This window comes from Patiria miniata, unplaced genomic scaffold, assembly GCF_015706575.1.
Source record: "Patiria miniata isolate m_02_andy unplaced genomic scaffold, ASM1570657v1 HiC_scaffold_6, whole genome shotgun sequence".
Taxonomy (NCBI): domain Eukaryota; kingdom Metazoa; phylum Echinodermata; class Asteroidea; order Valvatida; family Asterinidae; genus Patiria; species Patiria miniata.
Genome location: NW_024037073.1, coordinates 6,093,274 through 6,164,582, shown reverse-complemented (window position 1 = coordinate 6,164,582; position 71,309 = coordinate 6,093,274). Strand labels below are relative to the sequence as shown.

At 42.6% G+C, this 71,309-nt stretch overlaps 4 protein-coding genes across 17 annotated transcripts; 3 read left to right on the top strand and 1 right to left on the bottom strand.

Moving 5' to 3' along the window:
• The first annotated feature begins 20,459 nt into the window (after positions 1 to 20,459).
• Positions 20,460 to 28,292, top strand: LOC119742406 (gastrula zinc finger protein XlCGF26.1-like). 4 transcript variants are annotated; one of them, XM_038218323.1, is made up of 4 exons: positions 20,460 to 20,649; positions 24,178 to 24,258; positions 25,104 to 25,188; positions 26,284 to 28,292. In XM_038218323.1, exons 3-4 carry the CDS (start codon positions 25,155 to 25,157, stop codon positions 27,618 to 27,620), a joined length of 1,371 nt encoding a protein of 456 aa, XP_038074251.1. In that variant the 5' UTR covers positions 20,460 to 20,649; positions 24,178 to 24,258; positions 25,104 to 25,154; the 3' UTR covers positions 27,621 to 28,292. The 4 variants fall into 4 exon arrangements, with proteins under 4 accessions (XP_038074251.1, XP_038074250.1, XP_038074253.1 ...); XM_038218322.1 differs by lacking the exon at positions 24,178 to 24,258 and having other exon boundaries at positions 20,460 to 20,617; positions 25,102 to 25,188; XM_038218325.1 differs by lacking the exon at positions 24,178 to 24,258 and having other exon boundaries at positions 20,460 to 20,624.
• A 1,776-nt stretch (positions 28,293 to 30,068) lies between these two features.
• On the top strand, positions 30,069 to 40,999 carry LOC119742405 (zinc finger protein 721-like). 10 transcript variants are annotated; one of them, XM_038218311.1, is made up of 9 exons: positions 30,069 to 30,166; positions 30,679 to 30,933; positions 32,815 to 33,654; positions 33,978 to 34,352; positions 34,984 to 35,817; positions 36,139 to 36,513; positions 37,126 to 37,959; positions 39,296 to 39,932; positions 40,601 to 40,999. In XM_038218311.1, the coding sequence occupies exons 2-9, from the start codon at positions 30,804 to 30,806 to the stop codon at positions 40,608 to 40,610; spliced, it is 4,035 nt and encodes a 1,344-aa protein (XP_038074239.1). In that variant the 5' UTR covers positions 30,069 to 30,166; positions 30,679 to 30,803; the 3' UTR covers positions 40,611 to 40,999. The 10 variants fall into 10 exon arrangements, with proteins under 10 accessions (XP_038074239.1, XP_038074243.1, XP_038074248.1 ...); XM_038218315.1 differs by lacking the exon at positions 30,069 to 30,166 and having other exon boundaries at positions 30,522 to 30,933; positions 39,296 to 39,805; positions 39,890 to 39,932; XM_038218320.1 differs by lacking the exon at positions 30,069 to 30,166 and having other exon boundaries at positions 30,522 to 30,933; positions 32,815 to 32,982.
• A 2,258-nt stretch (positions 41,000 to 43,257) lies between these two features.
• On the bottom strand, positions 43,258 to 44,778 carry LOC119742770. The gene has a single exon (XM_038218939.1). It carries the CDS (start codon positions 44,776 to 44,778, stop codon positions 43,258 to 43,260), a length of 1,521 nt encoding a protein of 506 aa, XP_038074867.1.
• An 18,078-nt stretch (positions 44,779 to 62,856) lies between these two features.
• Positions 62,857 to 65,377, top strand: LOC119742404 (gastrula zinc finger protein XlCGF26.1-like). 2 transcript variants are annotated; one of them, XM_038218308.1, is made up of 2 exons: positions 62,857 to 63,242; positions 63,725 to 65,377. In XM_038218308.1, exons 1-2 carry the CDS (start codon positions 63,203 to 63,205, stop codon positions 65,302 to 65,304), a joined length of 1,620 nt encoding a protein of 539 aa, XP_038074236.1. In that variant the 5' UTR covers positions 62,857 to 63,202; the 3' UTR covers positions 65,305 to 65,377. The 2 variants fall into 2 exon arrangements, with proteins under 2 accessions (XP_038074236.1, XP_038074237.1); XM_038218309.1 differs by having other exon boundaries at positions 62,858 to 63,236.
• Positions 65,378 to 71,309: the final 5,932 nt, after the last annotated feature.

Sequence of the window (71,309 nt, the reverse complement as noted above, 5' to 3'; positions counted from 1 at the left end):
ACGAACTTCGTATATCGCGGTCTAAAGGTACCTTAACCTGGGCAGTTCTGCACAAACTATACCTTGTTCGGAAGCTTGTGATGAGGCCCACAAGCTGGCAAAATGACAGGTCCTGAAACCCAGCAGTTGCGGAGAAAATTCAAGATTTAGCGCATCAATGCCAGTAGTACCCCTATGTGCAGTCAGTCTATACAGCAATGCCTGCAAGCGCCCGCGACACGAACTTCGTATATCGCGGTCTAAAGGTACCTTAACCTGGGCAGTTCTGCACAAACTATACCTTGTTCGGAAGCTTGTGATGAGGCCCACAAGCTGGCAAAAGGACAGGTCCTGAAACCCAGCAGTTGCGGAGAAAATTCAAGATTTAGCGCATCAATGCCAGTAGTACCCCTATGTGCAGTCAGTCTATACAGCAATGCCTGCAAGCGCCCGCGACACGAACTTCGTATATCGCGGTCTAAAGGTACCTTAACCTGGGCAGTTCTGCACAAACTATACCTTGTTCGGAAGCTTGTGATGAGGCCCACAAGCTGGCAAAAGGACAGGTCCTGAAACCCAGCAGTTGCGGAGAAAATTCAAGATTTAGCGCCTCAATGCCAGTAGTACCCCTATGTGCAGTCTGTCTTAACAGCAATGTCTGCAAGCGCCTGAGACACGAACTTCGTATATCGCGGTCTAAAGGTACCTTAACCTGGGCAGTTCTGCAAAAACTATACCTTGTTAGGAAGCTTGCGATAAGGCCCACAAGCTGGCAAAAGGACAGGTCCTGAAACCCAGCAGTTGCGGAGAAAATGTAAGATTTAGCGCATCAATGCCAGTAGTACCCCTATGTGCAGTCAGTCTATACAGCAATGCCTGCAAGCGCCCGCGACACGAACTTCGTATATCGCGGTCTAAAGGTACCTTAACCTGGGCAGTTCTGCAAAACTATACCTTGTTCGGAAGCATGCGATGAGGCCCACAAGCTGGCAAAAGGACAGGTCCTGAAACGAAGCAGTTGCGGAGAAAATTCAAGATTTAGCGCATCAATGCCAGTAGTACCGCTATGTGCAGTCAGTCTATACAGCAATGCCTGCAAGCGCCCGCGACACGAACTTCGTATATCACGGTCTAAAGGTACCTTAACCTGGGCAGTTCTGCACAAACTATACCTTGTTCGGAAGCGTGTCATGAGGCCCACAGGGTGGCAAAAGGACAGGTCCTGAAACCCAGCAGTTGCGGAGAAAATTCAAGATTTAGCGCATCCATGGCAGTAGTACCCCCATGTGCAGTCAGTCTTTACAGCAATGCCTGCAAGCGCCCGCGACACGAACTTCGTATATCGCGGTCTAAAGGTACCTTAACCTGGGCAGTTCTGCACAAACTATACCTTGTTCGGAAGCTTGTGATAAGGCCCACAAGCTGGCAAAATGACAGGTCCTGAAACCCAGCAGTTTCGGAGAAAATTCAAGATTGAGCGCATCAATGCCAGTAGTACCCCTATGTGCAGTCAGTCTATACAGCAATGCCTGCAAGCGCCCGCGACACGAACTTCGTATATCGCGGTCTAAAGGTACCTTAACCTGGGCAGTTCTGCACAAACTATACCTTGTTCGGAAGCTTGCGATGAGGCCCACAAGCTGGCAAAAGGACAGGTCCTGAAACCCAGCAGTTGCGGAGAAAATTCAAGATTTAGCGCCTCAATGCCAGTAGTACCCCTATGTGCAGTCTGTCTTAACAGCAATGTCTGCAAGCGCCTGAGACACGAACTTCGTATATCGCGGTCTAAAGGTACCTTAACCTGGGCAGTTCTGCAAAAACTATACCTTGTTAGGAAGCTTGCGATAAGGCCCACAAGCTGGCAAAAGGACAGGTCCTGAAACCCAGCAGTTGCGGAGAAAATGTAAGATTTAGCGCATCAATGCCAGTAGTACCCCTATGTGCAGTCAGTCTATACAGCAATGCCTGCAAGCGCCCGCGACACGAACTTCGTATATCGCGGTCTAAAGGTACCTTAACCTGGGCAGTTCTGCAAAAACTATACCTTGTTCGGAAGCATGCGATGAGGCCCACAAGCTGGCAAAAGGACAGGTCCTGAACGAAGCAGTTGCGGAGAAAATTCAAGATTTAGCGCATCAATGCCAGTAGTACCGCTATGTGCAGTCAGTCTATACAGCAATGCCTGCAAGCGCCCGCGACACGAACTTCGTATATCACGGTCTAAAGGTACCTTAACCTGGGCAGTTCTGCACAAACTATACCTTGTTCGGAAGCGTGTCATGAGGCCCACAGGGTGGCAAAAGGACAGGTCCTGAAACCCAGCAGTTGCGGAGAAAATTCAAGATTTAGCGCATCCATGGCAGTAGTACCCCCATGTGCAGTCAGTCTTTACAGCAATGCCTGCAAGCGCCCGCGACACGAACTTCGTATATCGCGGTCTAAAGGTACCTTAACCTGGGCAGTTCTGCACAAACTATACCTTGTTCGGAAGCTTGTGATGAGGCCCACAAGCTGGCAAAATGACAGGTCCTGAAACCCAGCAGTTGCGGAGACAATTCAAGATTTAGCGCATCAATGCCAGTAGTACCCCTATGTGCAGTCAGTCTATACAGCAATGCCTGCAAGCGCCCGCGACACGAACTTCGTATATCGCGGTCTAAAGGTACCTTAACCTGGGCAGTTCTGCAAAACTATACCTTGTTCGGAAGCATGCAATGAGGCCCACAAGCTGGCAAAAGGACAGGTCCTGAAACGAAGCAGTTGCGGAGAAAATTCAAGATTTAGCGCATCAATGCCAGTAGTACCGCTATGTGCAGTCAGTCTATACAGCAATGCCTGCAAGCGCCCGCGACACGAACTTCGTATATCACGGTCTAAAGGTACCTTAACCTGGGCAGTTCTGCACAAACTATACCTTGTTCGGAAGCGTGTCATGAGGCCCACAGGGTGGCAAAAGGACAGGTCCTGAAACCCAGCAGTTGCGGAGAAAATTCAAGATTTAGCGCATCCATGGCAGTAGTACCCCCATGTGCAGTCAGTCTTTACAGCAATGCCTGCAAGCGCCCGCGACACGAACTTCGTATATCGCGGTCTAAAGGTACCTTAACCTGGGCAGTTCTGCACAAACTATACCTTGTTCGGAAGCTTGTGATGAGGCCCACAAGCTGGCAAAATGACAGGTCCTGAAACCCAGCAGTTGCGGAGACAATTCAAGATTTAGCGCATCAATGCCAGTAGTACCCCTATGTGCAGTCAGTCTATACAGCAATGGCTGCAAGCTCCCGCGACACGAACTTCGTATATTGCGGTCTAAAGGTACCTTAACCTGGGCAGTTCTGCACAAACTATACCTTGTTCGGAAGATTGTGATGAGGCCCACAAGCTGGCAAAAGGACAGGTCCTGAAACCGAGCAGTTGCGGAGAAAGTTCAAGATTTAGCGCATCGATGCCAGTAGTACACCTATGTGCAGTCAGTCTATACAGCAATGCCTGCAAGCGCCCACGACACGAACTTCGTATATCGCGGTCTAAAGGTACCTTAACCTGGGCAGTTCTGCACAAACTATACCTTGTTCGGAAGCTTGTGATGAGGCCCACAAGCTGGCAAAATGACAGGTCCTGAAACCCAGCAGTTGCGGAGAAAATTCAAGATTGAGCGCATCAATGCCAGTAGTACCCCTATGTGCAGTCAGTCTATACAGCAATGCCTGCAAGCGCCCGCGACACAAACTTCGTATATCTCGGTCTAAAGGTACCTTAACCTGGGCAGTTCTGCACAAACTATACCTTGTTCGGAAGCTTGCAATGAGGCCCACAAGCTGGCAAAAGGACAGGTCCTGAAACTCAGCAGGTTGCGGAGAAAATTCAAGATTTAGCGCCTCAATTCCAGTAGTACCCCTATGTGCAGTCAGTCTATACAGCAACGGCTGCAAGCTCCCGCGACACGAACTTCGTATATTGCGGTCTAAAGGTACCTTAACCTGGGCAGTTCTGCACAAACTATACCTTGTTCGGAAGCTTGCGATGAGGTTCACAAGCTGGCGAAAGGACAGGTCCTGATACCCAGCAGTTGCGGAGAAAATTCAAGAGTTAGCGCCTCAATTCCAGTAGTACCCCTATGTGCAGTCTGTCTATACAGCAATGTCTGCAAGCGCCTGAGACACGAACTTCGTATATCGCGGTCTAAAGGTACCTTAACCTGGGCAGTTCTTCACAAACTATACCTTGTTCGGAAGCTTGTGATGAGGCCCACAAGCTGGGAAAAGAACAGGTCCTGAAACCCAGCAGTTGCGGAGACAATTTAAGATTTAGCGCATCAATACCAGTAGTACCCCTATGTGCAGTCAGTCTATACAGCAATGGCTGCAAGCTCCCGCGACACGAACTTCGTATATCGCGGTCTAAAGGTACCTTAACCTGGGCAGTTCTGCACAAACTCAACCTTGTTCGGAAGCTTGTAATGAGGCCCACAAGCTGGCAAAAGGACAGGTCCTGAAACCCAGCAGTTGCGGAGAAAATGTAAGATTTAGCGCATCAATGCCAGTAGTACCCCTATGTGCAGTCAGTCTATACAGCAATGCCTGCAAGCGCCCGCGACACGAACTTCGTATATCGCGGTCTAAAGGTACCTTAACCTGGGCAGTTCTGCAAAAACTATACCTTTTTCGGAAGCTTGCGATGAGGCCCACAAGCTGGCAAAAGGACAGGTCCTGAAACGAAGCAGTTGCGGAGAAAATTTAAGATTTAGCGCATCAATGCCAGTAGTACCGCTATGTGCAGTCAGTCTATACAGCAATGCCTGCAAGCGCCCGCGACACGAACTTCGTATATCACGGTCTAAAGGTACCTTAACCTGGGCAGTTCTGCACAAACTATACCTTGTTCGGAAGCGTGTCATGAGGCTCACAGGGTGGCAAAAGGACAGGTCCTGAAACCCAGCAGTTGCGGAGAAAATTCAAGATTTAGCGCATCCATGGCAGTAGTACCCCCATGTGCAGTCAGTCTTTACAGCAATGCCTGCAAGCGCCCGCGACACGAACTTCGTATATCGCGGTCTAAAGGTACCTTAACCTGGGCAGTTCTGCACAAACTATACCTTGTTCGGAAGCTTGTGATGAGGCCCACAAGCTGGCAAAATGACAGGTCCTGAAACCCAGCATTTGCGGAGACAATTCAAGATTTAGCGCATCAATGCCAGTAGTACCCCTAGGTGCAGTCAGTCTATACAGCAATGGCTGCAAGCTCCCGCGACACGAACTTCGTATATTGCGGTCTAAAGGTACCTTAACCTAGGCAGTTCTGCACAAACTATACCTTGTTCGGAAGCTTGTGATGAGGCCCACAAGCTGGCAAAAGGACAGGTCCTGAAACCCAGCAGTTGCGGAGAAAGTTCAAGATTTAGCGCATCGATGCCAGTAGTACACCTATGTGCAGTCAGTCTATACAGCAATGCCTGCAAGCGCCCACGACACGAACTTCGTATATCGCGGTCTAAAGGTACCTTAACCTGGGCAGTTCTGCACAAACTATACCTTGTTCGGAAGCTTGCGATGAGGTTCACAAGCTGGCGAAAGGACAGGTCCTGATACCCAGCAGTTGCGGAGAAAATTCAAGATTTAGCGCATCGATGCCAGTAGTACACCTATGTGCAGTCAGTCTATACAGCAATGCCTGCAAGCGCCCACGACACGAACTTCGTATATCGCGGTCTAAAGGTACCTTAACCTGGGCAGTTCTGCACAAACTATACCTTGTTCGGAAGCTTGTGATGAGGCCCACAAGCTGGCAAAATGACAGGTCCTGAAACCCAGCAGTTGCGGAGAAAATTCAAGATTGAGCGCATCAATGCCAGTAGTACCCCTATGTGCAGTCAGTCTATACAGCAATGCCTGCAAGCGCCCGCGACACAAACTTCGTATATCTCGGTCTAAAGGTACCTTAACCTGGGCAGTTCTGCACAAACTATACCTTGTTCGGAAGCTTGCAATGAGGCCCACAAGCTGGCAAAAGGACAGGTCCTGAAACTCAGCAGGTTGCGGAGAATATTCAAGATTTAGCGCCTCAATTCCAGTAGTACCCCTATGTGCAGTCAGTCTATACAGCAACGGCTGCAAGCTCCCGCGACACGAACTTCGTATATTGCGGTCTAAAGGTACCTTAACCTGGGCAGTTCTGCACAAACTATACCTTGTTCGGAAGCTTGCGATGAGGTTCACAAGCTGGCGAAAGGACAGGTCCTGATACCCAGCAGTTGCGGAGAAAATTCAAGATTTAGCGCCTCAATTCCAGTAGTACCCCTATGTGCAGTCTGTCTATACAGCAATGTCTGCAAGCGCCTGAGACACGAACTTCGTATATCGCGGTCTAAAGGTACCTTAACCTGGGCAGTTCTTCACAAACTATACCTTGTTCGGAAGCTTGTGATGAGGCCCACAAGCTGGGAAAAGAACAGGTCCTGAAACCCAGCAGTTGCGGAGACAATTCAAGATTTAGCGCATCAATACCAGTAGTACCCCTATGTGCAGTCAGTCTATACAGCAATGGCTGCAAGCTCCCGCGACACGAACTTCGTATATCGCGGTCTAAAGGTACCTTAACCTGGGCAGTTCTGCACAAACTCTACCTTGTTCGGAAGCTTGTAATGAGGCCCACAAGCTGGCAAAAGGACAGGTCCTGAAACCCAGCAGTTGCGGAGAAAATGTAAGATTTAGCGCATCAATGCCAGTAGTACCCCTATGTGCAGTCAGTTTATACAGCAATGCCTTCAAGCGCCCGCGACACGAACTTCGTATATCGCGGTCTAAAGGTACCTTAACCTGGGCAGTTCTGCACAAACTATACCTTGTTCGGAAGCTTGTGATGAGGCCCACAAGCTGGCAAAAGGACAGGTCATGAAACCTAGTTGTTGCGGAGAAAATTTAAGATTTAGCGCATCAATTCCAGTAGTACCTCTATGTGTAGTCTGTCTATATACAGCAATGCCTGCAAGCGCCGACCACCGTTGGAAAAACCTAACTATTTTCAACTACTGCTCCAAATTTACGAATTTTTTTTTCAGTCCAAATTTTGTTTGCTATTGGTTACATGATCATGAACGGGTGCAGGCCAGTTAGACCCTGGTTAGACTGGTTCCATTACCTTACAATTTTCCGGCATCTATAAATTGATCCATTTCATCTTTAGTGGAGTCAAGGAACCAGACTGCTTGAACATTTTTGTTTTTCTTGGTTTTTCCAGTTTTTCGAACACAAAAACTTCAAACATGTCAGTGTAATAATATTTGATCTGTTATACTAACCCCTCAAATAGTTCATTTCTGAAAATTACAGCAAAAGCCAATGATGTACATTCCCTTTAACGATGGAACAAATTCATTCCAATAAATCCTAAGCCGGAAATTCCTATTTCTGATGAAAAATGTTTGTTTTGCCTGAATTTTAGCCTCGGTATGAAATTAATTGGGCTGAGACTGTTTCAATACCAATTTATTCGGGGCGCTTATAAAATAAACTTTGAAAGTCATTTCACCCTCCTATCCATTCAGATCTGAATACTTTTGTAATTAACGATGGAACAAAATCGTTTGAAAATACGGCTTTCCGTTTCAATCAATGTCAATAGCTGGCAAAAAGCATGATCTCCGTCTTATTATTAAATTAATTGGGCTGTGCTTTTTAACGAACAGATTTTCTCGGTGCGCTTATAAAATCTTTGTTGATCATCTCTTTGAAGGATTGTTAAAAAAATGAAATTTCTGTCATTTACGATGGAACAAATTCATTCCAAAGCCGGAAATCCGTATTTCTGATGAAAAATGTTTGTGTTGCCTCAATTTTAGCCTCAGTATGAAATTAATTGGGCTGACACTGTTTCAGTTCGGATTTATTCGGGGCACGATTACAATACACTTTGGATGTCCCTTAACCCGTGTATGTAATTGGAACGGGACATTTCGGACATTTAGGATGGTACAAAATCATTTCAAAATGGGATATCCGTATTTTCATTGGAAAACCGTTGTTTTGTATCGTAATTATCAATCGTCGGATCAATTTAATTGGGCTGACACTGTTTCAATGCCGATTTATTCGGGGCGCGAATAGAATACACTTTGAATGTCCCTTAACCCTTGTATGCAATTGGAACGGGACATTTCGGACATTTAGGATAGTACAAAATCATTTCTAAATGGGATATCCGTATTTTCTTTGGAAAACGGCTGTTTTGTTTTGTAATTATCAATCGTCGGATAAATTTAATTAGGCTGACACTGTTTCAATGCCGATTTATTCGGGGCGCGAATAGAATACACTTTGAATGTCCCTTAACCCGTGTATGCAATTGGAACGGGACATTTCGGACATTTAGGATGGTACAAAATCATTTCAAAATGGGATATCCGTATTTTCTTTGGAAAACGGCTGTTTTGTTTCGTAATTATCAATCGTCGGATTAATTTAATTGGGCTGACACTGTTTCAATACTGATTTATTCGGGGCGCGAATAGAATACACATTGGATGTCCCTTAACCCCTGTATGCAATTGGAACGGGATATTTCGGACATTTAGGATGGTACAGAATCATTTCAAAATGGGATATCCGTATTTTCTTTGGAAAACTGCTGTTTTGTTTCGTAATTATCAATCGTTGAATTAATTTAATTGGGCTGACTCTGTTTCAATACCAATTTATTCGGGGCGCAAATGGAATACACTTTGGATGTCCCTTAACCCGTGTATGCAATTGGAACGGGACATTTCGGACATGTAGGATGGTACAAAATCATTTAAAAATGGGATACCCGTATTTTCTTTGGAAAACCGTTGTTTTGTATCGTAATTATCAATCATTGGATCAATTTAATTGGGCTGACACTGTTTCAATGCCGACTTATTCGGGGCGCGAATAGAATACACTTTGGATTTCCCTTAACCCGTGTATGTAATTGGAACGGGACATTTCGGACATTTAGGAATTAGGATGAAACAAAATCATTTCAAAATGGGATATCCGTATGTTATTTGGAAAACCGGTCTTTCGTATCGTAATTATCAATTGTCGGATTAATTTAATTGGGCTTACTCTGTTTCAATACCGATTTATTCGGGGCGCGAATAGAATACACTTTGAGAGTCACTCAACCCGTGTATACAATTGGAACGGGACATTTCGGACATTTAGGATGGTACAAAATCATTTCCAAATGGGATACCCGTATTTTCTTTGGAAAACGGCTGTTTGTAAGTTAATTATCAATCGTCGGATTAATTTAATTGGGCTGACTCTGTTTCAATACCGATTTATTCGGGGCGCAAATAGAATACACTTTGGATGTCCTTTCACCCGTGTATGCCATTGGAACGGGACATTTCAGACATTTAGGAAGGTACAAAATCATTTCAAAATAGGATATCCGTATTTTCTTTGAAAAACGGCAATTTTGTACGTTAATTATCAATCGTCGGATTAATTTAATTGGGCTGACACTGTTTCAATACCGATTTATTCGGGGCGCAATTAGAATACACTTGGGATGTCCCTTAACCCGTGTATGCCATTGGAACGGGACATTTCAGACATTTAGGAAGGTACAAAATCATTTCAAAATGGGATATCCGTATTTTCTTTGGAAAACGGCTGTTTTGTTTCGTAATTATCAATCGTCGGATTAATTTAATTGGGCTGACACTGTTTCAATACTGATTTATTCGGGGCGCGAATAGAATACACATTGGATGTCCCTTAACCCCTGTATGAAATTGGAACGGGATATTTCGGACATTTAGGATGGTACAGAATCATTTCAAAATGGGATATCCGTATTTTCTTTGGAAAACTGCTGTTTTGTTTCGTAATTATCAATCGTTGAATTAATTTAATTGGGCTGACTCTGTTTCAATACCAATTTATTCGGGGCGCAAATGGAATACACTTTGGATGTCCCTTAACCCGTGTATGCAATTGGAACGGGACATTTCGGACATGTAGGATGGTACAAAATCATTTCAAAATGGGATACCCGTATTTTCTTTGGAAAACCGTTGTTTTGTATCGTAATTATCAATCGTTGGATCAATTTAATTGGGCTGACACTGTTTCAATGCCGATTTATTCGGGGCGCGAATAGAATACACTTTGGATGTCCCTTAACCCGTGTATGTAATTGGAACGGGAAATTTCGGACATTTAGGAATTAGGATGAAACAAAATCATTTCAAAATGGGATATCCGTATGTTATTTGGAAAACCGGTCTTTTGTATCGTAATTATCAATTGTCGGATTAATTTAATTGGGCTTACTCTGTTTCAATACCGATTTATTCGGGGCGCGAATAGAATACACTTTGAGAGTCACTCAACCCGTGTATACAATTGGAACGGGACATTTCGGACATTTAGGATGGTACAAAATCATTTCCAAATGGGATACCCGTATTTTCTTTGGAAAACGGCTGTTTGTAAGTTAATTATCAATCGTCGGATTAATTTAATTGGGCTGACTCTGTTTCAATACCGATTTATTCGGGGCGCAAATAGAATACACTTTGGATGTCCTTTCACCCGTGTATGCCATTGGAACGGGACATTTCAGACATTTAGGAAGGTACAAAATCATTTCAAAATAGGATATCCGTATTTTCTTTGGAAAACGGCTGTTTTGTACGTTAATTATCAATCGTCGGATTAATTTAATTGGGCTGACACTGTTTCAATACCGATTTATTCGGGGCGCAAATAGAATACACTTGGGATGTCCCTTAACCCGTGTATGCCATTGGAACGGGACATTTCGGACATTTAGGAAGGTACAAAATCATTTCAAAATAGGATACCCGTATTTTCTTTGGAAAACGGCTGTTTTGTACGTTAGTTATCAATCGTCGAATTAATTTAATGGGGCTGACTCTGTTTCAATACCAATTTATTCGGGGCGCAAATAGAATACACTTTGGATGTCCTTTAACCCGTGTATGCCATTGGAACGGGACATTTCGGACATTTAGGATGGTACAAAATCATTTCAAAATGGGATATCCGTATTTTCTTTGGAAAACGGCTGTTTTGTACGTTAATTATCAATCGTTGGATTAATTTAATTGGGCTGACTCTGTTTCAATACCGATTTATTCGGGGCGCGAATAGAATACACTTTGGATGTCCCTTAACCCGTGTATGCAATTGGAATGGGACATTTCTGGCATTTAGGAGGGTACAAAATCATTTTACATTTATTATAATACCTGCGTACGTACGTGTCATAAAAGTATCGTAGAGGGCGCTAAACAACCATGTAGTTTGGGAAAAGAAAATCGCGGCCGGATTCTCATGCCTGGGACCCGGTCCTTTCCGCAACGCAACACTACTCATTACAAGGAGTAGTCTGGCGGATATAGCGCCCTCTCATCGGCTATAAGGCAGAACCTTAATTCAGTAACGTTAACATTTATAACATTAACATTCCCGATTCTGAAAATATATTGCCACAGTCTTCATTACAATTTACTTTAGAGTCGAATAAACAACAGTTTCAGTTATTTAAGGTAATCCACCGTGATAAGAAGTTGAACTTCCTTTATAATTCGTTTTCTCCTAAGGTATATTTGCAATGACTGTTTAGGGCCACCGTAGTGGCAATCTTCGCGGCGGCGCGCCACCGTGAAAATAGTGCCTAGCCGAAAATCCGGCCCGATTTTCGTGCCAAGATCAGCCTGGTATCATTTCTCCATCATCCCGTAGAAATTAATAATTTTGAAATACCGCCCTCTCGTGACAAATTGTTCATCAGCTTCGTAAGTTCGTATCGCTCGCGCACCTTATTTAGTCCGTGTCCGCCCAATTCATTGGCTAAGGCTAGCCACAACTTCAGACGGGGATTCGGAAATTGTCAGCCGTAGCCATTCAATTTGGACGCGACCTTGTTTTGTCTTACATGTCACAGACAGAGCACCTTTAAACGACTCGAACATTTCTTGTGTACTAAAAGTGAAACCTTCCGAGGGCTCTCTGCTACGCGTACGGAAGCTTGAATTGCGCCAAGCTACACTATGTCAGGTTTATTAATAAGAATGGGTGATTATCCATTGTATTGGGGTGGGCACAGAGGTAGGGGACGTTTATATTAAGTGCAAAAATTCATGTGAACAATAGCCACATCCACAGTGGCGCACCCAGGATTGTTCAAACAATTTTGCCCAAAATTTTTGGCCGACGATAAAATGAGGGGCGGCCTATTGTGACGTTGGTGGCGCCACCTACGTCCCTATTATACCACTCGAAAACAGGCCACATTCATATCATGTCACCAAGGCCAAATCGTGGGACTAAAAAAAAAAAAGGACAACCTCTTGGGGGGGGGGGCGCAAGGTCCCCCCCCCCCCCTTGGGGGGGGGGGGGCGCAAGGTCCCCCCCCCCCCCCCCCCCCCCCCCCCCCCCCCCCCCCCCCCCCCCCCGCGGGTGCACCACTGCACATCAAACATCATCAAAGGGGCATAGATGCTAATTTTAGGCTGTTGGCCTTCAGATTTTATGGAGTGATGTGATTGCATTGGCTAATGATCATTGCACTGGCCCTCAGCATGGGGGACTCAGTAAAATTTCTCCTCGTTAAATCTGTGATAGATGAGCTGACTAGCCTGACAGAAAGCTTCAAAAAATCGTGAGCTCTTATGGACCAATCAAATGGTTCACTGATATGATGCACAGAATTTTGTTTTAATGGACAAAGGATTAAACAAGTGCGACTGGACAATAAGCTCTGGCCGTGTTAGACTCAAGCGAGGCTTACGTTGACGGCAAGACGCGTTAAACTTTTTGCATGAAATCGATCACAATGATCCCTGCGCAGAGCTTAAAAATGCAGTGCCAAAAATGCGACGCCGATGGCACATAATAGAACACCTTATTTTGGCCAATTTTCGGGACAGACAGACCGACCGACAAGCTCCTGCCATAGCTTTAAAAGAAAACGCACACGAATGTAAGAAAAGTCATCACTAGGCTTAAATGGGATGAAGAAAAGATAAGAATCGAGAATATATATATATATTTGCTGTTTGTCTCCTTCCTATTTAGTAGGTCAAAGATATCATGACCTCTATATTATATATATATATATATATATACATATATATACATATATATACATATATATATATATATATATATATATATATATATATATATATAATATATATATATATATATATATATATATATATATATATATATATATATATATATATATATATATATAATATAGAGGTCATGATATCTTTGACCTACTAAATAGGAAGGAGACAAACAGCTGCATGGAAGGGTGTGCCGTTGTTACCGGGGACTTCGATACCCAACGGGCTCATGACGTCACAGATCGCCATAATTATGAGAGTACCAGACAGCAACCTACCAGGGCGGATTCAGAGAACCAAAGTTTCGGGGGCAATGCGAGCTCGAGCATGTTTCTTTTTTCAAAAAGGGAAAGGGGATTCACTTCTTTATGTTTTATATGCAAACTTTCTCTGGGCTATGTGTCCTTCATTGTTCCCAAAATTGCAGCTCCGCACTCTACTTGGCAACCCTGCAAGTCAGTGTATGTTTCAGAGCGGCTCGATCTGGGGACACATTTTATGCTCTTATGCAATTTTTAGACGCCTCGTGGACAAAAACGTAAATCGGTTACCGCAGTAAAAAGGTTCACAAAAGACAAACGGTAAATGCGACAAACTTCGATTTTTTTCACAAAAGGTAACTAACGAATAATTTCATTCTTACAAGGTTTAAAAAGTTAAAAACTTCAACTTGGTTTTGACAAAAAGATGGCTCATTTGCATTATTGCCGTTTTTACTCACCATGTATATTGGAGAACAATCACCACTCCAGGACTGAGAAAAGTTCAAATCTGTGCTTAACTTAGTTTTCTATGATAGTATTCATTCCATACAGATGTTTCCTTATCAGACACAAACTCATGTTGCAACGTGATACAGAGCGCTCGTGTCACATTTAGCTTTTGGCGATGAGAAGACATCAGACGTGGCTTAAAATATGAGCAGCCGGTTGAGTTGTGAACTCGGGTTCATCAGTTAAACTTGAGATCAACATATCACGATCATTTCCCGTGGAGATACATGCTGATGAAATCATTGAGACTGTCAGTTTATATTGTCTCACTGCTGGTATGGCATGTAGAGTTCAGCCTCTACCAGACTAAACTTGGCAAAATCCCACGAACTGACAAAATACACTCAACAAAAAAAGAAAGTCCCCCCCCCCCTTAATACATTTTTGTCTAACTCAAAAACTACTGCATGGGCACATCTTGCTTAAATTACGACTGATCCGTACAGAAATTCCTTAGCAATCCAGTCATACTCTTTGTTTGGCCCAAAACAATGATAATGTGCACAAAATAATGTTATTTATGACACATGGTACCAAAAAAAAGTTGCACTTTTGTATACTTGCGAGGTGAGTGTGAACCACAACTTGCACGTATACAAAAGTGCAACTGTTTTCGGTATCATTTGTCATAAATTGCATAACTTCGTACACATTATCACTGTTTTGGGCCAAATAAAGAGTATGGCTAAATTGCTAAGGAATTTCTGTACTGATTAGTCGTTATTTTAGCGAGAGGTGCTCAGTAGTTTTTGAGTTAGACAAAAAAAGTATTTGAAGGTGGGGATTTTCTTTTTTTGGTTGAGTGTATTACTCATGATTTTTGTTTTCTCGGATTTTATCATATTCAGTTTCATAGTAAAAACTGAAAATTGATATGAAAGCCTGGGGTGAAATTCTGACAAAACTATCGCCAATTATTTAACAGTAAATTGCCAAATCTGTCACGTCAACGATCGTTTACAAATCTTAAGACAATCGTGACCACTCTGAACACAAAAACAAGAATGGGAAAGCCTTGGGCCTATAGCGCTGGTGGGCGTACCAGACAGTAAGAGCGCAAACAAAATATGTTGAATTGATTCCAAATGGCTATTCACTTGGGAAGTCATTTCATGCATCTGGTCTACACAATGGCCGGGCCGGATTTAGCCATTTACAATTTATTGGCGTTACGGGGAATCCTATTCGATAGCACTGCCCGACTCTCTTTACAAGTCTACACCCAGTATAAGTCACAAGTGACAGTCGGTCAGTCAGTGAAAAAGGTACAAGGAGGACAACAGGCTGATCATCTAGACACCAGCAAAAACGAGTCAAAGCCTTGGTCAAGTCGAATTTCCTTGATACGACGCACAGCGTGCAACTTTTATAGTTCTTTATTATGGGAGCCCTCCGTGGTGCTATCATCTCCCGCCCCGCCTTGGTATGATCACGGTATGCATGATGTATCGTGGAGTGTCCTAGATATTTAAATTATTATAATGCAAAGCGACGCATTCTTGAAGAGTGTACCAGTTTGCGCCAAGGACAGACTGTCACTGTGCAAAAGTAAATAGTTGGTCTGCGGCCGGCCTTGTGTGATACTCGAGTTGTTCTCGGCTGTACCAAGCACTGGTCTTTTCACGGAGCGTTTGCTATGAACAAAGTTAGTACCTTGAGGCAAGGTTTGCTCTTTTATTGCATATGCACTCGATGAGGAAGGCAACTTTATACTTATAGCTATATACGAAAAAACAAGAACTCACTTGAACGTCTTGAACCGAAAACAACTCTGATTATTCTCAACGATGGAGTTGGGTGCGGCGTTAGGACGACCGTCGGTTATTGTACTATTGAAGTTCACGCTACTGGTAGGCGTGTGCACCGCCTGCTCCGAACCTGAAGGCTGGCAGCCTATGACCATCGTATCAAGGGCCAGCTCAGATGAGGTGAACTACGTCATCTTGGGCAACGTCACCCGAACCACGCCGCCCCGTTTCATCCGTCGCTTCGGCGGTACCGTCTACGGAGCGAAAGTGGCGGTGGAGTGCGTGTACAAGAAAGCACAGCAGCAAAATATCTACCAAGAGATAGAGGTGATAGGATTCGGCGAGAGCAACGACTGCACCACTACCGATGTGCAGGAAAATCTACCGTATATCTTTCTGCTAGCGCCCTTCCAGTCAGATTACGCCGTGGTAGAGGCGAATGTCCAGCTGGGCGCTGAGGTGGCCACTGAGGATTATCTCCAAGCCATGTTGTCTACCTTCAGTTGTCAGGAACCGAGTGAACCTACCACGCCCCCACCCACCACCACACCGCTCACCACCAATCCTCCGCCAACGACTAGACCACCCCTTACCACCATCATCCCCACCGTGGTGGTGACGGAGCCAGCCGCTCAAGATTTGGACGACGGATGGAATGGGAGTGACGGACTTCATCTTTGTTGCTTCCTAGCCGTGATTGCTGTGATGTCTTCGTTTATCTTCGTTTGAAGCGATCTGCCTTCATGGACCCTATAATAGGACAGTGCCGTCTGCTTGCCGTTGCACATGTACACTTAGATTAATAGTAAACTACCTAAAAATAGGAATTTACGTATGCCATAATGCAAATGTTCTGGCATAAAAGTGTGTTTTTTTTCCCCCCTGAAATGTTGCAACATATTTTCTGCGGCCACTTTACCTATGATGCCTTGACTAACTTAAACTGACTGGTGTGAAGACCAAGCTAAATGGCAGCTGGTTGGTCGCGGCCGGCCGAAGACTGGAAGCAAAATTGTCTGCTTGGTGCACGCTCAATGTACAAGTTCAATCTGCAAAGTTATATGAACTGTGATATTCGTACAAACATAATCTGTTTTATAACTGTTATGATCATTGTGTTATATACAATGTATGATGTATGTACTGTAGGCCTCAACGAAATAAGTTTATAAAGCGAGAGTGACGATGTAGGCTATACAATTATCACCAAAAACAATTGAAATACAATAGCCTATATTATAGTCATTCAATAAAGACTGTCATATCTACCTGTAGGTTTAGTTTAAAAATTGATTCAAAAATATAGGCATCCTTGTGTGGTGCAAGACGTTCTTAGCGGGGTGTATTATTTACCGTAGACGGTACGGCATTCGTACCGCGCAACATCCACGAACCTCGGTCGGCGAACCCCCCGCAAAGAACGTATTGAGCGGGAATATTGCTTTGGAATAGGGACGTCATGGCACGAAGACTATGACTTGTGTTGATTTCATTCCAATGACCATTATTGCACTGAGATATAGAGAAATCGATCTTAAAACTATTAGCGAAACTACACTACCGTATACTCGAACTATGCATTGAATTCCAATAAACACGTATCTAGGAGGTACAAAGTTGTGATATTGGCGCAATTTTGACCATTTTCCCCTGATTTAGTTTCCATGCTTTTCTGGTATTCGGATAATATATATGTATCATGCACTTTTGTTTATACTTTCAATTATTTTGTACTACCTAAACATTTTTTTACCTTTCAAAATTACATTAGCATACGACCTGTCATAATCTAAGAACATGCTGTTGTGAGAATGACTCTTTACAAGTTTTGAAAATATCATAACGAATACTTCCATGCTCGGCACAATAACAATATTTCTGTTAACGTCAAGACCCCCTCTTTGGTGAAGTTCACAGTGTTGCGAAAGATGAATGAACTCATGGTTCCCGCTCTTTTTTATGGGCTGACTTCGCCTGCATGGAGTGGCAACAACAGTGTGATCATTCGAAATGGCGCTAGCTCGCAAACCACGAAAGTTGAAACGACGTTTAAAAAATTATTGAACCACGCCATTCGAAAAATTAAACCACAACATTGAAACATTAAGGAACACCATGTTTCAGTGGCGTAGGCCTTACTGGGCTTTAGTTTGCAGAGGAGGGGCACTTGGGAACGTTTTTGCAAGGGAAAAGCAGTGGGTTCTTGACAATAAAAAGCTGAAATTTTTTGCCCTCCCCTAAAATTTGTGTGTGAGGCACAAAGGGAGGGGGCCTCCTTCCCCATAATTATGCTGTTTGTTCGCTCATTCGTTCATTCGCTGTTACACGAACCAAGGGAGAGTCTCAGGAAACACATTGTGGATGGGGAAAATCGGCAAGACGGCGGTTCAAATTAGAAAAGCGGGGTGGGGCGTTTTAACGCAAAGGGCGCTCTCAGTCTTTTTCTTTTTTTTCTTATCTCTCTTTTCATTCATATTTCACAAATACGATTACAGGGAAAGGGCAAGAGTTAGCATCAAGTAAATAATAGTCGTCTTCTTGTTAAATGAATAAAACACAATTTTGTTGGGGAGGGGGTTCTCTCCATTGCTCCCCCATAACAGTGGCGCACCCAAGGTAATTTGGTAATTTAATATTTGTAAAGTTCCACGATTTGACCTTGGTGATAGTATGTGACCTATTTTTGGGTAGTATAATAGGAGTGTAAGTGGCGCCACCAACGTCAAAATACGGTACGCCCCCCCCCCCCCCAAAAAAAAACCCCGATTTTTTTTTCTGCGGCAAAACATTTTGGGCAACATTTTTTTGAAACTTTTTTGAGCCCCCTCCCCCAAGCCAAATCCTGAGTGCACCACTGGCTCCCCCTCCCAGTCCTTGGCATGGCACCTTAAAACAAATGCAGGAAGGTGCGTTTCAATGATAGAATTTAAAAAAAATCAATTTCATGGGCCCTTTAACATTTAACAGTCATACGTATCATCACGTACATTGTATATCCCTATCCAGCGATATTGAACCGATCAAATACCATTGTGACTTTCACAAATAAACTCAAAGAAACAAACGTCAACATAGCGTGTCAAGTCGTGTGAAGTGAAATTGGGCGTCGCAGATGCAACATCAACGGCAATCCAATGACGCAACAAAAAGTGGATGGTTTTTTTCTCGTTGAGTTTGGTTGGTTGTTATTTCAGATAACAAGAAAGAATTCCAGCATGATTCATTAAAAAAAAAAGTGTTTACAAAAGGGAGCATTTAATACATTGAATCACGCGCAGTTTTATTGGGTGAGTGAGTCGGGAAGTGGTTGGGGAGGGGGCTCAGAGCTGAGTCTCTTATTCTCCTGAAGTATTTGTTCTTCAACTGTTCCACGAAAAGCACAAGAACCAGTGGCGTAAATCTGTGTCGGGGACTTGGGGGGGGTGGAGGGATGGGGGATGACTATAAGAATAAGTTTTATAACCGGACCATTTTTTCCAGGAGTGTGTCTCTAATTGAATGGGATTCTAAAAAAAAGAACTTTTGCAAATGGGAAAGACACTTTGGAAACATCCAATCAGTTTGGATATTATGCTTCATGAATTTCTGAATAAACGAGCACATTTTTAAAAAGTAGTTAGTTACTATTATTTTTCGGTGTGGTGGGGGTGGGTGGGGGGGGGGGGGGGGTGGCTATGCAGACGATATATCAGAATGGCGCAATAAGACCGACAGCGGGCGCAATAATTTTGATTAGGGTTTCAAACATTTCTACGCGAGTCATTTGCATAGAAAGTGACCCCACAATTTTTTTGTAAAAAACGAGAACGTCTAGTTTCAAAATCGGTGCAATCGTGCGAATATAGCAGAGGATCATCTCCCTAGCTCTTGGGCTATTCTCTAAGAGCAGATTTGATAAAATTAGGGTCCAAAAATCGGTCCTATTTGCACGAGAAAATGTAGGGATGCTATTGGTAAATTTGGCAGTATGCAGGCTCAGCATTACCGGCAGGCTCCATTACCGGCACACTTTCGCAAAAAGTGGTTCGGCCAGCTTTCTAATGCAACTCCTCACCGACCGAGGGTTTTGTGCGTAAACCTTACCAGTCAGCCGATCACGCTCAATTGACTTAGGCAAAACCGCAAGTCCCATCATAAAGAATAACGGTTAACCGAACCATTTTTTCCAGAAGTGTGTCTCTAATGTTTTCAGTACTTTTGAATGCATTTCTGTTGTTGGAATTCAGTTCGAAATATCCAACTTTTTAGTTTCTCTCCACGAAAAGCGGGGGGGGGGGGATCCAATAACCCCCCCCCCCCCCGCCTGTCAAAAAGTGTGGATAGGAAGGATATATACCCCCCCCCCCCTACCAAGTGGGACGTCACTTTTTTCGATCCTCGTTTTCCGAGGAGCAAGGTGACCGTTTTAGCCGATGTTCGGCTAACTTTGACAGATTTTTTTCTGTTTAAAAATAGTTTGACACAAAATTTGAGAGAATGGATTTTTTGGGCAGATTCTGCATGCCGGGCAGAATTCTGCAAAAATGGTTTTACAGAAAAAAACAGCAAATTTGAAAAGAAAATGGTACATTTGTTTTAAAAGGCTTCAGCCTTTTCACACAAACCTTTGTATAATATTAATTGACGGGTTGGCTAGGTACTGAGGTTCACTGGGCTGGAACCAAGTTGCCTGAATTTTACGCAATTCCATAGCATCTTTATGTGACTATAGAATGTTTATAATGTAATTTAAAGGCTCTTTATGTGACTATATATAGAATGTTTAAAATGTAATTTGAACCTTAATTAAGGCAATACTACAACATCTGCATGTGATTTTAAGTGTTAGTGTATTTCGAGTAATTCTGGGAAATTTGGCCGATTTTTGACAAATCTGAAAGATTTTTGAAATGCATTTAGCAGAATTTGCCTGTGACCTTACGGTCACCCTGCCGCCGAGTAATTCAAGATGGCGGCCTCCAGCACGACGAGGATTGGTTTCCAATGAAACTAAAGGTGAAATTTCTCTTTCTTCCCTGAGGTATGTGAACCTATTTACGACCATTTGTATTTTCAATTCCCACTGAAGCCTTCAGGGGGCACATAAGGTAGTTTGAGGACTGTTTTGGGGTGAAATCTCAGGAACTTTTATTTGCAATTGCAATTTTGCATCTGATTCTGAGGAGTTTTTAGCTGGAGTTAGCCAGCCCTGAGTTTTATCATTGGGTTGTCATCTAGGGCTGGAGCGAGTTTTTCTCGTAACTTGTAGTATAGGCAAAAAATTTTGGAAAATGTTCAATTTTGTCCCCGTTAAACACTAATTGCAACTGCAACTCACCCCAAACTTGCCTGTAAAAAACGATCCACGATGAAGATTCAGCCTACAATTGCAGTGAAAACAGGAGGAATAACCGCTAACCTGACAACCTTGCTGGCATGGCCAGGACCGCAATTGGTTTGTGCACAAAAAAAATTGTGTACAATGAATGGCGGTCGATTAACAGGCACAGAGAGCGATCGTTGTCAACTACTCGGTTTTGCCGGCTGCGCTGGCTGTTGGCGCATGACGTCACGCGGAAGCGTAACACCCGATGACTGTTTCATGCACTATTGGTTGCGGTTCCTGTACCAAAGCTGGCTGTGATGCGAGTGGTAAACCTTATATTAGTGCATGAAACAGTCATCGGGTGTTACGCTTCCGCGTGACGTCATGCGCCAACAGCCAGCGCAGCCGGCAAAACGAGTAGTTGACAGCGATCGCTCTCTGTGCCTGTTAATCGACCCGCCATTCATTGTACACAATTTTTTTTGTGCACAAACCAATTGCGGTCCTGGCCATGCCAGCAAGGTTGTCAGGTTAGCGGTTATTCCTCCTGTTTTCACTGCAATTGTAGGCTGAATCTTCATTTTGGATCGTTTTTTACTTCAAGGACCTGTGTAATGGTTATTCCAGGCAAGTTTGAGGTGAGTTGCAGTTGCAATTAGTGTGTAACGGGGACAAAATTGAACATTTTCCAAAATTTTTTGCCTATACTACAAGTTACGAGAAAAACTCGCTCCAGCCCTAGATGACAACCCAATGATAAAACTCAGGGCTGGGTAACTCCAGCTAAGGAGTTTTAATATTTTTATTTGCAAAAATGCAAAGCAACGAAAGTTAGGAATCCGCCGAAATATAAGCCCTCAATCGTCCAAGTTCAAGTTTCGTTACCGTATTTGGAGCAACTATAGAATGCAGGGCCACGCCAGAAAAGGTTTTTTTTTGTAGTTGGATGCGAATACTCCTAGAACTATGAGGCTCCACGTGAGCGGAGCCTCATAGATCAAGAAGCCCGCAAAATTGCCTGCAGCACAAAACACTAATAAAGTACAAAAACGTCCATCAAAATGCAGCCATTTCACACAGAACTGCTGCACAGTTTGCCCCTATACTCCGTACTTTATCTCTTGACATACTCACGTATCTTGTGCGGAACTAACATAGGTGGATTCTGTCGGTTTTTAGGCCAAAATGATGAAAAATATGCCCTTTCCGCACTGAGCCAACCTGACACTTGAAACGTGCACGCATATGATCGAGCGATGATTTTCGGTTCGCTCGGAGCGCGCCGCGGGGGGTACGGTACATGCACTTGTACGCATGCACATCATTTCGCTTGTACCGTACCCCCCGCGGCGCGCTCCGAGCGAACCGAAAATCATCGCTCGATCATATGCGTGCACGTTTCAAGTGTCAGGTTGGCTCAGTGCGGAAAGGGCATATTTTTCATCATTTTGGCCTAAAAACCGACAGAATCCACCTATGTTAGTTCCGCACAAGATACGTGAGTATGTCAAGAGATAAAGTACGGAGTATAGGGGCAAACTGTGCAGCGGTTCTGTGTGAAATGGCTGCATTTTGATGGACGTTTTTGTACTTTATTAGTGTTTTGTGCTGCAGGCAATTTTGCGGGCTTCTTGATCTATGAGGCTCCGCTCACGCGGAGCCTCATAGTTCTAGGAGTAGGATGCGAAGTGAGGAGTGGGGTCGTTGTACTCCTAGAACTATGAGGCTCCACGTAGTGTAGCCCCATAAATGTGGCCTATTTACTGGACTGCCTCCGTAAACATAGGCCACACATCCACATGTACAAAAAACATGTCGACTTTGCCAAATTTTGATTTTCACATTTAGGCTTACTTTGTAGATTTTTTTTGCTTTAGAAGCATTCTCACCCTCTATATACATGTAGGCTAATCAGAAAGTGCTGCCTTTTTCAGATGTTTAATTTTTGTGAAATTTCATGTTGAAATTTTGATACGCAAACGTGTGCAAATGTAGCTTTATTGGATGCCTGGATGCGCGGATGCGGAGTAGGCATAAAGTTAATTTTAATCAATAGAGGGCGCTATAGTAAACCGACTGCGCATCCACGCAGCCATGGATGCGCGGATATAGAATGGAGTGGCCCTGTATTCTATAGTTGTGCCCCGTATTTATTTTGCTCGTACCCCCGCCCTGCAAACATGGCGCTGGGAAGGGCTGATGAGCTTCACAGAATCTTGTAAAGGAAGTGGGAATGGCATTCTGGGTAATTTATCATGACCTATGTATAAAGACATCTGACTGCAGCTGTTTAAAGACCGCAGTTACAGCCAGATGATTTATACATAGGTCATGAGATTGCGTTCGTAGTGGGGCGCTAGTACGACAGACCAAAATCCCAAATGTCAGAAAAGGAGTTCAAGCGCCCCAGTTAGTGTCTGGAGTGCTCTGAAACGGGATCTACCCGATGTTCCCCAATGCTGATGTTCCCCAAAATCCTTAGGCTTTGGGTTAGGGTTAGGTTTAGGTTTAGGCTTAGGGTTAGGGATGGGGAACATCGGTATTGGGGAACATAGGTATGCACCCCTCTGAAACCTGCAAAACTAAATCAGGCCCACTTTACTCACAGTTTAGCCAGCAAATTTCTCCAAAATTCTGCTGGGCAAAGAAAAGGTCCTCCGTATTTTACCAACCAAGTTTGCAGACTCAATTCAATTTTTAGAGGAGACTTTTCCTCAATATTTTGCACATGCGAGGGAAGTCAAGTGATTTCAAAATGAGGCTAAAGACTAGACTGGTACAAGTCCAACCATGGTCCAACTATTTGAAAAGACTGACCTCTTCATTCAGTTTCATTAGTCTGGTGGCTGACTATGGAAAAATGTGTAGAAAATTGAGACTAGTTCCCGGTTCATGCCACATGTTAATTAAAAATTGTTGGCATGGTTGATTGATGCAGTAGTATAAGCGGTGTTGGACTGGTTGTTTCAGGTGCCATTATCTTGTATTGCATGTTTTCAATACCCTAAGTTTTGGGACTCTCATACACAGTAATGAGACTAGAGTCTCAAATTAATTTTCGGACTACATGTACCCGAAAACGTAGAACTTTGTCAAATTTTGAGTTTCACATTTAGACTGTATTTGTCATGTTTGTAGTTTATTTACACTTTAGAAGCATACTCACCCTCTTTATAGCGATAGAAAAGAACTCCCACATTTTTCAGACGTCTATTTTTCGTGTAATTTTGTGTTGGAATTTAGATACGCAAACGTGTGCAAACGAACCTGGAAACTATAGACATCTGAAAAAGGCGGGACTGCTTTTCTATCTCTTTAAAGAGGGTAAGTACTATCTCTTTAAAGAGGGTAAGTACTATCTCTTTAAAGAGGGTAAGCACAGTGTGCTTCTAAAGCGTAAATAAACTAGGCCTACAGGAAAGATTTCCATACAAGTTATGTCACTTTTTTCAATCAATTTTCAAGCGCCAAAAAGTTACTTTCTATGGTTCTTTCATCTAGTTTCCCTGCTCGACTCTCACTCTCTACCTACTTCTAAAATTAGAAGGCACGTCTCGTTAGCCATCTAGTTTTGTGATTTTTTTGGGGTCAGTACGCTATGGGTTTTGGAAATGCACTACATGTATGATAGATGAAATACCTTTGTCTGGAATTCCAATTTCTGAAACACAAATCCACCCAAAAAGTTGCCCTGATTGATCCATAACTCTCAAATTTTTTAGAACAATTGACTAAGTTTGGATCATGGGACAATTTTTGGGGTGTAAAATCTGAAATTTTACTCACCACCCTCAGTTTTTCGACATCAAAAAACGTTGAGCTGCATGGCGTAATTTTGTCTGGTTTCCTGACCAAAACAGAATCCCATTTCTTTAACATACACACGCTAAGGGTATCACACCTAAATTTTGATTCATTTTTTTCCCCAGCATAATGATGCGGCCATAGCTGTGTTATGGCCACATCATAATATGCGGGAAAAGCATATGTATAGTCAGGAAATTTCTTGGGTATATGAAACCAAGTTTCATAATATTTTGTCACTCGATGGCTGAGATCATCGACCCCCCCCCCCCCCCCCCCCCACTGGGTTAATACCCAATGATTGATTCAGAATATTCACACAAAATAAAGATTTATCATGTTATCTTTGTTTATCAATCATGCAGGAATGACACCAGTTCTTCTACCCAGGCCTGTGTTGGTTGACTCGGTGAATCATGGACAGTAAAGGCACTTCTCCACCGGCATCTAGTAAGCACAGATGTACAAATTTCACAGAGGTTTCTGTTGTAAATTGATGAGAATATAGTGGAAAAGTTAACTGATATCCATCAATAAATATGTATACATACACACATGTAATAATAGAGAAATAGATCATAATCACAAACGGATAGGGATGGCGGATAGGTATGCTTATGGGATGTGCTCCCCCCCCCCCCCCCCCCACCCACAGCGACCAAAACTTTATCAAATTATTATTTATTGACAAAGAGCCTTTTGCCAACCCCCCCCCCTCCTCCCCCACCCCCTCTCTGGATCCACCCTTGAGCCCAGCCCTATTTTATAAATTCCAAAGATATGTGAAAAGTCAAAACTGACTTGTGTTCATGCCATCAGAAAATGTAATCTCTAGTACATTTGAACAGAATCGCTAATTAATTAAGCAAGACAACCGCATCTTGACCTCTAGATTTTGACCAATCAGCGGTCGCTTTCTATATATCGGGTGTTCGGTCATTCACCTGTTGTTGTATCACAGACATGAATAAAAAAAAAACCTAGACACATTAATATAGCTGTATGAGACACAGCAACAAGCCTAACGGCGTGGGCTCCGGGGCCCGCTTAAGGGCCCGAAAAAAAAATCTGGATTCTAGACGTTCTGTGGTGCAATCTGAGGCAATTTCTGACCATGCACTAAAACCAGTTTATTTTTAGCAAAAAAAGATAATTTAAACATCATTTTCGAGTTTATTTAAAGGCTTTGGTCACGCGCTCTGTATTATGTTACACGATACGTGCCCGGCTGTAGTTGTATTACAAAACACTGCATTTGAATTGAACAATCAAACATTTAGTCCTGATTTGGGAATGAAAAGACATCAAGATTAAGTAAAATGGACTCCAATTGGCTGAGGTGCGAGATTGCATAAATCTACATGCTTTGATATATCAGACGTGGTTAACGGGTGATATTGAGACTACAGAATATCAAGTTCAGGACAGAATGGACATTTCATGTTTGAAGAAATATTCTCTTGGCCATCCACTACAAAATCCTACAAAATCACAAGTGTTGCATTTTGGAATATCGCTTAAAAGATTTTTTTCCCCCCTAAACAGATGTAGCCAGTGGGATTCTGGTGGACCAGTACTCCAGACAGGTAGCCAGCAACCTCGGCCGTGATTTGTTGAAGCAGTGTCAGGAGCCATTTGTTTGCATGACCTGTGGTAAAGATTTTACTTCACAAAGTGATCTTTGTGACCATGAAAGGCTGCACATGGATGAGAAACCATTTCTTTGCGAGACCTGTGGTGAAGTTTTTACTTCACAAAGTGATCTTAGTGCACATGAAAGGGTGCATACAGGTGAGAAACCCTTCGTTTGCGAAACCTGTGGTGAAGCCTTTAGTTCACGAGGTACTCTTCAACGGCACGAGAGGATTCACACTGGTGAGAAACCGTTTGTTTGTGAGACTTGCGGCCAAGCCTTCTCTCAGCGAAGTACTCTATATGATCATGAGAGACTGCACACTGGCGAGAGACCATTCATTTGTGAGACCTGTGGGGAAGCCTTTGCTCGGCAAACTCATCTAAAGAGACATGGCAGGGTTCACACTCGTGAGAAACCATTTGTTTGTAAGACCTGTGGTCAAGCCTTTACCTCGCAAACCCATCTAAACATTCATAAGGTTCACACTGGCGAGAAGCTATTCATTTGTGAGACCTGTGATAAAGCCTTTGCTCGGCAGTGTGATTTGAAACAGCATAATAGGATTCACACTGGTGAAAAACCATTTGTTTGTGAGACCTGTGGTAAAGCCTTTGGACGGCCCTTTGATTTGCAACAGCATGATAGGAGTCACACTGGCGAAAAACCATTTGTTTGCGAGACCTGTGGTAAAGCCTTTGCTCGGCAATGTGATTTGCAACAGCATAATCGGATTCACACTGGCGAAAAACCATTCGTTTGTGAGACCTGTGGTAAAGCGTTCACTCAGCACTCTAATCTAAGCTCACATGTCATGCTTCACACTGGCGAGAAACGCTTTGTTTGTAAGACCTGTGGTAAAGCCTTTGCTCGGCGAAGTAATCTTAACAGACATGAGAAGGTTCACACTGGTGAAAAAACATTCGTTTGTGAGACCTGTGGTCAAAACTTTACCTCGCAAATCCATCTAGACATTCATAAGGTTCACACTGGCGAGAAACTATTTATTTGTGAGACCTGTGATAAAGCCTTTGCTCTGCAAAGTGATTTGCAACAGCACAGTAGGGTTCACATTGGCGAGAAACTCTTCGTTTGTGAGACCTGTGGTAAAGCCTTTGGACGGCCCTGTGACTTGCAACGGCATGATAGGGTTCACACTGGTGAAAAACCATTTGTTTGTGATACCTGTGGGAAAGCTTTTGCTCTGCGAAGTTATCTTAACAAACATCAGAGGGTTCACACTGGCTAGAAACCATTTGTTTGTGAGACCTGTGGTAATTCAGGCCTTAAGCTCAGCAAAGTAATCTAAACAGATTGGAGGGATTAGACAGGCGAGTAAAGCATTTGTGTTTTGTTTTTGGGGTAAATTTTTTTCTTGCAGAATTTTAGTAGTTCAATATTTCAACATTATCTTTGTGAAGACACTCCAAAACATATATCGCTATTATGCAAAACATATATCGTTATTATGCAAAACATAACGTTCATGATGAAAAATGTAGTGAAATTTCTTCACCAAAGCTTACCACGTACACTTGGGGTGAACCGGCAAATTGGGTCAAAGTAATACATTATTACAATGGTTACGACTCCACAAAGCCGGTGAGTGCTACAGAAAGTGCGACATCCCACTACTTATTTGTGAAAAAAAACTTCATAAATTGGATGGATGCTTATATGGAGGGATGGAGGTTGCCTGAAATACACAATATAGTGTACTCTAGGCCCTGAATGTGGGTAACCATGACAACATTTCGCCAGTCTACTGTCTACTTGGATTGAATGATAATGTTTGATCGTCTAAAGGCCTATACTGTATTTGCCATGGCATAGGCAGTGGAACAGCCGGGCCCAAGGATGCAACACTCATCGACAAGAAAAACCTAAAAAAAAGGCAACCCCCCCCCCCCCGACCAAAACAAACAAAATAGTTCTGCTTCCGGTTACCCTACCTACCCTATTCTGACAGCCTCTACCCTCATTTTTTTTATGGGAGAAATTAGGGTAAAAAATGCCCAAAACCATCAATTTCACCCCCCAAAAAATATCTCTACCAACCTACCTTATTTTCGAATGCCATGTGATCGGAAGTAGAACTTTTTTATTTTTGGCCCTTAAACATTGTCAGTGCATGGTCATAATGTTGTTACTGGTTTGTGTTTAAATGTTGTATATTTTGGGTGGGTTGATATGTGTGTACTCGGCTCTGTAAAAGTTTAGGGGTGTTTTTTTTTGGGGGGGGGTGGGGGTGGGGAGAGGCAGGGGGTGGGTGGGGGATGGCTTATAGCCTTAAATGAGATGGAACATTATATGAGGCTTTACTTCAAAGTTCTTAATTATGAGTTTTGACTCCGGACGAGTAAAAAAAGATGGATTCTAGAAGCTCTGTGGTGCAATCTGAGGCAATTTCTAACCACTTAAACCAATTTTTTTGAGCAATTGAACATTACTTTAGAGTTTGGAGTCATTGAATCAGCTATTCTGAGCTATAGAATTATTACGTTAGCTACAAATTTTTTGGGGTACAAACAAATGGGGGGGGGGGGGAGAGAGATAAACAATATGATATCCCCTGCATTAGAAATTGTCCTCTCCCCCACCCCCTCCCCCCATCTTACACAAGATTTTGGATTGTACTCTCTCAATTTAAATGTGTTTCCAAATTAAGATGTAAATCAACCAAAATTCTCTGGTCTGAATTTTGTTTATTGAATGACAAAGTTTTAATTCAACTCTCTGGAAGCAGAAAAGCTCAATAAAATGAATTCCAGTGAATTTTCAGACTGTTGTCAATGTTTGAATTTGAATATTTGCCAGCAATTGTTTTTTTTATTAGCGGGATTTTGCTATGTGAAAGGGTTTTTTTTTTGTGGGGGAGGGTGTATGGCTTAAAAGATTTCAAATTCAATGGAAAAGTGGCCCCTAGCCGGTTAAACTACTTTATTTATGAGTTCAGATTTTCGAAAATAGTTTAGAGAACGACTTTTGTGATTGCACCTGTTCCTGTAATTACAAATTATTTAAATGAAATTACATTTACATGTATTTTATTTCAAGGACGGGAAAAAGCATCGGGAGGGGCAAGGGTGAGTGCAAAAAAATACGACCCACTTCCGATGTGATAGGGGGCGCACTTGCCCGTCAACGAAAAGTCGAAACAGAAGTTGTGCGACAACATGGTGACCGTTTTAAGCCGATTTTCGGCTAACTTTTGACAGTTTTTGTTAAAAAAAAACGAGCTTGACAGAAAATTTGACAGAGTGGATTTTTTTGGCAGATTTCTGGCAGAATTTTGCAAAAATTGTCATTTTATAGAAAAACAGCAAATTTGAAAAAAGTACCCTAAAATGTACATTTGTTAAAAAAGCTTTAATCTTTTCAAACAATCCCTTGCATAATGCATATGGGACAGGTAGGCTGGTCTAGGCTGAGGTTCACACCAAACTTCGTCATGACACAACCGCGTTTTTGCCTGAAATTTATGCAATTTCATAACATCTTTATGTGATTACAGATTGTTTGTAATGTAATTTGAACCGTATTTAAGGCAATACTACAACATCTGCGTGTGATTTTAAGTGTTTATAGTGTATTTCGAGTAATTCTGTGGAATTGGGCAGATTTTTGATAAATCTGACAGATTCAGCAGAATTTGGCCACGACCTTACGGTCACCCTGCGACAACGCGAACGTGTAGACTCCTAAAAAGTAGAAGTCTGTCGATTGTCGTGTCTGTTCGACTTCCGAGCTTTGCTTTGTCATGTTCGTATGCCAGGCGTACGAAGAGATAAATCGGTAAAAAAAATATGGTGGGGCTTAGTAATAGTACATAGTAAACCCTCCATAAAATAAAGGCACAATTGCAGAATACCCCGCCACTCAATCTATCCATCATGTCCATGGAGCTGTGTTTTACCATGGAGCTATAGCTCCATGGTTTTACAGCTCCATGACCTATCCACCTCGTAGTCGAGTCGTAGCTAGCCGGCTACGCTACGAGGACACGGTTGAGTGACCTCAGTGTACTATGCATGCGTCATGCTCCACTGCACTCTCACTCCGTCCGCGTAGCCGCCAACAGGGTGGTTGGTTTGGACTTAGAATTTTTTCAGCAACTCCCATTCATTTTGTGTTGCTTCGTTCTCAAATAATGGACCCCCACTCAAAATCCGCGTAGCTGGCATGGAACTGGAAGTTGAATTGTTTCTTTTTCCAGTTGATTCCAACCGCGAAGCCAGAGATTTTAGGGGTGTATTTCCGAGTGGCGGGGTATTCTGCAATTACTCCGAAACAAAATTTGACTACAGCACTTTTCTCCTTGGATAAGCAATGTGCTTCTTAGGAGTCTACACATCAAGCATCAAGTTGAACAATTGCTGCATGCTGTACAGTGTAGTGCAGGACAGTTGGCTCTTCTTAACTTCTTTGCATAATGGAAGAAATACATGAAAATGTAAGCAACAGCTCCATGGTCAAATATTCTTCAACCATCATGCCGGGCCATGGCACATCGTCATCATGGACAGTAAAGGCACTTCTCCACCAGCACCTAGTACTCAAAAGTACGTACACATTCCATAGACATGCTGAGGTTTTGGTTGAGTGTGGAATAGTTAACTCGGTACCACTACCAATACAATAATATACATGTTAATGTTATGTAGGCCAAGGCCTATACAAAACAATTCAAAATCATAATCAAAAAGTGGGCGATCGTCACTGTAGGGTCATGAGTAGCTTGAGTAACTCCAGCTGACATGCTCCATATTTATTCACTTGTGAATGAATATGGAGCATGTCAGCTGGAGTTACTCTAGCCCGACTGCGTACGGCCAGACGCAGTCGGGCTAGAGTTACTCAAGCTAGGTCATTAGGGTCCCTGTTCAGTTTCAATCAAATTAGAGTCGAGGATGTTTTTTATTACTCAAAAATTTCCTTTTCATTAATTTCAACCTAAAGCAGACGTAGACTTCTCTTAATGACGATTTTTTTTTGTCATTTTTGGTGATCTTGCAGTGTAGGGCCCCTGTTTTGTTTCGATCAAATTAGACTCAAAGATTTTATTTTAATTCTGAAAAAAGTGACATTGTCAACGTAAAGCAGACTTCTCTCAATGTATTATTATGACACCTTTTCGGTAATTTTTGAACAGTTTCTCCCAGTAGAAATTAAAATTTTCCTACGCGATTTACGGGCCAGTTGGTGCCGTGCTCACGGTACACATGGTACATGTAAATCACACAGTGAGCGTCGTCTTTATTTTTCATGATGCGTTTTGTCATTCTCATCGTCATTTTACCTCCAAATTTCCCTCATAAATTCAAAACCCTGCCCTTTATCTATGTCATACCTACATTCTTAATGTTGCCAACTAACTAGCTTGGTTGGTCAAATAATTTAAAAGTGGATTTTGTTCCCTTACACTAGAACCGCGCCTGTAGATACACGATCGCCTTATTTTTGAAAGTTTCTTGTGGTAGAAATTATGATTTTCCTACGCGGTTTACGGTTGGTGCCGTGCAATTCAGCGCACGGCACCAACCGTAACCCAGTCCTTCTGATTAGAAAGTCACAGGTGTGTGGAAAAAGGCACACCTGGATTTTTCTAGGCGCGTGTTTTTTTCTAGGTGTGTGATTTTCTAGGTGTGTGATTTTCTAGGTGTGTGATCTGTGGTCCAGGGAAATTCAGGCGTGCAATTATTCACACTTCTCGGGAGGCTTTTAGGTGTGCGATGGTGTGGGGGTGTGATCGCACGCCTCAAATCAGAAGGACTGTAAACCATACATCATGTTCACGGTACATCATGTACATGGTGCCGTGATCGCCATATTTATATTCGTGTTGTGTTTTTTTGTTGTCATTGTCATTTTACTCCTAAATTTCCCTCAAAAATTCAAAATCTGCCCTTTATCTATGATACAGTGTATACCTGCATGTTCTTAATGTTGCCAACTAGTTTGGTAGGTCAAATGATTTAAAAGTGGATTTTGTTCCCTTATTAGGAACTGGTCCTGTAAATACACGGTCACCAAGAAATGGACCATAGGCCTCAGAGGCAGATATAGGCACCTCCCACCTCCCCCCCCCCCCCCCCCCCCCCCCCCCCCCCCCCGGCAATAACCAAAAAAAAGCTCATATACTTGTGGGACATTTAGAGAGCCTTTCACCCTCCCCCTCCCCCTCGGCACAACCACAAACCCCTCCCCGACAGTATATAATCTCTCTGGATCTGCACTACAGCCTAGCCCTGTGTTACAAATGCCAAGGATAAAGGCAGAAAGTCATGTCCATGACAGATAATTAACATTTGAAAATTGTTTTCGCTTAGCCATGTACGTGTAGTACTTAAAACCCAATCCTTCAAAATGTGAGTGAAGTGTTGAATTTTGGATACATGTAAGTTGTTACAAAATGTTTGTTACTTCCCTAACACTACTAATAGATGGACATGGAGCCAGTGGCATTCTGATGGACCAGTACTTCAGACGGGTAGCCAGCAATCTCAGCCATGATAGGCAGAAACAGAGTGAGGAACGACTCGGTTGTGAGACCTGTGATAAATCTTTTACTTCACAAAGTGATCTTCGGGCCCATCAGAGGGTTCACAAGGGTAAGAAACGCTTCGTTTGCAAGACCTGTGGTAAAGCCTTTACTAAACCAAGTCTTCTTCGAGATCACGACAGAGTTCACACTGGTGAGAAACCATACATTTGTGAGACCTGTGGGAAAGCTTTTGCTCAGCAATCTACATTAAAAAAACATAAAAGGGTACACGATGGCGAGAAAGCATTTGTTTGTGAGACTTGCGGCCGAGCCTTCTCTCATGGAGGGGCTCTACGGAATCATGAGAGACTGCACACTGGCAAGAAACCATATATTTGTGAGACCTGTGGGAAAGCCTTTACTCAGCAAACTGGTCTCCTCAAACATGACAGGGTGCACACTGGCGAGAAACCATTCGTTTGTGAGACCTGTGGGAAAGCCTTTGCTCAGAAGTATGCTCTGCGACTGCATGACCGGGTACACACTGGTGAGAAACCCTTCGTTTGTCAAATCTGTGGTAAAGCGTTTCCTCTGCAAATCCATCTAGACAACCATGAGAGAGTGCACACTGGTGAGAAACCGTTTGTTTGTGAGACCTGTGGTAAAGCTTTCCCTCAGCAAGGTGCTCTCCGAGACCATGAGAGACTGCACACTGGCGAGAAACCATTCGTTTGTGAGACTTGCGGTAAAGCCTTTACTCAGCAAAATGGACTGCTTCGGCATGGCAGAGTACACACTGGTGAGAAACCATTCATTTGTGAGACCTGTGGTAAAGCCTTTACCAGGGGCATAGCAAGGTCAAGTTTATCGGGGGGGGTTAAACATTTCTTAAAAAGGGTACTGGCATATATGTGCTGAAATGTAGACTATTTATTTCTCCATACGCTTAGCCTCCGCTTAGCCTCCGACAGAATGGACATGTGCCATTCGAAGAAATATTCTCTTGGCCATGTATAATTGTACTTGTACATGTACGTGTAGTACTTTCCCAATCCTTCAAAATCTTAAGCGTTGAATTTTGGATTATTTGTTGCAAATTTTGTTTCCCCCCAACACTAACAGATGTAGCCAGCAACCTCGCCCATGGAAGGCTGCACCCGGGTGAGAGACCATTCGTTTGTGAGACCTGTGGTAAAGCCTTTGCTCAGCGAAGTCTTCTGCGTCAGCATGAACGTGTACACACTGTCGAGAAACCCTTCGTTTGTAAAATCTGTGGTAAAGCGTTTCCTCTGCAAACCCTTCTAGACAACCATGAGAGACTGCACACTGTCGACAAACCATTCGTTTGTGAGACCTGTGGTAAAGCCTTTACTCGGCAAAATGATCTAAACAAACATAAGAGGGTACATGCTGGCGAGAAACCATTCGTTTGTGAGACCTGTGGTAAAGCCTTTACTCAGCAAAATGGACTGCTTCGGCATGGCAGAGTACACACTGGTGAGAAACCATTCATTTATGAGACCTGTGGTAAAGACTTCACCCATCAATCTAGTCTACACCCAGATGAAAGGGCTCACGACTGCGAGAAACCCTTGGTTTGTGAGACCTGTGGTAAAGCCTTTACCCATCTAAGGGGCAGAGTAAGGTCATTTTAATGGGGGATAAACATTTCTTAAAAAGGGCACTGGCACATAGTGCTGAAATGAAGGCACTTTCTTCCTCTCCGGACACTTGACCCCCGGTAAATAAAATGGGGGTTGGTTGGTTGGTTGGTTCTGGTACCATCTTCCAATGGGGGCAAGGGGGGGTTGCAATTATATTATGCACACTAATGGACAATAAATGGCGCTTTTCAGGCCGCTTTTCAGGCCGCTTTTCAGGCCGACTTGACCTGCAAAATTCACAAAAAGGCACTAGCTACGACCGCTGGCACAAAAAGGCCACTTTTTTTTTTAAGGGCTCTTGTTCAGAAAAAAAAGGCACTTGTTCAAAAATAATGTTACTGAATGTTGCTGTTATTGTTTGTTAATCTTGTCAGAAACGGTTAGGCCTACAGCTCAGGCGATTATGTAGTTAAGGGCCCAGTTCCTATAACTGATGTTATGTGTTTTTCCCCCAACACTAACAGATGTTGCCAGTGGGATTCTGATGGACCAGTACTTCAGACGGGTAGCCAGCAATCACGGTCATGATAGGCTGCAACAGAGTGAGGAACCATTCGGTTGTGAGACCTGTGATAAATCTTTTACTTCACAAAGTGATCTTCGGGCCCATCAGAGGGTGCACAAGGGTGAGAAACGCTTCGTTTGCAAGACCTGTGGTAAAGCCTTTACTAAACCAAGTATTCTTCGAATTCACGACAGAGTTCACACTGGTGAGAAACCAAACATTTGTGAGACCTGTGGGAAAGCCTTTGGCAAGCAATCTACTCTAAAACGACATGAAATGGTACACAGTGGCGAGAAACCGTTTGTTTGTGAGACTTGCGGCCGAGCCTTCTCTCATAGTGGGGCTCTACGGAATCATGAGAGACTGCACACTGGCGAGAAACCATTTGTTTGTGAGACCTGTGGGAAAGCCTTTACTCAGCAAACTGGTCTCCTCAAACATGACAGGGTGCACACTGGCGAGAAACCATTTGTTTGTGAGACCTGTGGGAAAGCCTTTGCTCAGAAGTATGCTCTGCGTCTGCATGACCGGATACACACTGGCGAGAAACCCTTCGTTTGTAAAATCTGTGGTAAAGCGTTTCCTCTGCAAATCCATCTAGACAACCATGAGAGACTGCACACTGGTGAGAAACCGTTTGTTTGTGAGACCTGTGGTAAAGCCTTCCCTCAGCAAAGTACTCTCCGAGACCATGAGAGACTGCACACTGGCGAGAAACCATTCGTTTGTGAGACTTGCGGTAAAGCCTTTACTCAGCAAAATGGACTGCTTCGGCATGGCAGAGTACACACTGGTGAGAAACCATTCATTTGTGAGACCTGTGGTAAAGCCTTTACCAGGGGCATAGCAAGGTCAAGTTTATCGGGGGGTTAAACATTTCTTAAAAAGGGTACTGGCATATATGTGCTGAAATGTAGACTATTTATTTCTCCATACGCTTAGCCTCCGCTTAGCCTCCGACAGAATGGACATGTGCCATTCGAAGAAATATTCTCTTGGCCATGTATAATTGTACTTGTACATGTACGTGTAGTACTTTCCCAATCCTTCAAAATCTTAAGCGTTGAATTTTGGATTATTTGTTGCAAATTTTGTTTCCCCCCAACACTAACAGATGTAGCCAGCAACCTCGCCCATGGAAGGCTGCACCCGGGTGAGAGACCATTCGTTTGTGAGACCTGTGGTAAAGCCTTTGCTCAGCGAAGTCTTCTGCGTCAGCATGAACGTGTACACACTGTCGAGAAACCCTTCGTTTGTAAAATCTGTGGTAAAGCGTTTCCTCTGCAAATCCATCTAGACAACCATGAGAGACTGCACACTGTCGACAAACCATTCGTTTGTGAGACCTGTGGTAAAGCCTTTACTCGGCAAAATGGTCTAAACAAACATAAGAGGGTACATGCTGGCGAGAAACCATTCGTTTGTGAGACCTGTGGTAAAGCCTTTACTCAGCAAAATGGACTGCTTCGGCATGGCAGAGTACACACTGGTGAGAAACCATTCATTTGTGAGACCTGTGGTAAAGCTTTCACTCATCAATCTAGTCTAAACCCAGATAAAAGGGTTCACGATGGCGAGAAACCATTGGTTTGTGAGACCTGTGGTAAAGCCTTTACCCAGCTAAAGGGGCAGAGTAAGGTCATTTTAATGGGGATAAACATTTCTTAAAAAGGGCACTGGCACATAGTGCTGAAATGAAGGCACTTTCTTCCTCTCCGGACACTTGACCTCCGGTAAATAAAATGGGGGGGGGGGGGTTGGGTTCTGGTACCATCTTCCAATGGGGGCAAGGGGGGGTTGCAATTAGATTATGCACACTAACGGACAATAAATGGCGCTTTTCAGGCCGACTTGACGCGCAAAATTCACAAAAAGGGACTAGTTACGACCGCTGGCACAAAAAGGCCTTCTTTTTTTTTAAAGGGCTCTTGTTCAGAAAAAAAGGGCACTTGTTCAAAAATAATGTTTATTACTGAATGTTGCTGTTATTGTTTGTTAATCTTGTTAGAAAAGTTTAGGCCTACAGCTCACGCAATTATGTAGTTAAGGGCCCTGTTTCTTTAACTAATGATATTTTGTTTTTTCCCCCCAACACTAACAGATGTTGCCAGTGGGATTCTGATGGACCAGTACTTCAGACGGGTAGCCAGCAATCACAGTCATGATAGGCTGAAACAGAGTGAGGAACCATTCGGTTGTGAGACCTGTGATAAATCTTTTACTTCACAAAGTGATCTTCGGGCCCATCAGAGGGTGCACAAGTGTAAGAAACGCTTCGTTTGCAAGACCTGTGGTAAAGCCTTTACTAAACCAAGTCTTCTTCGAATTCACGACAGAGTTCACACTGGTGAGAAACCATACATTTGTGAGACCTGTGGGAAAGCCTTTGGCAAGCAATCTACTCTAAAACGACATGAAATGGTACACAGTGGTGAGAAACCGTTTGTTTGTGAGACTTGCGGCCGAGCCTTCTCTCATAGTGGGGCTCTACGGAATCATGAGAGACTGCACACTGGTGAGAAACCATATGTTTGTGAGACCTGTGGGAAAGCCTTTACTCAGCAAACTGGTCTCCTCAAACATGACAGGGTGCACACTGGCGAGAAACCATTCGTTTGTGAGACCTGTGGGAAAGCCTTTGCTCAGAAGTATGCTCTGCGTCTGCATGACCGGGTACACACTGGCGAGAAACCCTTCGTTTGTAAAATCTGTGGTAAAGCGTTTCCTCTGCAAATCCATCTAGACAACCATGAGAGACTGCACACTGGTGAGAAACCGTTTGTTTGTGAGACCTGTGGTAAAGCCTTCCCTCAGCAAAGTACTCTCCGAGACCATGAGAGACTGCACACTGGCGAGAAACCATTCGTTTGTGAGACCTGTGGTAAAGCCTTTACTCGGCAAAGTGGACTGCTTCAGCATGGCAGAGTACACACTGGTAAGAAACCATTCATTTGTGAGACCTGTGGTTGGGGGGGGGGGGCCAGAGGGGGGCCCTGGGGCCATTGGGGGCTTGTAATATGATAAATCGCGCTGTAGCTCTAGCTAGAGCTCTGTGTTATTGTATACGTCATAGACAGGGCCATGCAGAGCCGCACCAAGTTCAGACAGCGTTGTGGACAGTTACAATGGGTTTGCCTGCCAGAGATGTGTGCGCGCTGCTGTCTTGGAAAGAAATGAGACACGTTCCTTCGTTGGGGGCGCCCAACCGCCATGGACCGTTCCGCCCCCCCCCCCCCTAACCTATGGTAAAGCTTTCGCTCATCAATCTAAGCCAAAATTAAAGGGTTCAAGATGGCGAGAAACCATGGAGTGGCTGGCTGGGGGGGGGGGGTGCCAGACAGAAGATATATCAGAATGGCGCAATAAGACCGACAGCGGGCGCAATAATTTTGATTAGGGTTTCAAAAATTTCTACGCGTCCGAGTCTTTAATTTGCATAAAAAGTGCCCCCACAATTTTTTTGTAAAAAACGAGACCGTCTAGTTTAAAAATCGGTGGAATCGTGCGAATATAACCGAGGATCATCTCCCTAGCTTTTGGGCTATTATCTAAGAGCAGATTTGATAAAATTAGGGTCCAAAAATGGGTCCTATTTGCAGTAGGGTTGCCACTGGTAACTTTGGCAGTATTACCGGCAGGCTTCAAGCATTACGGACACACTCTCGCAAAATGTGGTCCGGGTGCTTTCTATACAAAAACCTCGTTGGCTCGGGGATTTGTACGTAAACCTTATCAGTCAGCCGATCACGCTCAATTGACTTCGGCCAAACCGCAGTCCCATCATGAGAAATAAGTTAACAATGTTATCCGGACCATTTTTCCGAGAGTGTGTCTGTAATGCACCTGACCAGTCACAAGACCAGCCACAAGTAACAGGGCACGAACAATGACAAAGGCATGCCTTTGTTGCAATTCATTTGAATAGCTTGTGACTTGAATTGAGGCTGAAGGTCTTGGGTTGGTCTTGTGATGGTCTTGCAGGGTCTCGACTACAACACTGCCGGGTAATAACCTCTCTGGATCTGCACTTGAGCCTAGCCCTGTGTTTACAAAATCCAAAGATATCAGAAAAGCCAAAAACTGACATTGTGTATAACTAAGGCAGAAAATCATGTCCACGACAGAATGGACATTTGCCATTCGAAGAAATATTCTCTTGGCCATGTACACTTGTACATGTACGTGTAGTACTTACTCAATCCTACAAAATTTTAAGTGTTGAATTTTGGATTATTTGTTGCAAAATGTTTTTTTTCCCCTTACACTAACAGAGGTAGCCAGCAACCTCCCCCATGGAAGGCTACACACGGGTAAGAGACCATTCGTTTGTGAGACCTGTGGGAAAGCCTTTGCTCAGCGAAGTCTTCTGCTTCAGCATGACAGACTGCACACTGGCGAGAAACCATTTGTTTGCGAGACCTGTGGTAAAGCCTTTGCTCAGCAAAGTTGTCTATACATACATAAGAAGAATCACACTGGTGAGAAACCATTCGAATGTGAGACCTGTGGTAAAGCCTTTACTCAGCGAGGTGGCCTGCTTCAGCATAGCAGGGTTCACACTGGCGAGAAACCATTCATTTGTGCAACCTGTGGTAAAGCCTTTGCCCAGAAAATTGGTCTGCTTCAGCATGACAGACTGCACACTGGCGAGAAACCATTTGTTTGCGAGACCTGTGGTAAAGCCTTTGCTCAGCAAAGTTGTCTATACATACATAAGAGTAATCACACTGGTGAGAAACCATTCGAATGTGAGACCTGTGGTAAAGCCTTTACTCAGCGAGGTGGCCTGCTTCAGCATAGCAGGGTTCACACTGGCGAGAAACCATTTGTTTGTGAGACTTGTGGTAAAGCCTTTACTCAGCGAGGTAGCCTGCTTCAGCATAGCAGCAGGGTACACACTGCTATGCATGTGTAACCGTGAAAAATGACACACTTGGGGGAACTCGCACAAACTAAGACTCTATGGGGATTAACTAACAAAACTAAACTAAACTCAGGATCTTTGAAGGGAAAAGTCGCGAGGAAATTGAATTAATAGAGACCAGAGACGAATTCTAGATTTCGAACAAAAAAAGGACCAAAAAGGATTTATTCACAAGAACCTTAAACCAAAAACCAGAAACTAAAAGCAAAGAATAAAACCTAAAAACCAAAGACTAAAACCAAAAAAAAACCAAGAAATTGAGACTTAAACCCTAAAATCAAAAACCAACACAGTGTGAATAGTGGATCTTTCAAAGAACACTCAAGCAGGAATAAAGTCTGACACAAATGACTCAAGCAGACAGAGCTCAAACAGGACAGGCTCTCCAGTTAGGAGGAACATATAAATACTATGAAGTTGTCTCTGTTGGTCTGCTGGTTGAACTAAAGTGTGGCTTGACCATGTGGCAGCTTATATAGGGGGAACATGTGGGCTAAAGTAAACAACCAGGGGGACACACTACCAAGAAAAGGGGGGGGGGAATTTTAAGTAAAACTAAAATGATTTTTTTTGTTCTAAAGGGGAGCTACTCCTATATACTATACACTACATACATGAAAAATATACAAGATAAATTTGGCCCTGCCACACTTGCAAGATAAAAATCGTTGTAAAAAGTGCTACTGCTCATTTGGTGACAAATGTATCAGCAAAAGAGTCGAGAAGAATCCATCATTGGAAATCTGCCGTCTTGGAAAAAAAAAGCTGCCACCTCCCTTTAAAAACAAATCAAGACAAGAAACTATTTTTTTTGTTTTTGTTAATGACTCTTTTGGATGCAAATGTATCAGCAGAAGAGACAAGAAAATGGAAGAATATATCTCTCCGAAAATCTGCCATCTTGAAAAAAAGGCATTGCCTTTTTCAAAAAGCCTGGACAAGGAACTACACTGTATTGTGTTTTTTACTCAGCTTAATTTTTTCAACTTGGTTTAATAATGATCATGTCTTTACTCTAGCTCCCAGGGGCAGATCCAGGAATTTTTGCGGGGGGGGGGGGGGGGGGGGGGGGGGGGTTCATCGGCAAAAAAACCCTTAAATGTAGACAGGTTTTTTTCTGGACACTATACCTCCGAAAATCAAGGGGGGGGGGGCTCGTACCATACTTTCAATGGGGTCGCTGTTCAAATCCGTCGGGTTATTAACACTATATCACAGAAAAGTGTACATATACCCCCTAACCAAGCTGCCTCTGTCCGTGTTTTGTGCAAAGGCGGACATTATTTTGGACTCGGCAGGGTGGCAGTTTTTTGCCCCCCCCCCCCCCCCCACCCCCCCCCCCCCCCCCCCCCCGGATCCGCGCTTGCTCCCATTACAATTCTTCCACAAGTTCTTCACTGTGCACATACAGTGGCGTGACTACTAGGGTCAAAGTTCTTGGGGGACCTGGGATGCATCCATATTGTAAGCGGCACAAAAGGCAAATGAAATGGTCACTTCAGCATCGCTGCTCAATTGGTGTTCGATATGATGTCATGGGCTCTGTACTTATACCACTGCTTGTGCAGGACATTATTGTTATACTGATGGTTTACTCTCTACTTGAACTTGTAATGGGTAACAAACCCAGTGTAATAGTAAAACTTACATTAGTGTAAGCCCAGATCTAGAAGCTCAATTAATTTTAATTACATTCTCCCCACTTCCCCGTTGACATCTTTATGATTTTTTTAAACTACTTTGTGGTCCACACAGACAGTTCTCATAGACAATCTGTCTCCATTTGTGTGGTTACACTGGGCTTGGTCGTAGACCTAGAACCACATCCTAGATTCTTAGTATCTGCTGTCCTTGGTTTAATGAACTTACACACAATCCATTGTTTCATTTCTGTATTTAATCAGCCCCTCTCCCCCTAAGTCCTCACTCTTCTCTTGTCTTCTCTCTCTCGATTCTGTATCTGTATCTGTATCTGTATCTGTAGCGTACTGCAAGCAAACTCCACTATGGGATATACGGTTGCAGGCGCGTGGTGGCTAGCAGCATCCCTAAACAATTTTGTTAGTAGGCCCCCTTAGTGTTGAAGACAACTGCATCTCATGGAGTCTTGACTTAAAGGACTCCACTGAAGTAGCTTCCCTGACTTCTGGAGGAAGTAGGTTCCACTGAGCTGTTGTTCTTGGTACGAAAGAGTATCTGTAGCAGTCCTTCTTAGATGTAGGGTGAACAAAGGATAATGAAGATGATTTTCTAGTTGACATTTTGTCCCGTTTGGAATCAACTTGGTACTGATCAACATCAATTGCGAATTTGTGGTGAATGGATTTGTAGAGCAAGGTTAGTCTGGATATGATTCTGCGTTCCTCCAATGATTTCCATCCGAGGTGGGTGATCATGGATGAGACACTACTTGTGCGCCTGAAGTCCTTACAGACGAACCTGGCCGCTCTGCGTTGGACAGCTTCAAGTTTAGTTTTGTGGTCCTGATGGTATGGATCCCATATGCTGGCGCAATGTTCTAACTTGGGTCTGACCAGGGTCTTATATGCAGTTTCTTTAACTTTGGTGGAGCAGCTGAACAGATTCCTGCGCAACAGTCCAAGAACTTTGTTTGCTTTAGTAGTAGAGTTACTTATGTGTTCGGCCCAGTTCAGTTTGTTGTTTAATTCTACTCCCAGGTAGGTGTGATTTGTGACTGTTTGGAGAGAATTGCCGTTTATCTTGTAAGATGACAGAAGAGGTTTCCTTTTGTGGGTCATGTGCATGGCGTAACATTTGGTGACGTTAAATCGCATCTGCCACTTGGACTCCCAGTTACAAAGGGTATCGATGTCGTTTTGTAGTTTCTTGTTGTCTTCTGGAGTTTGGACTTCACGGTATAATATGCAGTCATCTGCCAGAAGTCTCACTTGAGATGAAATTCCTTCCGGAAGGTCGTTGAGATACAAGATGAAGAGTAGCGGTCCAAGCACAGTGCCCTGGGGCACTCCTGATGTCACAGCTATTGAACTAGATGAACTGCCCTCTAAGACTACTTGTTGAGATCTTTTTGTAAGGAAAGTGTTGATCCAGTGGAGTAGAGAGCCAGAGATCCCAACATGTTTCAGCTTTGACAATAATCTCTGATGTGGAACTAGGTCAAACGCTTTGCTGAAATCCATGATGATTACATCGGCTTGCCCTTGGTTATCTAGGATTTTAGCAAGGTCGTTTACGGTCAGGGTGAGTTGGGTTTCACACGATCGGCCTTTGCGGAACCCATGCTGTTCATTGTTGAGAACGTTGTACTGATCAAGGTGACACATGATGTTAGAGTGGATAATATGTTCGAGCAACTTGCAAGGGATGGATGTCAGTGAAATTGGGCCGGAAATTTGATGGATCTGAACGGTTTCCTTTTTTGAAGATAGGTGAGACGTTAGCCCTGAGCCAGTCGTCTGGCAGCTCCCCGGTATCAATGGATTTCTGGAAAATTTGTTGTAGGAGTGGAGCAACACTGTCAGCACATTCCTTCAGGATCGTTGGAAGGATGCCATCAGGGCCTGGTGCTTTCTGTGGTTTTAACTCTTTCAACAGCTTTTTGATGCCCGCAGTTGTGATGATAATAGGAGACATTTGTTGAAACTTCGGACTGTCAAGGTTTGGGATGTTGTCACAGTTTTCCTTAGTAAAGATAGACTGAAAATGACTGTTTAAGGCATTTGCTTTGTCAATGGGTGTTGTAGCAATACCTTTAGCAGTGTTGAGTGTTGAGACACCAGTTGAGCTTTGCCTGAGACTCTTAATGTATCTCCAAAAGGGCTTGGTGTTGTTTGATGTCAAGTTTTCACCTAAATCCAGCAGATGTTTACTACGAGATTTTCTTAAAGTACGGTCTAAGAGGCGGCGCAGCTGTCTGAAGATTTCCCAGTCAGAGGTAGCACCCGTACTTCTGGCTTTATCATAGGCTTTACGCTTACGTCTCATGATGCATTTGTGCGACTGCTTGAACCAAGGAAGACTGCTGTTGGTACTTGTCATCTTAGTGGGTATGTGTCTTTCCATTGCAGTTGTTAGTGCGTGTTTGAATCCCAACCAGAGTGTGTCTGTAGACTGGGCGGAATAAACTTCTTTGGAGATGGAGTCGGCATATTCATTAATGTCCTCTTTGATTTTATCAAAGTTTCCCTTCTTGAACAAGAATATCTTCCTACGTGGTTGCCTGATTCTTTTGGAAGAAGTAAGAATCTCCACAGACACAATATCGTGGTCGGATATACCAGGCAGGATGTTGACATTCTGGACGAGTGAGGGAATGTTTGTGAAGACCAGATCTAAAATGTTATCTTCCCTAGTAGGGCTAGTCACAACCTGATGCAGATTATGATCTTGAGCGATGTCGATCATTTGCTTGCTAAGGGCTGGGTATCGACCCCCGGGAGTGAAGTAAGTTTTCACCCAATCCACGTCAGGGAGGTTGAAATCTCCAGCTAAGATAATTTGGCAGTTGTTGGTGAGTTTTGAAATAGCAGCATCTAGTTCCTTTAAGTAGACCTGGTTGGTTGCGGTAGATCCAAAATGGCGTCTATAAAAGGCGCCGAGGTATAAGGTAGGGTTACCCTTGATGTGGATACTGGCCCATACAGATTCACAGTTTGTGTTCAGATCAGGTTCTTCTTTAGCCATAAGATTGGATTTAATGGCCAAGAAAACACCACCGCCGGAGGTATCGGTTTGTCGATCATTTCGAAAAATCTGGTATGATGAGGGCAGGAATTCGCTGGAGTAAACTGAGTCGTGCAACCAAGTCTCTGTTCCTGCGATTACATCCGGGTCTTCAGTTTCTAGCATTGCTTGGAATTGAGGTATTTTATTACAAATGCTTTGAAAATTTATGTTCAGTACTTTAAGCAGTTTCTTGCGTTGATTACGATGGCCAGGTTTTTGGTGATTCTTTGGCATGTTTGGTTTGAAGTTTTGTTGCTTTGGGCTGGAGGAGTGTATCGGGCTACCAATGCCCTGTACATGTTCGGGGGCAATACCGTTACCACTCCCATTCGTAGTCACGGTGTTAATCAAGTCACTGAGAATATCAAAGGGGTTTGACACATCAAATGAAACAAACAGTGATGAGTCTGTAAAGTTTGGCATCCCACACTTGAAACATATCCAAACATAAGAATTATGCTGCGTATGTACATGGTATAAATTGTCACTCATACCGACACATTTGATATGGCACCATGTTACACATTCTTCACATTCCATGGCTTTATGGTTGGAGTTCACATTTTTCCCACACACCCCGCAGGGGTATTTAGGTGCTTTTGTAGTTCGTGGGCCTGTGTTCAGTTGAATGTCCCCAGACAGCAACAGAATAAGGATTGCAGTTGTCACAGAATGGCTCAGATTACGAGTTCTGTTGTGCATGTAGGGTCCGCCATTTTGTAGAACACATGGGCGAAGCTTTGAGAGTAAATGGAACGAACTCACCCGGGAGATGATGGTTTCACACTTGACACTAGTAGAATTCGATATGCTGTAGTTGTGGGTTTCACTGGTAGAACAGTTCGTGGTTTTGGCAAGAAGTAAGAATCCCAGAAGAATCCCAACTATTGAGTGACGAAGATCCATTGCAGCTTACACAGACAGCTATACACAGTCACGTTGCATGAAGTTAAAGTCCAAACGAAAACATCTAAAAAACACTTAAAAGTCCAACGTAGAAGAAAACTATCGCTGTCAAAGACTACAAAAACTAAGTAAAAAACAAGGACGATGGGTTAAAAAAGTGGATGCATGTTAAAAAACGAGGATTAAAATGGATTTAAAAGCTCATCGAGAGAGGAGCAAAAATGAGTGCGTCTGCTAGCCACGCATGCGCATTAACATTAATTCTGGACTTCCACCAGAACCAATTCTCTGTCAAGTGATTTTAGTCTGTGCTTCAAATAAAAACACATAGACCCTATGATGTCTGACTAAGACTATTTTAAATGAATGATAATAATGGGAGCCGAAATGAAAGGACGAGGGAGACACGATGTGCAGTATTGATACCTCGTGTGAGAGTGTGTAGTTTAGTACATGCCATGATTCACCCATGCCATTCAGGTCAAGGGTCATAAGCATACACTGCTCTAGAACACATGCAGTAGAAGATGACTATACAAATGCATTGTTATAATTTAAACATTACATTCCTCCCATCTTTTGAATAATGACTGAAGTATTTCTTGCAAATGGACTGTTGGATTTTGTCCATTGCGTCGCTTTGTTGCTTTCCCATATCCATGGAGATGATTCCTTCGTTAGTGCACGAAGTGGTTCAGAGATCAGCGCTAGTCTGGGTATGAAGCGAGCGCAGTAGGTGCATGGCTAAACTTAGGAAGCTACGAAGTTCTTCCTTGTTGCCTGGAGGTACTGCATCAGTGAGTGCTTTCACCTTAGCGGGGCTAGGTGCAACACCGTCTGCTGAGAAGATATGACCAAAGAATTCCACACTGCTTGCATGGAACTCTGGCATTTGGCCTTGTTGAGTGTCAAGTTCTTCTCTCTGAGGCGTTGTAGACAACGTGCCAAGTTGTTTTTGTGCCCTTCGGTGGTTTTCCCGTACACAAGTATATGTCATCACTTATGTTCAGGACACCTGGCAGTCCAGACAATGTAGATTGGATGAGGTTCTGGAACTGTTCAGCACTACTGTTGACTCCGAAGTTGAGTCGCTTGAATTGGTACAGACCAACATGCGTTGAGAAGGTGGTCAAATAACGCGAGTCCTCATCAAATTCGATTTGATGATACCCACTGTTGAGATCAAGTTTCGAGAATACTTGAGCTCTGTTCAGCTTGACGATGATGTCATCAATGGTCGGTGTGACATGCCGCTTTCGTTCAATGGCTTTATTGACGGCACGCATGTCAATGCAGAGTCGTATGGCGTTAGGGTTTTTAGGCTTGGGTACCACGCGGATCGATGATATCCAGGGAGTTGGAGTGTCGCTGACTGGTTTAGTGATGATGAGTGTTTGAAGGCGTTTCAGTTCAGCCTCCACTTTACGATGAACGTGGAAGGGAATCCTGCGATGCGGTTGAGCCACGGGTGACAGATTTGTCAACATGAAGTTTGCACTTCACATCAGTCAACTTTCCAATTCCTTCGAAGTGGTCGGCGTATTGAGCCACGATGTTGTCAACTGACAATGATTCAGCGTCGAGATTGTACGTTATCTGTACATTAATGTTCAGTGACGATGCAGTCTGGAAGCTTATAGAAGCGTATCGCCTTGTCCCTCGATTACATGAAACTCGCAGCTGATGGAGTTGTCTTTGTACGTGACTGTCACGGTGACTTTACCGACGACAGGAAGTGGAGTACTTGCACCATAATCGTAAATGTTCGCTGTGTCTGGGTGCATATGTGGCTGAAAGAGTTGGCTGAAAGTTGTCTGGCTCATTATGTTGACATGCTCCGGTATCAATTGGGGCACAGGTATGTTTACCGTCTATGACGATGTCGATTCGCAGTTGTTTGTTGTTTTCGCGATGGACGATGAACGCATATTCATCGTCAGATGTGGAGCTGCGCGGACCAGATTCATCTTGAGCTGTGTGCACTCTGTGTGAGAACTTCTTGGTGCGGCATACTGAAGCAAAGTGATTTTTCTTTTTACACAAATCACAATTTTGCCATACGCATGATCCTTGTCAGGAGTTTTATTTCTTCAAGTGTTCAAAGTTTCTTCTGTTCAACTTGATCTTCTGTCCGCTCGGGCTATACCCGCTACGTTGAGACATCGTTTTGTATACATCTCTCCAGTTGATAGTAACCATGACTCTAGTTTTGGTATAGTCAAATACCGCCTATGATAAAATCCTTGTTAATGTATGTTATCAGTCATCCAGTAGTAGTTGATGATTTTTCTTAATTGAATCGAATACTGGCACTTACTTTATTTTTGCAACTGTGCGACGTTTGCGTCCGAAACCACCGGACTTCAACTGGCAACTGGAGACCCGGTGGACTGGTCACGTGAGAGACGGCTAGGAATCCAACTGGGCTTTCCACAAAGTCAACAAGAACAAACACCAACGTAAAGACAAAGGCGGGCGAAGCCAGTAAAAGCCTGGGTCACCATCCCCTACGTTGCCGGACTGTCTGAACGGATCAAGAACTCTTTCAAGTCACGTGGCATTGCCACTTGCTTCAAACCGTTCAACACCTTACGGGGGAAAGTAGTTCAAGTGAAGGACAGACAGCCCAAAGATACACGTTCCAACGTGGTATACGGGATCATCTGCGGGGATAAAGACTGCTCGGAGTCGTATGTTGGGGAAACCAAACAATCCCTAAAATCCAGGACCTACCAACATCGGCGGCCTAGCACAAACGAGGCACAAAACTCTGCTGTCTTCTTACACCTACGAGACTCTGGTCACACTCTCAGAAATGAGGATGTTGTGATCCTTGATAAGGAATAGCAGTGGCACAAAATGGGACCGGGCCATTCAAGGGATTCCTAGCCGTCTCTCACGTGACCAGTCCACCGGGTCACCAGTTGCCTGACGAAGTCCGATGGTTTTGGACGCAACGTCACACAGTTGCAAAAATAAAGTAAGTTCCAGTATTCGATTCAATTAAGAAAAATCATAAAATTAAACCTTGTGTTACAGTTGGTAGCAGCAGTTTTTCACCTGCCCAAGGCATCGTCACATCCACATCTGTCTCCACATCTAATCTTCATCTTCATCTTCTAGCCCCTATATTCCGTAACTCTGTGTGAGTTGAACTTCTTGCTGCTGAAGAGACGAAACAGAACGTCTGTTTCTCCACGTCCCTGCAGTCGTCGTCGTCGTCCTGGCTAGAACTATCTTCATTTCGTCCATCCCTTCATTGTACGTCAAGTATAAACTGCCTGATACCCCTACAAGTTTTTCGTCATTTGCCTGTCCTGTGTCCTGTCTTCTAGCATCCATCTCTCCATTTTTCCTGCGCCTGGTCCAGCCAACATCTTCAAACTGTTCCAGCATCTTCATATTTTCCTTGGCGACTTCTCTACAATTTTCCTGATTCTCGCTGCCATCTTCAATCTGCGTCCATCCAGCCACCTTCTTCAAACTTTTTCAGCTTCTGTAGCCACCTTCGCCCCGCTCTTCCTGCGTCTGGCCGAACTGTGTCCTGCGTCCTCGGAACTGTGAGTGTTCCTGCTTCACACCAGTTCACTAGTTCGCACCATTTCCTCCAGCTCTTTTTTCCTGTTCTTGAACTGTTCCTGATCGTCGAACTGTTTCCTGTATACTTGTTCTCCTACTCTGCTCATTTCGATCTGCTCTCCTGCCGGAACATCTGCTGGCGAGCCCAGCTGACATCTGAATAGCAAGTTACATTGTTTTTGCCCATGATCTTGTTGTACCATTTGATTGTTTTGCTTTGATTTGTTGTTGATTTTTCCCATATTGCATTTTGTAATTTCTGTTGACGTTTCTCCTTAGCTCTACTTAATATTCAATTGTTTCACTTTCAAGATTTTGCTATTTTCCTTAGTGATTTGTTAATTATTTTCACGTCCGATATATTTGTTTTTCTCCTCATTTCATTGGATACATTTACTTGTATTTTTGTTCCTATTCTACCTTAAGTTTTGATAACTAAAATCCATTTAGTTGTTCCCTGATATAGTATTTTTTTGTTATTTATTTGATTCTGTCCGACTTCCCTAGCCATGGCCCCTCCTTCCACCCTGCCCTCTAGTTCCACATCTCTTTTACACTATTTTAAGGCTGACCTCCCGGCCCATTTTACAGGAATGGCACAGAGGATTTCGCTTTGTGGTGCCCCCTAGCTGTTGGCCGTTAATGCAAATAACCCCCCCCCTAAAACAAACCAACTTCCCTCCTCGGCTCCTCCCCTCTAAAAACTGAGTGGCAACGTGTTCACACACTTGTGGGACAGTTTGTCCGCTCATCATGCTCATGGAGCTATTAAATCCGATGGTGTCAAGGCAGAATTACTCACTATCACGTAGGCACTGGCCATGTGTCGTTACCATGGGCAAGGGGAGTGAGTGTCCTGTTTGTATTTTACCCCAAACTGACCTTGAGTAGGGCCAGTGGTGACTGCTCTATGTTCCGACACCCCTATGTTCCGACAACCTAGATTGTGTTACTCCCGGTTAGGGTTAGGAATAGGAATATGTGCAGTCGGAACGTAGGGGTGTCGGAAAATAGAGGTGTAACCGGGCCAGTCACCTTCACTTTGTTTTATGCGAACTGCCCCCCCCCCCCCCAGTACTCCGTCCCACACTCACCCAAAACTAGTATAGGTGTCCCCCTCACTCGCACAAGAAGCGGACGAATAGTCTCCCGCCCTATCCGTCTGATTCATATTATTAGTATGTAGTTAAAACATTTTAATTCTTTTGTCCCCTCTTTTTGATGTTGTATAATGTGTACGTGATTGGTCAATTTATATAAGTATACATATAAAAGTATTTTTATCGTGTTGTTGTTTCTGCATTGATCCGCCAAAGAAACAATGAGTATTTGGTTTTGTAATATAATGCCTTATATTGTAGTAGTTCCTGTAGTAATTAGGTTGTAAGAATTTCACTTATTTTATACTTATTTTATTTGTTTTAATATCACACATAAGGTGTTCCAGTTATTATCCGGATTTTATCAGCATTCTCCTTTTTAAATTCATTATTGCATTTAATTTGTTTATTCTAGATTGACTATAGCTATACGTGCATATTAATGGTTTTCATATTATTTCTTGTGTTTAATTTTTTTCCTCATTATTTTGAAAATGAGGACATTTTCTTTTCACAGATGAAAGTAATGTAAGCCCAGATCTAGAAGCTCAATTAATTTTAATTACATTCTCCCCACTTCCCCGTTGACATCTTTATGATTATTTTTAATTACTTTGTGGTCCACACAGACAGTTCTCATAGACTCTCTGTCTCCATTTTGTGTGGTTACGCTGGGCTTGGTCGTAGACCTAAAACCACATCCTAGATACTTAGTATTTGCTGCCCTTGGTTTAATGAACGTACACAAATTGCCACAATCCATTTTGTTTCATTTCTGTATTTAATCAGCCCCTCTCCCCCTAAGTCTTCACTCTTCTATTGTCTTCTCTCTCTCTCGATTCTGAACTTCCACCGGAACCAACTCTCTGTCAAGTGATTTTAGTCTGTGCTTCAAATAAAAACACATAGACCCGATGATCCTTGTCAGGAGTTTTATTTCTTCAAGTGTTCAAAATTTCTTCTGTCCAACTTGATCTTCTGTCCACTCGGGCTATACCGCTACGTGGAGACATCGTTTTGTATACATCTCTCCAGTTGATAGTAACCATGACTCTAGGATTAGTATAGTCAAATACCGCCTATGATAAAATCCTTGTGTTACATTAGGGCTACCGCTCAACTATAGTGAAAATATTCAGGCAAACCCATTTCCTTTCATCTTGTTAATCTCTAACAACACTCCAGCTGTTGGATTAAATATAGCATCTAAAGTTTTCTTCAAATTTGTATGTTTCATTTCAAAATGTTTATTTTAGTTTGATGAAAATTATTTTGTGTACATATAACGGTAGATCATTGAGCGCCCTCACGTGAATCAATAAACCCAAGCTTTTGCAGTTTTCTGTGTTTGAAACCTTTCATTGTACTGTCTCAGTTAAATGTGTTTTCAAATTAAGATGTACATCAACTATAATTCTCTTGTCTGAATTTCGTTCAAGAGTGGCCCCTTTTTTTAAGTTTTAATTTAACTTTCCTGTGGCAGAAAAGTTCAATAGAACGATTTTCAGGGAATTTTCAGTCCGTTTGAAAATGTATATATTTATAAGCGATTGATATATGATTTTTTTAAACCGGGATTGTGCTATATGAAAGGTTTTTTTTCCGGGAGGGGGATGGGATTTCAAATTAGGCCCTAAATGAAAAAGTAGCCCTAGCTGGTTAAAAATATTAATAATTATGAGTTTTACTTTGGAAAATGATTTAAAGCGACTTTTGTGATTGTCCCAGTAATTACAAATTTAATTTAAATTCAATTTACCTTAATTTTTTCAAAGGACGGGGGAAAATAGTCGGGGGGGGGGCAAAATAATACGGACTAACAGTTTACTAGAGGGCGGGGAAACAAGCGAAAAATAACATTAGGCCTTCCGATGTGATAGAGGGCGCACTTGCAGTGTATGCACGTACGTACGTAACGATGTCATTTACGCATGCCATATCCACGCGCGAATTCTGATCTGTTGTTTTCCGAACTGATCTCCGATCTCCGAACTGAATTTTCCGAACTGATTGTTTTCCGTCTGATCTGTTGTTTTACGAACTTCCGATCCGAACTTCTGGTCAGGCGTGCAGATAAATTGACTCGGTAAAAAAAATAGTAGGGTCTTAGCTGGAGTTACCCAGCCCTGAGTTTTATCATTGGGTTGTCATCTAGGGCTGGAGCGAATTTTTCTCGTAACTTGTAGTATAGGCAAATTTTTTGGAAAATGTTCAATTTTGTCCTCGTTACACACTAATTGCAACTGCAACTCACCCCAAACTTGCCTGGAATAACCATTACACAGGTCCTTGAAGTAAAAAACGATCCACGATGAAGATTCAGCCTACAATTGCAGTGAAAACAGGAGGAATAACCGCTAACTTGACAATCTTGCTGGATTGGCCAGGACCGCAATTGGTTTGTGCACAAAAAAAAGTGTGTACAATGAATGGCGGTCGATTAACAGGCACAGAGAGAGCGATCGCTGTCAACTACTCGTTTTTGCCGGCTGCGCTGGCTGTTGGCGCATGACGTCACGAGGAAGCGTAACACCCGATGACTGTTTCATGCACTAATATAAGGTTTACCACTCGCATCACAGCTTTGGTACTGGAACCGCAACCAATAGTGCATGAAACAGTCATCGGGTGTTACGGTTCCTCGTGACGTCATGCGCCAACAGCCAGCGCAGCCGGCAAAACCGAGTAGTTGACAGCGATCGCTCTCTGTGCCTGTTAATCGACCGCCATTCATTATTGTACACAATTTTTTGTGTGCACAAACCAATTGCGGTCCTGGCCAATCCAGCAAGGTTGTCAAGTTAGCGGTTATTCCTCCTGTTTTCACTGCAATTGTAGGCTGAATCTTCATCGTGAATCGTTTTTTACTTCAAGGACCTGTGTAATGGTTATTCCAGGCAAGTTCGGGGTGAGTTGCAGTTGCAATTAGTGTGTAACGGGGACAAAATTTAACATTTTCCAAAAAAATTTGCCTAAACTACAAGTTACGAGAAAAATTCGCTCCAGCCCTAGATGACAACCCAATGATAAAACTCAGGGCTGGGTAACTCCAGCTAGTAGGGTCTGCATGTTTGTATTAAATTTATGTTTATTATTATTAATGTTGCAACCTAGCTGACGCCACTTCCGCGATTGTGTGCAAAGTCTATGGAGATTCAAAAAATTGTGACGTAGCCTATTTCCTACCACTCTGTCGAGCACAATTTGAGTCCCCCGCGCAAGTTTAAACTTGCACACGCAAGTTTAAACTTGCGCGAGGGACTCCCGAAGCACGCAAATTACACCGCGCCATTTTAATTTGCGTGCGCACGTTACAACATTACAACAACTTGCGCAAAGGCATGAAAGGCGATCGCAATTTGAAAACCTTGCAGGCGGGATTTTCAATGGTGAAGAAAAACAAATGTTCGAAACACAAGTACGTGGAGAAATAAATTAATAAATAATGGAATAAATTGAAGAACAAAGAAATAAATAAAAAGTGGAATTCAATTAGCGTCAATGAAAAGAAACATTGAGATTTAGCAGTGCTTATCAGACATGTCAGAGAAGTTTTTTAGGGGGCAGGGGCAGGAAGGGGACCAGGCAAGCAATCAATAAGCACGGTGATTGCTTGGAGAGAGTACTAAAGTTGTTCGAAAATGGAGACAAGCTTCAAGGTTTTTTGCCTTGCATATGTAAAACTAATTAGCGTTTTATTTATATTCTTAAATGTAAATAAATCATAATTTCCTAGGGGTAACCCGTTGTTAACGTAAAAGATTGATTATCATCCCTTCAATTGTTCAAGATTTTTGATGTTATAGTAATCATTTACATTATGTTTTAAATGCTTTAAATTATATTACATGTACTGTACAATTAAAAAATACTTATTCTTTAAAAAATATTAATCAACGACTGTTTCATGTACTGATATGTGTCCCGCGCCAAAAACCCACACTGTCAGACGGCGCGGGGCACATATAACTACATGAAACAGTCGTTGAGTAAGCGCAACTTGTTTTTCTTCAATAGTGACGTCACACACGCGCGTGATGAATTATGCATCAGTCATGTCAGTGAAATGGATTGTACAACTCGGCAGACACATTTAATTGTGAGCGGTAAGTTCAGTTTATTTTGTTCTTTTTTTCAACATTACCGGTTGTTTGGAACAATTTAAGGGGTCTTATGGAATGTGATGAATGTGTGGATCTATCCACGGTTACTGTCTTTCTCTTTTTTTCCTCGCGAGGGCATGCACAAAATGCATACTGTCATGACGACCGTGTACCTGTCACCAAAGTATGCCAAATCAGTGGAGCGTTTGTATGGAGGGTACCGTAGTTCAACGCTCCACTCAGTAGAGCTACAAACTTGGAAATGTTTCTCAGTCCCAGATTCACGTCTTATCATTTTTGCAATGAATGACCTTCATTGAGCTATCTAAACCTACAGTATACTATGGGTAATCCTTACTTTTAGGACACCTCTATTTTTTATGAGTTCTGTTCAAAACTGACTTTTTCAGATGGCTGTCCAGTACCAAAGTGACTTTTGCAGGCTAAAGCAGTCTTTTTTTCTTCATATAAACTCATGTTAGTTGTAATTTTGAAAGCACTTTCAAAGAAAATGTGACTTTCCTACCTTTTTTCACAGTCAGACGTGCATGTTCTCACACGCGTGAAAGCCCTACATAATGAAAGCCCGATGCTGATTGGCTGCTAAAAAAAATAATTAGGTCTAAGATGTGTACTTTTTATCAGCCAGCATCGAGCTTTCATCGCATCGAGCTTTCACGTTTGCCATCTTGGTTTTTGAGTCTGTTTTCTGGTTGTCATCGTCGTCTTTTACCCCTGAATTTCCCTCATAAATCAAAGCCCTGCCCTCTTTCCACAAAATTAAACCTGCTGATATTCAAGAAGGTGTCATTGCCAATTGTTCAGATGTGCCAAGAAATATCATAATGTAGCATTATTACATGATTTGTAATTTTTTGTTAAATATGGCCAAACTATACATCAAATTAAAGCTCTCGATGGATGAAATTCAATGGTGCTCGCTAAAGAAGTTATCGCTCGCGTTCAGAAGTTATGTCCTCCCAAAGACACCATACTCCTGGAACTCTTCTGGTCGTCATTCGTGTCAATGTATTTGTTAACTTAGAACCGACCATACTATTCAGTTTTGGTTCAAATATAGTCGAACTATACATCAAATTAAAGCTCTAGATGAGAGAAATTCAATGGTGCAAATGTCATTGTCATAGGTGCTTCCGTTCAGAAGTTATGTCTTCCCAAACACACCATTATTACTCGTGAAACTATTCTGATTGTGTGTGTGTTTTTATTTCTGTAACCAGGGTGGAGCAGCACCTACTGAGGAGAAAGTGATGCCTCCAGATATTCCCTGATCAGCATCCCAATTCCTATGGCCCCCCCCCCTTTTTCTGCATAAGATGGAAGAGGAATTTATAATGTAACCTTATTGATCTTCAATGATTAGGTCTCCTTTTTTAAGATCTTCCTGCAGCTTGTATGTGTAGGCTGCGTCCGGGGACTCCTCGTACACAATGTTAAACCAGTCGGGAAAACCTGGCACCTGAGTCAAAAAATGTGATTTTCCAAATATTACAAGACCATCAAACTTTCAAACACAGTAAATAAGTAACAGCAACTGAAATAACCAAAGATATTTTCGTAAAAATATAAATTTTCATGCGCATTTGAAATTGTTAAGCAGAATTAAATATTGAATGGTGGGATGAAGTATGAAACAAAACAGAACAATGCTGTTATCATCAACTCAATTCTCAGTAAAAAAAAAAAAAAGCTTAGTATAGAACATCGAAATCAAGAACTGTTAGTACAGAACAAGATAATCAACATTTGATTGATAATTCTAAAAAATAGTTGTATTGTTGGAAAATATTCTGCAACTAAAACAGTGCTAAAATTCCTGCAAGTTCATGGGCATTTTCAAATGAAAAGCACTCAGAAGTGATTGTCACCATGCGGACATTCACATTTGAAGCTCCTGATGCACATGTATGATGTTCAAAACCAAATTGTACAATGGGATAATCATGCATAGTTGCAGTCGAGTACTTTGCAAGTATCAGCTGTAGTGCCAGACCTCAAGACGGTTTGGTACGGATAAAGATGCATTATACAGATATTGGTGTTGTTTTTCAATTTTTGTTTACAACAAACAGCTCAATGTTTGGTGTTAAATTACTTGGAAAGTACTTGACTACAACTAAATCATGAATAAAGCTAAGCTCCTGAATGTTTAAGGAGCTTCTCCGGGTTGTGGCAATGCTGTAAAAATGAACAGAAACTTTGACATGGTTGTGCAGATGAAGAACTCAAATAGTGCCTGAGGAAATACTTTTTGCCTCTCACTTGTGAAACCACCTTTGCTTTGTACCACTTTATTCCTTCGTCTGTCTCAAATCTGTGTAAAACATGCTTCTTCACAAGAGGTGTTAGTGCAGGATCTTCCTGAACACTGCCACCTCCCTGACTCTCTCTGATTAACTGCTTAACATTCTCAGCCAACTCTTGTGGAGACAATAACCTTCTCTTCTTACTTCCATCTGGCTTCTCCTCCTGGACAGAGAAACTGTACAGTTTCGGATCACTGACTTTCTGCTCCAGAAGATTCTTCCTGAATTTAACTTGTGCTTTCAAGAGATCCAACTTCTCATCTCGTTTCAACCCCATCATTGCAGTGTCGACTTGTGATTTGGTTTGCAAGAGCCCCCAATAGATGATATCATTAGCTTGTTCAATCTTTGCATTTATCTTTCTCTGTCTTGCCTCTTCCTCCTTCTGGAACTTTAGTCTTAGCTCCTCCGCCTTCTGTTCCTTTATTTTCTCCTGATGTTGCTTAAACTCTCTCTTGACTCTTTCAACTTCCCTTCTTGATGTTTTCAGAACTCTTCTTTCTTCTTCTTCACTCTTTGCCTCCAACCACTCAGTAGTTTTATTATAGGTAAACATGAGGCTTGCCTCTGCAGTAATGGTAGAGATGTGCAGTCGTGTGCATAGTAGTTGGTCATAATAAGCGAGTACTGTCTCACGATATTTATTATGCTTTGCAGTGCCCTGGGTCTCTTTTCTCATGTCTTCAGTTATTTTTGCCGCTTCATAGCGGCCTCCTGGAAGTTGGTCTGCATACAGCCGCTGCGTCAACTTTGCTAAAGCTGGAAACATGGCACCAAGAATAACGATGCAGTGTGCATCCACCGCAGATTCCTTTATCAAGGCCTGGAACAAAACATCATTCTTAATGTTCACATCAGGGAAAGGACGTTCTTCTCCCTTGAGGAAACTATCCAGATTGTCATTCACAGCCTTCAAGAACATTACAAGCTGCAGATACCGCTGGTTCATGTCGATTATGTTGATGTGTTTATCTTCAATTAAATTCCACAGCGGTGTGGTAACAAGTTTGCAAATGAGCCCCAGTGCCTTACAACCTGCAACAAAAAAGGGCTTCTTCAAGTCATGATGAACCCAGGGAGCCCCACCATCCTTCTCAAGAAATCTCACCATGTGTGGTTGCAGCCAGTATATTGCAGCAGCATTATGAAAGAGAATATTGAAACGGTTGCCATGAAAAGGCGTTATTGGAAGACTCCTGTAACCATTTTCTTTCAGCAGCTCGTTCACTTCAATTATGAATCTGCCATGACAGCTTGTCTTTTTGGTCGCCTCCGTATGCAAAGACCTTGCATGTTGTTCGTATGGTCCTGGTTATTGCAGATTCAGATGCTTTACGGAATCGCGGATCCTTGATGGGGACTTCTTCTGCAGATCCAAAATGCAACGACTCGATTTCCTTAGCTGCCGTGTCGACAGCCTCAGCCATGTGGACTAATCCATGGAGGCCACAGAAGAAGTTATTCATTCTCGTTAGCTGACTTTTCAGATCTTCGGACAAGTTTTGCAAATCTTCTATCACTGTGGGCAGTATCTCAGATCTGTAGAGCTCAAGAAGTTCATTGAACTTAGTCTCTGTAGCAGCTCTATCAGTCATCGTGTTTCTCAAATGATAAAGCATATCTTGAGATGGAAGGTTGTTTGTTGGCAAGTGATATATCTTATCAATGTCCCATAGTATTTCCGTAAAAACATCCAGGGTATCTTTGCCGGACTTGGCCAATAGATCTCTCAAACCTACAACATAAGGTCTTCCTGTGCTGTCTCGAATTGCGTAAGCTCCATATTTTCGCCCAAATTTTGACGTCTCGTCTGTCTCAATAGTTGTATGTGGTTGTTGTGGCAGCTCTTCAGCAATTTGTTGTTGTGCAACAACCAGTCTTTGGATATTGATGTTGCGAACTGTCGATTGGCTTGGCAATTTATTTGGCACCTTTCCTGCCAACTGCAAAACATCTGTTATGACACCACCCACTTTGTGGGTTGCAACATTGCTTGATAACACTTTCTGTATGCATTTTTGTGTCTCCGGAGTGTATTCACTGCTTTCTTCACTGTATAATTCTACGAAGGGGCTTGTTTGAATGTCCTCATTAAATATCATTTCTATACTGCAACTCAATTATTTCTTTTTTCAGCTCTTCCACTTCAGCTCTGGTTTCCATTTGAGGTACCTTCACATCACCATCAGTATTTTTGTCCAGTTTGTCCTCCAGTTTCTTGCACTTTGACCTGTAATACTTCTCCCTTTCCCGCAGTCTGTCTATATCTGACTGTTTTTTTATGCTTCTTTCCCTCAATTCCAATTCCAATTCATCCTGTTGTTTTACCTTCTCCTCCAGCTCTTTTATCCTATCATCACGCCGTTTGATCTCTTCATCTATTACCTCCCTCATCCCTGTACTTGATGGCAAATCTTCATGCAACCTTTTTAGTTCTCCTTGTACTGTAACCCTTCTTGATTGTGATACTAATTGTCTATTTGGAAATTCAAATCTTTCCAAATAGAAGCTCTGTAATGCCTTCTGTCCTTTTTCTGTACCTTTACTTTTGTTCAGTTTCTGTTCTTGTTCCTTTACTTTTCGCAGTTTCCTTTTAATTTCCTTTATGTCTTCTTGTCCATATGAATAAGTCTCAGTCAAATTTTTTGCTACGTCATCTATAGAAGATGATTTTAGTTTTTCTAATAGCTCATTCTTAGTGGGTGGAGGCAGGGGTCCTTCTTCTTGTTGACTGGCCATAGTTCTCCCTGTACTGTTTAAGTTCCTCCTCCAAAAGCTTTAAATCACTGACAGTGAGTTCTGTCTGTGTTTGCTGACGAAATGAAATGTTAAACATACAGGTATGAAACATCATTGGTAATATGAGACCAACAACAACAATATTATCTCAGCTTAGTCCGATTGTGCACAATATAAATAAGAAACATATGAACGTGCACAAAGTCACCGTCAAACAAAACTGTCTTCACTATTCTCTTGTGACTTGTATGACAAATTCAGCTCAAACTTTCACAGATTTGTTATTTCATACTGTTCAGTTTTAGAAAGTATGTGCACCGTCTGCAACTATGTTATCAGCTCAACCAATGATGTATCATACCTTTAACATCCATTATAACCATTAATTGGGAATTCAGATTTTTTTTCAAAATACTTCAATGTGATCCTTTTTTAACAGGCTGAAGGCTTAGTGAACTGAAAACAATTGGGAAATGGAGAGCACCTCTTATGAGAATTTCAGACTATTCCTTTAAGTTCATGTTGCATATTAACTTTCAACTTACATGTATTCTCAACATTTCTGGTATAAGAATACATACTTGCTGATCGATTTTTCCTAATTTATTTCATTTCAATATTTTATTTGATGGCACCAAGTTAGTTCACATTGTCTCTTTTAGTTGGCTGTAATTACATCTTATGTTCCAATATACTCACCTTGTCTTCAAATGAAAGACCAGTTAAATCATCTAGAAGGTCTATGCTGACACTTTCTTGCTCTGAATGGACAGACTGTTTCAGGCGAAGTTGTTCTCTTTGCTCTCTAAGCAGTCGCTCCAACTTATTTAGAATAAAAAGGAAAAAGGGGACATAAAATACTTCTAAACTTACAACTTCATGGACTATTTTTAGTTAATCATCATAACACAACAAGCAAGGAAAAATTTCAGTGTAAAACCACATCTCATTACCTCCTCTTGATCGGCAAGTGACCTACATGTATCTGAATCACCAGCCTCGGTCAACTTGTTGGAGACAAACAGTATGTGTTGATAGTCGAGAGTATGTGACAAATCAGGGGATGCCGCATTTTAAGAAAGTCTGGCTTGCTTCGACTTGGGTTTGTTTGCATCTGATATAAGTCCCTGGTGATGTGATCCACTCCCCTGTTGGGCAAGTGATGTCCGTGGAGACGAAAAGGGCTCTTTCTCTCCTTCCTCTTCTCCTTCTTGGGTGTCTCCCCAGTGCTGGGCAAACTCAAAGTCGGATGCCCATGGAGATGAAAAGGACTCTATCTATACTTCCTCTTCTGTTTTTTGGGTGTCTCCCCAGTGTTGGGCAAACTCAAAGTCGGATGTCCGTGGAGATGAAAAGGACTCTTTCTCTCCTTCCTCTTCTGCTTCTTGGGTGTCTCCCCAGTGCTGGGCAAACTCAAAGTTGGATGCCCGTGGAGATGAAAAGGACTCTATCTATACTTCCTCTTCTGTTTTTTGGGTGTCTCCCCAGTGTTGGGCAAACTCAAAGTCGGATGTCCGTGGAGATGAAAAGGACTCTTTCTCTCCTTCCTCTTCTGCTTCTTGGGTGTCTCCCCAGTGCTGGGCAAACTCAAAGTTGGATGTCCGTGGAGATGAAAAGGACTCTTTCTCTGCTTCCTCTTCTGTTTTTGGGGTGTCTCCCCAGTGCTGGGCAAACTCGAAGTCGATGTCCGTGGAGATGAAAAGGACTCTTCCTCTTCCTCTTGAACTTCTCGAGGGTCTTGTGCTGGAGATCCACTCATGACCTTTTGTGATGAAGCATGAATCCAGAAAGACTATTTTATGTGTAAAATAAACAGGGAATATTGACACACCTTTTAAGACATTTTCCTTTCCTCCATTAATTGAAAAACTGTTGATATTCCCTGCCCTGGCTACAATCCAAAGGGCTTTGGAAAAAAAATCTGCCTCCACCAGAATTATGTCTCACTGCACACTTACCACCCCTCCCCCATCTAAGGTTACAAGTCAAGTTTTGGCAGCAAATGGAAATGCATTATTATTGCTGATGTAATTAAATTAATCCTTTAATCATGTTAATACATGATGATTTTTTTTATTATTATTAAATTAAAACAATAATTTTGAAATCTACTAAAATACATTTGTTGGTCATGAATGGACGTTTGTACGAGTTTCATTCGTAAAAAACAATGAATTACTGGTGCAAACATGACAGCGCATCATCATCATCAACTGCGTCAAGGGCTGGCCAAACATCAGCGCGGAGATTCGACATATCATCGATGTCATTAGACTTTTAAACAAATACATTTCTACAGACCGCAATCGAGCGCAGGAACAAAATCAAGATATTCTTACTCAGAAAGGAACAAGGATATAGGTTTACAGGCATCCCCCCCCCCATGTTCTGTATCTAAATTGTGAAAAAAGTGGAAAATGTGATCAAAATTTGGCAAAAATTACCTTAAAACCTTATTTCTTGACCGTTTGAAATGAAACAAAAAGCATCAGCAGATTTTCCTATCCTATCTGGTCAATAGATGGTAGTATTTATTGATTTGGAAGTCAAGAGAGGGCGGTATTAATCAAAAACGGTAACCCATGAAAATGCCAAATTTAGTGTCAAAATGGCCGCGCTCAAGACAGCCGTCCTGAAAATCACGCTCTGAAACTTCTGGTTTTGGACAAATTGAGGTATGTTTTTCCCGATCTATTGCCATTTTGTAAAAGAAGGAGTGATTTGAAGCTGAAATAGCTTGATGGGACACAGTAACATTCATTTGAAAAACTTCAGTTTTGTGTGTCACCAGAATAGGAAATGTCAATATCGCGGTACCTCTAACATTGCTACATAATGTCAATTTTGAGTGTCATTTCAGTAGTCAACTGCATCCGATGGATTCTAGATTTATTCAGGCTCGTTTGGATCACGTTCGAATACAGTTTTATCAACGAACATTTAAGATTTATTTGTAAATGAAAATAAATCCTTCAAATTTATATAAAAAAATGTCCTTCCCAAAAGCCATTTGAGTCTCCTGTTTAAGTTTAATATAAGTTTTTACCCGATGACCGCCACAAGATTATTTTAAAAATTGTCATGCTTGAACGAGTGATCGAGTTTCACAAGTCCAGACGAAAGTTTTACGGAAGCGAGAGGCTATTTCATGTCATGCGAAGTTTTAGTTTCCATAAAATTCCGAGGGTAATTTTCTAAAGAAATCAATATACCAAAACTAATTTCCAAAACTCTGACTTTTACACGTTAATTTTCCTTTTCGAGGGGCCCTGAAGCACGCCACCAGGGGGTCAACTGTCAGGCTCAATACACATTTTACATGTACTGTATGCACATTGTTGTTTATGAGACATTCTATAAAAGAAAAAGAAACATTCGGGCTAGTGAAAATGCTTGCGGGCTAGTTAAGAGCCTGTTTCAGTAGCCTGGCTGGCTAGCGAACAAAAAAGTTAAGGTCGAACCCTGCATGTACAGACGTGCAAGTCGATCACAGCAGTTCAGGGGCTGTCATTTACCCCATAATTTTGCTCATAAATAAAAACCCTGACCTCTTTCTGAAAATATAAGCCTGCTGATATTCAATATGGTATTTAATTAATTGTAGCGAACTAAAAATTTAAATTTACTTTTCCTGCTGGTAGTAGGCTAACTTTTTAATACCCAATGATTGATTCAGGATATTCAGGATATTCACACAAATAAAGATTTATAACACCATTCATTATCTGTGTTTATCATGCAGGAATGACACCAGTTCTTGTACCCAGGCCTATGTGGGTTGACTTGGTGAATCATGGACAGTAAAGGCACTTCTCCACCGGCATCTACATGTAGTAAGCACAGATGTACAAATTTCAGAGAGTTTTCTGTTGTAAATTGATGAGAATATGGTGGAATAATTAAGTGATATCCATCAACAAAATATTGTAAAATAATAGAGCAATAGATCACAGCCCGAGTGGTGAATCAGGGATGTGGATGGGGTGCCCTCCCCCCCCCCCCCCACACGCAGTGACCATAACTTTATCAAATTATATATTTTTTTACAAAGAGCCTTTTGCCCACCCTCCCTCCTCCCCCACCCCCTCTCTTCCCCCACCCCCTCTCTTGATGCACCCTTGAGTCCTGCCCTATGTGAAAAGCCGAAACTGACATTGTGTTCATGTCATCAGAAAACCATGTTCAGGACGGAGTAGACATTTCATGTATAACGAAATAGTCTCTTGGCCATCCACTACTAAATCCTACAGAATCCTACGTGTTGCATTTTGGAATTCCTGCTTAAAAGATGGTTTTTCCCCCCTAACACTAACAGATGTAGCCAGTGTGATTCTGGTGGACCAGTACTCCAGACAGGTAGCCAGCAACCTCAGCCATGATTCGTTGGACTGTAGGGAACCACTCGTTTGTTCAACCTGTGGTGAATCTGTTACTTCACAAAGTGATCTTCAGGCCCATCAGAGGGTGCACACGTGTGAGAAACGATTCGGCTGCAAGACCTGTGGTAAAGCCTTTACTAAACGAAGTCTTCTTCGACGACACGACAGAGTTCACACTGGTGAGAAACCATTCATTTGTGAGACCTGTGGGAAAGCCTTTGCCCGGCAATCTACTCTAAAACAACACGGAAGAGTACACGGTGGCGAGAAACCATTTGTTTGTGAGACTTGCGGCCAAGCCTGCCCTTATCTAAGTGCTCTCCAGGTTCATGAGAGACTGCACACTGGCGAGAAACCATTTGTTTGCGCAACCTGTGGGAAAGCCTTTGCTCAGCGAAGTGGTCTACGTCAGCATATTGACAGGGTTCACACTGGTGAGAAACCATTCGAATGTGCGACCTGTGGTAAAGCCTTTCCTCAGCCAACTGCTCTACGCCAACATGAGAGGATTCACACTAGTGAGAAACCATTTGAATGTGCTACCTGTGGTAAGGCCTTTTTAAAACAAAGTGATCTTCAACGACACAACAGAGTTCACACTGGTGAGAAACCATTCATCTGTGAGACCTGTGGTAAAGCTTTCACTGATAAATCTACTCTAAAACAACATGAAAAGGTACACAATGGCGAGAAACCGTTTGTTTGTGAGATTTGCGGCCAAGCCTGCCTTTATCAAAGTGCTCTCCAGGTTCATGAGAGACTGCACACTGGCGAGAAACCATTTGTTTGCGCAACCTGTGGGAAAGCCTTTGCTCAGCGTAAAGGTCTGCGTCAGCATATTGACAGGGTTCACACTAACGAGAAACCATTCGTTTGTGTGACCTGTGGAAAAGCCTTTCCTCAGCAAACTGCTCTGTACATACATGAGAGGATTCACACTGGTGAGAAACCATTCGAATGTGCGACCTGTGGTAAAGCCTTTACTCAGCGAGGTGGCCTGCTTCAGCATAGCAGGCTTCACACTGGCGAGAAACCATTCATTTGTGCAACCTGTGGTAAAGCCTTTGCCCAGAAAATTGGTCTGCTTCAGCATGACAGACTGCACACTGGCGAGAAACCATTTGTTTGCGAGACCTGTGGTAAAGCCTTTGCTCAGCAAAGTTGTCTATACATACATAAGAAGAATCACACTGGTGAGAAACCATTCGAATGTGAGACCTGTGGTAAAGCCTTTACTCAGCGAGGTGGCCTGCTTCAGCATAGCAGGGTTCACACTGGCGAGAAACCATTCATTTGTGCAACCTGTGATAAAGCCTTTGCCCAGAAAATTGGTCTGCTTCAGCATGGCAGAGTACACACTGGCGAGAAACCATTCGTTTGTGAGACCTGTGGTAAAGCTTTCACTCAGCAAAATGGTCTAAACAAACATGAGAGAGTACACGCTGGTGAGAAAGCATTCATTGAAGAGACCTGCGGTGAAGCTTTCGTTCATCCATCTACTCTAAATCAACATTAAAGGGTTCATGCTGGGGAGAAACCATTTGTTTCTGAGACCTCTGGTCTCAGCTATAGGGGCGTAGCAAGGTCAGTTTTATGGGGGGGGTAAATATTTCTTTAAAAGGGCACTGGCAGATCCATGCTGAAATGTAGACTTTTTTTTCTTCGGACATTTGGCCTCCATAAAATGAAACGGGGGGGGGGGGGGGCTGCAAATTGATTATGCACACTAACGGACAATATTTGGCGCTTTTCAGGCCAACATGTGCACGAAATTCTCAAAAAGTCACTCGTAGCAGCCGTCATCAGATGATGCTTGGTTTTGGTTTAGGGTCAGCTGAATTTTTTTAATGATATCCCACGTAGGCCTAAATGACACCATTGTATTTATTGATGCGTTTACCGGTATATGGAAGGGCACTACATGTAAATACTAACCCCTGTGTAGCTGTTGACTATTTTTTTTCCCCTGGGCGTGTGAAGCATCATTTTAATCATGAGAATGGAACAGTTGACCTGACGTCACAGCATTGTTATTTTTTAGTCAATCTACATTTACAAAGAATTTGAACCAGTTCACGCCGGGATTATTTTGACAAGAACAGAATGAGGCGCTGGATTAGGCCGAAAAAAAAATAGTTCTGCTTCCGATTACATGCCTTTCAAAACTAGGGTCGGTCGGTCGGAATTTTTATTTTTTTGCCATTTTTTTTTATGCAGATTGAATGAGTTATATGCGAAGTTTTAGCCTGAACTATTTCCATTGCACTACGAAAGCTATACACAAAATGGCCTCAAAAAGTGAATAAAACCTACCTTAATTATTGTCAATATATTTACGTTCGATAATTCTTAAAAAATAATGGACAATTCAGGTCGTTCGCACCATATGCACAACGCTAGTTGAGACGGGAAGCTGGCCAAAACTCCGAAGTGTGTGATTCACTGTGCGTGTGGCGCGCGGCCGACCATGCATGCCATGGGCCGACAGACCTCGTTTTTACGGTCGAAAATTTCGGGAAACACGCTGCATGTATCACTCCAAATACGAGTAGTGCGATCTCAAAATAAACTCTTGAACACGGAAAATACATACACAGACAAGCTAGATAGATCGATTCTGTGAATTAGTTTTCAAAAATATTCTTTCTCCATCGGTGTTTTCTTGGCATTTTAACGATGTCGAATCCGACCAGTTGACAGTGCACGTGCCTAATGCTTAGCCATGCTAGCGCTATCGATCGCATATACGCGCATAGCCATGACAGACAGGTTACCGCATTTTCATCATGTCTTCTAAATTGGCCCCTGCGCGGCGCGGCGCGAACCAGTCGTCGCTGCATTGAACTAGGTATACGCGCATGATTATAGTCACCGTGACATCGAATTGAAAAGTAGTTATATCGCGAAGCGAATTTGTAAAAATAACGGAGGTTTCTTTTGAAAAAAATAGCGAATGCAAGTAAGAAAACAAATAAATACAAGCATTTTTTGACGCAAAAGGGATGTTGAGAGGTATTTTGTGAAGACAGAAAAGACAACAAGATTTTATTTTTATTTATTCAATCATCACTTTTTTTTTTTTTTGAATTGCCGATAAATTTTTTAGGGTCGCAGCCTAAAAATAGGGTCGGTCGGGTAACCGGAAGCAGAAGTATTATTTTTTTTGACCTTACTTTTCACTCAACCTCAAGCCAGGCGGGTTGAAGCCATCGCCCTCGGGCAGCACACTCGTATTTCCGGCCTCGCTCACTGAGAGCGGGTCGCTGACAGATTTTTCCGGTCTCGCTCATTGCTTGGTTATCTGCCATCCGCTCCGAATACCGCAAAACCTTTGCGTGTATACGTGGCCTCCGTTGCGAACTGGTTAAAGAATGGCTGTCGTCGAGTTCCCACAATAGCCTGGTTGATAGTGAGTAAAACTGTTGATAGTGAGTAAAACTATGGATCAAAAGAACCTTGGTTCGAATCTATGTTCATTTTTTATTCACATTACAAATGTATTTCCTCGGAAAATTTATCTTTGAGATTAGGCCAAAAAAAATAAGTCTCCGGTTTCTGGTATGCGCGCGCGTCGCCGTAGCCATGCGCGTCGGCAAAATGAAAACGTTTTTTTTCAATGAAAGATGATGTCTCAAAACCGCCAAACTCACTGGTTTGACTGGAATCCTGCTGCTGCACAATTTTAACATGTTTTTTAGATTGGGTTATGATCGAGAATAAGCTTTATGTGGCCTCTCTGGACTCCCATATATTTGCACTAAGTTTAGTCGGGCACCATTTTGCAGTCATCCGCCGACATTAAGCAAAAAAAAAAACAGGTAAAAAAAAAAAAGCCGCGTCGCCACACCACTTTTTAGGCAAGCTCCATACCAGAAACCGGAGACTTTTTTTTTTTGGCCTTAGTTAATTAAATGGAAAAATTGAGTTGGAGGACTTAAGTGTCTTGAAAAATTTTTTTTTGAACAGTTACACATGTTAGTATTATGCCTTTCAGCCTTTGACCTTTGCGTCTGCCACATGGCAGCCATGTCCACTCGAGCCATTTGTGTCACATGTTATGTCTGCAAAACAATACATGTAGTTGAATTTCATGGAGCTGGTACCCACTATGTATGAGCAGTGAAAACAGGAAATTATACTTATATTATAACGAAATGTTATATTTTGTGACCGGTTCCCAATTGTATAGGCCAAAAAAAGTCTCCTGTTTCTGGTATGGAGCTTGCCCCAAAAGTGGTGCGGGATGCGTTTTTTTTTCCCTTACTTTTTTTTTCTGCAAATGTCGGCTGATGTTGCAGATGACACTTCGATCCCCTTAAAACTTTAAAAAATATCCTTCAGAGTGGAGCTTGAGGTAACCTCAGTAAGGCCATAAGGCTTGAGAATTCTGCACCCACTTACGATCTTGACCGACACGAACAAATTCTGGAAATGTGGATAGACAAGACAAAAATATGAGAAAACGGTAACATCAGACAATAGCTCTACATAGCGACATCGTGCATGTGCTGCCAGGCTGGTCATTAGTCTACTCCCTTATATTGCGCTAATTAAAAAGCGTTCACAGGTTCCAGATACTGTACACCACCATTGCTCCCTCAGTCTAGCTTCCAGAGGCACAATTACAAAATTACAACACCGTCTGCAAATAGTGCCTGACTAAATTTAGTGCAAAATATATGGGAGCCCAGAGAGGCCACATAAAGCTTATACTCGATCGTAACCCAATCTAAAAAAATCTTAAAATTGTGCAGCAACAGGATTCCTGTCGAATCAGTGAGTTTGGTGGTTTTGAGACATCATCTTACATAGGGAAAAAAACACGTTAAAATTTTGCCAACGCGCCATGGCTATGGCAATGCGTGTGCATACCAGAAACCGGAGACTTTATTTTTGTGGCCTTATCAAGCAAAACATAAGTTTGGTTTGCATGATACTGCTTTAACACCTCAATAAAATGTTTGTATTTCCAATAACCTTCACATAATACTACATGTGGGCCTTTCCACACTATTAAAAGGATTACAAGTGTGACAGGGGATTGAGAATGAAGCAGGGTAATAATATCAAGTTGTTTGTCCTATTTTCCACTTGTATTTTCCCACCCCATTGTTGAGGATTGTGCTTTTAAAAGATGTAAGATTTTCTAGGCAAATTTGACAAAATATTTACATGTATGCTCACAGTGCTACCGGTACGTACGTAACATGGACAGAAAGTTTGTTAATATTAATAGAAAGTTATATAATTACAGTAAATGTCTGTATCAAATATTGTGCCTGTTCATTCTTATCCCTACAGCATTGTTACCTGTAAAAACCAAGACAATCAGCTGTATTTCAGCTGTCACAGGGTATTATGTTCAGAATACGTACGTAATATGGACAGAAGAAGGTCACAACATTTCTGTCCACGTTACGTACGTTACCTATGAGTGTCTTTAAGACCAACACAATTGTGTTCATTGTGGCTGTTAGCTCTCCTAAATTGGTTATAAATTTGAATGAGATGAAATTTGGGTGAATCCATGCACATGATAATTAGTGTCTTGTCAATTTGTAGCAAAAGTCTTTTGTTACGTACATAATTTTTACCATTTTTATAGGTTTTCTATATTGTTTGTACACATGATCATTAAGGTCTCGGGAATGCACAGGAAACAACTGAACAAAATATCTTACTTTGCTGTACCCTCCAGTGTCCCCCTCTCAAATCCCAAATGTGCAGTCAATTGTACCCCGTTAGTGTGGAAATGCCCTATGGATGTACGGACCACTGGCTGCTTGTACAAATCAAATAAAATTTTAGTTTCAAATTACACTTGCAGAAAATCTGCAAAAAGCCACTTTTTAGAAAATCTGAGCTAGCACGTACATGTATTAAGACAATGTGGGATACATGTATATTTCAGGTCAAAGGTCAAATGAGGTCAGTTATGATGCAATTCAGAAAAAGGTTAGGTTCAGTTTTTGACAAAAATGTACATCTTCTACATGTGCATGCTCATGCTTTCAAAGATTTGGATGAAACTTGGGTACAGTAACCCAATTTCGCATTGTTGCTTAAAATTGCACAAACTTTGACTTTTTTAAACACAAAACATGCCCATCTTGTACATGCCCATCTTGCCCTTGTAGACCTCTGCTACTCTTCCCATGTTCCATTTCCCTCGGGAAATTGTCCGACACAGAATAACAATGTCACCGACTCTCACATTTCGCCTGTGGACACTCCATTTCTTCCTTGGAACAAGAGCTGGATGAACATCCCTTATCCATGTTTTCCAGAAGGATGTCGCAATTCGTTGAACAAACTCCACTCTATCTCTGGGATTCTTGCTTGTGCGGAACGGCCCCTGTGGAACTCTGTTCGAAGCTCTTCCAAGCAAGATATTATTCGGTCAGATTTAGTTACCATCGTCAGGATTATTTGGGTGCCTGCCAATAGGCCTCTCATGGACAAGATTTGCTACTTCTTGCAGACACGTCTGTAGTTCAAATGGGGTCATTGTTGCTCAGCTCTCCAATCGCCTTCTTGAAGGCTTGTTTACAACTCTTAACAGCGCCTCTGCACACCCATTTTGATGTGGGGCAAGAGGTGTAGTGAACATCCAACATACTTGTCTCTCAGCACAGAAGTCCTTCAACTCAGTCACGCTCCATCCCGTCACCATCTCTCGTAGCTGTCGTTCAGCCACAACAAACTTGGTCCCATTGTCACTCTGAATTAGCTTTGGGTGACCTCGTACTGCAAGAAATCTTCTTAGGACTTGGATAAATTCCATCATGGACCAATCAACTGCTACTTCTAGATGCACGGCTCTCGTGTTGAGACAATCACTCCGTAATACTTAGCGGTCTTGTTTCACCCAACTTTCACAACAAATGGTCCCAAATAGTCACAAGCTGTGTAGTAGAAAGGTGGTGTGAACGGCGCCATCCTCTCAACAGGCAGACTGGCCAAGAACTGTGTTTCTGTTTTGTGTTCAAAAACCCTGCACATAACACATCTGAACTTCTCAGTCCTCGCCAAGCTTGCTCCGCCAGTCACCCAGTACTTGCTTCTGACTTTGGTTGTGGTCGTCGCAACTCTGTAGTGCCCACGCTCATGTACGTGTTTTGTGACCAGGTACGAAATGTGATGACCTCTGGGAATAAGCACCGGATGTTGTCTGCAATACGAGAGCTTCCCATGTTGACCTCTTCCTCCAACAAAGATCATTCTGTCCTTCACAAATGGACTGAGTGACTTGAACTCTCCTTTCTTCAGTAGGTCATGAAGTGATTTCTGTGCTTCCAACAGCCAGTGGTTCTCAGCAGTGGCCAGTTCTTCAACTACTAATGGAACGTATTAGACTCTCCTCTTCACTTCCAGATTTGAGATGAAATGGAAGACGTACGCCGTCACACGAATCAACTTTCTCTAGCTGGAGAATTTGTTGCAGTCTATTGCATCATCTGCTTTTTTTCACCAGTAGTACGGTCGTCTCCTTTTTCTTTTCTCTGTCTGCCTCATCCTCTT

Excerpts from the sequence above, each read along its gene's own strand:
- LOC119742406 (XM_038218322.1), top strand. The coding sequence starts at position 25,155 with ATGGACAGTAAAGGCACTTCTCCACCGGCATCTA. Across the intron at positions 25,189-26,283 it reads CACTTCTCCACCGGCATCTA|ATGTAGCCAGTGGGATTCTG; the intron begins GTAAGCACAGAT and ends CCCCCTAAACAG.
- LOC119742405 (XM_038218311.1), top strand. The coding sequence starts at position 30,804 with ATGGAAGAAATACATGAAAATGTAAGCAACAGCTCCATGGTCAAATAT. Across the intron at positions 30,934-32,814 it reads CCAGCACCTAGTACTCAAAA|ATGGACATGGAGCCAGTGGC; the intron begins GTACGTACACAT and ends CACTACTAATAG. Across the intron at positions 37,960-39,295 it reads GCATGGCAGAGTACACACTG|AGGTAGCCAGCAACCTCCCC; the intron begins GTAAGAAACCAT and ends TTACACTAACAG.
- LOC119742770 (XM_038218939.1), bottom strand. The coding sequence starts at position 44,778 with ATGCTAGAAACTGAAGACCCGGATGTAATCGCAGGAACAGAGACTTGG.
- LOC119742404 (XM_038218308.1), top strand. The coding sequence starts at position 63,203 with ATGGACAGTAAAGGCACTTCTCCACCGGCATCTACATGTA. Across the intron at positions 63,243-63,724 it reads TCCACCGGCATCTACATGTA|ATGTAGCCAGTGTGATTCTG; the intron begins GTAAGCACAGAT and ends TAACACTAACAG.